Genomic DNA, 69,013 nt, shown 5'->3' on the forward strand with positions numbered 1-69,013 from the left:
CACATAATATCAAAGACACTTACATACAAGTCGCAATAGATAGATTCTCGCAATACTCATACGCAGAAACATTTCGTAACAGTTACACAGAAATGGCTCTATCGTATTTAAAAGACTATATGCTATTTCATGGTATACCACGATCAATACGGTGTGATCAAGCACAAGCATTTATGTCAAAATTTTTAATATTTCTACAGGTGATCACTGAGGGACAGGCCTGGTAAAAAGTGTGACTCAGACACTGAAAGAAGATAAGCAAACGCTAAATGAGGACCAAAAATTGTCCAAATAAACTCTAGCAGCAGTTACCCTTCGAGGCACACTTCGGATGAAAACCAAATATACAACTTAGCAACATACTCACACAACCAAACAACTTGAATCTCTTAAACAAAAAAAAATCTTTTCTTTTTATATAAGAAACTACTGAGAAGGCCAATGTTAGATCAAACCGCAATGTGGGTTTTCACCGATTCAGAACCAAACCTGGATGTCAAGATTTTTTTTAATTTTTCCACAAAACGTTTATGTTTTTAATTTGATCAGCTGCTTTATACAGAAGATTTTTCTCAATAATTTTATGAGTAGATCCTAGAACAAAAAAGTTGGAGACGGTAAAGAGACACATTTTTAAGGAGACATTTCAAGGTATAAATACTTTTAAGGAGACATTTTTTTATAGCGGACAAATTTATATGGCTGACACCAATTGAGTGGAGGAGCAACCTATGTGGTACAGTTTGAATAGTTTTGAGTCCAATAGCGACAATTTCCATAAATTATTTGCAATGCATGTGAGTATCAAGTTGATTGACTATGGTAAAACGTAAATATTTCCTTTGGTTACATTTTCTTTCTATTGTTGTTCCTATAACTACCGTCTAAGAACCCTTGGGTCTGTTATCAATTTTACAAAAAGGAAAAACCTCAGGTCTAAGACATTCGAATGTAACTTTTTGATGCGGATATACGATTCAATTCTTATAGTGTTTTATAAAATGAAATTCGAAAAATAAGAGGAGGTTTTATGACTACAAAACAAAAAGCAATTGTCGGCGTAATGAAAAACTTTTCCAGTTTAACTTACTTGATCTGTGAGTCCATTCATATATAAGACCAAAACAAGTGGTCCTAAAACTGCCCCCTCAGCAACATCTTTAGCTCTATCCATCTAGTCAGAACTCCATTTACACAAACGTGTTTTAATCGATCCGAAAGAAAACATTTTATGTCAAGTATTGCAGAGATAAAAGAATGTGTAGAAATTAGTCTTTTCGCAACAGGATTTATTGTGGCAGTGACGTTCGGGCTTCGTTTGGATAACATGATCTTAAATTCATTGATTTAGAATAAAAGTCAAGTAGGAGCTAAAATATGCTTACCATCAGAGTTGGTTTATGCTGTTAATCTATCAGCAACAGTGGATTTTTTGCATTCAAACTTTTTTGGATACCCAAACAACCATTTTGTGATTTGCCAGTAGCAAAACTTGCCTATAGCAAAATAAATGTATATTTTAACCCATTATAAAAAAACTGCCCTATTTTCGAGAGCACAATAATAAAATGGTCTGCAACAATGGAATTTTTTGTCGTCAACAATCACATCGCCAAAAAAATGTTCACCGTGGCATTGCTTATAGCTTCCTTTTTTTTGGCTCCTAACATTTTAAATAAAGTTCCAGCAACATTTAGCAGTAAGTGTAAGAATTGTGTTCCAGGAGTATTTTTCTTTGTTTTTCTTCAATATATTTGACAGTTTGCCTCTTCTCTTATTGCACATTGATCAATTTATGACAAAGACTTCACCATTAAATAATATTGAAAGTTAAATTTAGCGTAGGTATTTATAGGAAGTAAAAATTAGGTAAAAGACTTCAACGGAGTACATTTTTAAGTTTCTGACCAAATCAAGTTTCCTTTGACTGTTTGTTTTAAGAAAGCCTGCCTATGGGGATAATTATTTTCCACTGAACTTGATAGAAAATTGAGTGAAGATAAATTAATATTTTGAAAATATTAACAAATCATCAATTATATAAATTGAACTATAGAAGATCTGACAAATGATTAGCAAAAGAGTTTGTTTTTTGTTTCTCTTTTCAAGTATTTGTTTTTTGATGATTTTTCGTTTTCCAATGTTTAAAACAGTAAACATAACAGAACCAAGGTTATTGGTTTTGAAAGTGTTTTAAAAAGCAAAGCGTTCGTTTTCCAAATTTTGTCCTGTACAAATGTAACCAATTTGTTTTTGCACTGCTCTTCATCCGAGCTTATGTAAAAATAGATTTGCCAAATTGAAATCATGACTTAGAATTACAGTAGCCCAATTTTTTTGAGCGAAGGCTATGGTATTCATCATTATGTTCAGCATTTGGTTGACTGGAAAAGATTTGATGAGTTGTATATCACAGTAAACATTTCCTGAGAAAACTTATTCTAATATGACATCAAGTGCATGTATGTAACACTAAAAAAACATAGACTTGCAACTTTTCTTTCAAACAAATGCACTGACATTCATTCCTTAATTAGCCGTCCGTTAATTCATCAAACAATCTTAAAGTACGTTCGTCAGGAGCAAATTTCAAGGGCAAAAAAGCTTTCTATCAGCCTATTTCTTCATTGAGTTAGTTCCGCTTCGATCTTTTTTAATTAGCTACTGATTGTTGGTGCTACGTTACATTAGGAAAATTCATCGTCTGCATGGAATCAAATTGCTGATATATCTACAAAAAAGAACTTCACCAATGTCATTATCAAAAGAATTCAGTTACACACGTTTTTATACACTTTGTAGAAATTAATACGTTCAACGCTTAAATTTTGATTACATTTCTTTGAAAATTTGACGAAGTTTCTCTATTTAACTTACGTGTTTAATTCTATGTTCAATGGCGCCACAGGGGATCCAAGATAAATTTCTAAATGGCAGACTTGTCAACGCGCGGAGTGATGCTTTAGATATCCCAGTGTTTCACAAAGAAAAATTTTTGCATATCACAAACCTCAAAGAGTAGCTGGTTGTCGCATTTTTTAAACATGAAAAGTCATTTTCTTGTCTCACAAAAAGAGAATAGTTTTCTCGTTAACAATGAAAACATTGCCAACATCTCTCAATTCATGAGGTATCCTGCAGGGATTGGTTCAAGTAATAACACAAAAACACTCTTTTGTCGAATTTCGTGTTCGGAATTTTTTGTATCACGTCATAACAAACTGGGCAACTCACTATTTTTGGCCTTTATCTCCACCTGGTAAGTGATGGCATTGTAAATGATGCCCATACCATTTGCGTTGATTGATACACAATTTTGCCAAGAAATCCTCAACTCGCTCCTCCTCCACACTTTCTCAACCTTCATAACAACATTTTCCCTGCAGCCATACTGTTCAATGTTGTCAGCCTTTTTGACAGAAGACAGGTTCCCTCGATCAAAAAAACGACTTTTTTCTTGTTAATGAATAGCTCAGAGTCCGCAGAAGAAATGCCCTGCCGGACAGTTTTTTGTGACAAGCGTCAACAGCCAAATGTTTCTCCAGAGGACTCAGTGATTCCCGTCAACACTTGACTTAGTATTTTCCACAAGAGGATTGCTTCAGTCTTCTTTTTGAATGAATTTTTTTATGCATCTGGACTAATTTCTCTGGTCTTGAACACCCTTGTCTTGGTTTTGAATTATCAATTAATCCGAGATAACTTATTAAATAGGCTCTAAAACTGTTCAATAATTTTGATAAGCTGAATGATGGCTCTTATACGGTTTGACGCTTTTTCACATCAATTAAATAAAAACTCTTTGTTTGCGTCAAATGCAAGTACACCTTGAGATCCGCCCTTTCTCAGCATGTTTGAGGTAATTGATCGTTTGCATTAAATGTCGGCTCTAATACCGTTATATAAATAATATTGATTTAACTTTGATACCTTATGCTGATGATAGCCTCGTCTTCGCTTCTAGTAAAGGTGAAAAGAATGCAAAGAATTCACTGGCCAAAATATGATTAAGGTAACAAAATATTTCAGAGAATATCGGTTAAGTTTGACTTCTTTTAAAACGTAGTTCGTTGGTTTCGGCAGTTTAAAGTAACAAGTCGCAGGACACACTATTAGTATATAGCAAAGTAATAAAAAGTCTGAAGTTTGTAGTATTTAGAACTATCAAATGGTATTGAGTCACAAATAATTAGACGTTAGCAGAATCACGATGGATTAAAAAAAAAGACTCAGTTTGAACTCGACTCCCAGGCTCAAACTTACAAATTTTACTTCAATTAATTTTTTTGCGCATCTAAAGCTTTCAGCTCTTTTCATTCAGACCATTCAAAAACCTTTGATGAGTTCTCTAGAAAAGCATTTGAATGATCTCGAAAAATTTCCTTCGCTTAAATTGAAACTACTGTGGCATAGAAGCATAAAAAGTCAACAAGTTGGCATTGGACAATTATTTGATCAATACTCATTTTTATACCTCTGAAAGTATATCCGGCGAGAAAGAAAAGCTTTCTATACGACATGGATTTTAACATTTGCAAAATATTCTATCAACGAACATATTCAAAAAATATTTTTCTATGACCTCAGATCAACAATTTCCTAGTCAACACTTTTCATGCCACATCAAAAAAATGTTGTCCAGATCAAATCAAATGAGGGGTTTCAAACAAGCACAATGGTATTCAAAAAATTGTTGATAAGAAATAAAATTATCAATTTCTTTATTGTGGGAAAAATACTGCATGTATTTTTCGGGGCTCAAGTGTTGAATGGTATACTAGGCATTCATTCCTTAATGAGCCGAATTTAAATTCATCAAACAAACTTAAGTTACGTTCGCTAGGATCAATTTTCCAGGGCAAAAAAGCTGTACATCAGCTTTTTTCTTCATTGATTTGGTTGCGCTTCGATCTTTTCTAATTGGCACCTCAATGTTGATACTACGTTACATTAGGAAGTTTCATCGCCTCTATGGAACCAAATTGCTCAGATATTTAAAAACAAGAATTTCGCGAATGTATTTATCAAATGATTGCAGTTGCATACGTTTTCTGAACACTTTGTAAAAATTAATATGTACAACGCTTAAATTTTGTTTATATTTCTTTGGAAATTTGACTAAGTTTCTCTGTTTAACTTACGTGTATAACATCTGTGTTCAATGACAACGCAGAGGATCAAAAATATTTATTTAAATGGCAGACTTGTAAACGCGAGAAGTGATGCGTTAGATATCCCAGTGTTTCACAAAGAAAAAATTTTTGCTTATCACAAATCTCAAAGAGTAGCTAGTTTTCGCATTTTTTAAACTTTGAAAAAATTTTTGAATGAATCGTTTTCTTGTCTCACACAAAGGCAATATTTTTCTCGTTAACTGTAGAAACATCGCCAACATCTTCTCTTTTGCTCATTTCTTGAGTTACTCTGCAGGGATTGGTTCAAGTAATAACTCAAAAACCTTCCGCTTATCAAATTTTTGTCTTCGCATAAAACAAAGTTTTGTATCATACTATAACAAAAGGGTCAATTCGCTATCTTTGGACTTCATCTCCACCTGGTAAGTGATGACGTTAAAAAGGATGCCCATACCATTTGCGTTGATTGATACACCGGTCTAGTCAGCTATACTCAACAATTTAGCCAAGAAATCCTCACCTCGCTCCTTCTCCACACTTTCTCAACCTTCATAACAACATTTTACCAGCAGCCATAATGTTCAATTTTGTCAGCCTTTTTGACAGAAGACAGGTTCCCTAGATCAGAAAACGACTCTTTTCTTGTTAATGAATAGCTCAGAGTCCGCAGAGGAAATGCCCTGCCGGACATTTTTTTTTGTGACGAGCGTCAACAGCCAAATATTTCTCCAGATGACTTAGTGATTTCCATCAACAGCTGTATATTCCACAAGAGTATATTCCACAAGAGGATTGCTTCAGTCTGCTTTTTGATCAAAATTTTGGGGCATCCGTACTAATTTCTCTTGTCCTGAACACACTTGTCTGGAGTTTAAATTCAGAATTAATCCGAGAAGTCGTATTTAACAGGCCCTAAAACGGTGCAATAAGTTTGTTAAGCTGAATGATGGCTCTAATTCAATTTGATACTTTTTCAAATCAACTAAACAAAATCTCGTTTTTTGCGTCAATTGCAAGTATCCCTTGAGATCCGGCACCTTTCACCATCTTTGAGGTAAACAATCGTTTGTATTAAAAGCCTGCTCTAATACCGTACTCTAATTAATATTGATCTAAATTTGATACTTATTGCTAAAAATTGCCTCGTCTCCCCTTCTAGAAAATGTGAAAAGCAGGCAAAAAATTCTCTGGCAACAAACATAATTATGTTTATAAAATATTTCAGAGTACATCATTAAAGTTTGACTTCCTTAAAAATATAGGTCGTTGGTTTCGGCAACCTACAGTGAAAAGTCCCAGGCCATATTATTAGTAGATAGCAAGGTAATCGAAGGTCTGAAAGGTTGTAGTATTTAAGACTATCAAATGGTATTGAGTCACAGTTATTTAGACGTTAACAGGGGCATGATGGATAAAAACAAAAGACCTAGTTTGAAATTGACTCCCAGGCTGAATCTTTCAAATTTTACTTCATTCAATGGTTTTGTTGCATCTGAAGTGTTCAATTTTTTCATTCAGATCAGTCAAAAACCTATGATGAGTTCTCTAGAAAAGCATTTGAACAATCTCAAAAAGTTTTCTTTCGCTTGAATTGGAAATTATTGTGCACATAAAGATAAAAATGTAATTAGTTGGCATTGAACAGTGCATTGACCAAATCTCATTTCGATACCTGTGAAAGTATATCCGTGGAGAAAAAAAGCATTCAATACGACATTAATTTTAACATTTGCAAACATCTTTCTACATCTGCAAACAGATCAACCTTTTTTCTAGTCAACGCTTTTCACGACACATCAAAGTATTGTGATCACTACCGAATCAACTTAGAGATTTCAAACAAGCGAAATGGTGTTCAAAAAGTTGTTGATAAGGCACTACATATATCAATTTCTTGATGGTGTAAAAATTACTGGAAGTTTTTTCGTGGTGTGAGTTCCGAATGGTTTTCTGGACATTCCTTCCTTAATGAGCCGAATATAAATTCATCAAATAAACTTAATATACGTTCCTTAGGAGCAAATTTCAAGGGCAAAAAAGCTTTACATCAGCATTTTTCTTCATTGATTTGGTTGCGCTTCTATCTTTTCTAATTCGCTCCTCATTGTTGATACTACGTTACATTAGGAAGTGTCATCGTATCTATGGAACCAAATTGCTCAGATATTTAAAAACAAGAAGTATACGAATGGTGATTATCAAAAGATTTCAGTCGCATACGTTTTTTGAACTCTTTGTAAAAATTAAAATGTACAGCGCTTAAAATTTGTTTAAGTTTCCTCCAAAATTTGACTAACTTTTTCTGCTTAACTTACGTTTTCAATTTCTGTGTTCAATGACTCAAAAGGGGATTCAAAATAAATCAAACAACCGCATAATTGTCAACGCGCAAACTGATGCTTTAGATATCACAGTGTTTCACAAAGAAAAATTTCTGCTTATCGCAAATTTCAAAGAGTAGCTGGTTGTCCCATTTTTTAAACTTGTAAAGTATTTTGGAAGAAGTCATTTTCTTGTCGCACAAAAAGAGAATAGTTTTCTCGTTAACTGTGAAAACATTGCAAACATCTTCTCTCTTGCTCAGTTCTTGAGTTACCCTGCAGGCATTGGTTCAAGTAATAACTCAAAAACATTCTGTTTGTCGAATTTTTGTCTTCGCATCTGAAGCATTCAGCTCTTTTTGTTCAGAACATTCAAAAACTTATGATGAGTTCTCTAGAAAAGTATTTGATCTATCTCAAAAGTTTTCCTTCACTGATATTGCAAATTATTGTGGGATAAAAGGATAAAAAGGTAAGTCATTGGCAGTGAACAATGCATTGACCAATTCTCATTTTTATACCTCTCAAAGTATATCCGGCAAGAGAGAACATCATTCAATACGACATGGATTTCAACATTTGCAAAATGTTTTATCAACGAATGCACTCAAAAAATATTTTTCTAGGACCACAGATCAGCTTCTTTTCTAGTCAACTCTTTTCATGCCACATCAAAAAAATATGATCACTACCGAATCAACTGAGAAACTTTAAACAAGCAAAATGATGTTCAAAAATTTGTTAGGGAACTACAAGAATCAATTTCTTGATAATGTGAAAAATACTGAATGTTTTTTCGGGGCTTGAGTTACGACTGTTTTAGCTTTTATGAAGTTCACGGAAAGTTTGAATCTTTTTTAAAATTTAATGTGGTTGCTATTTGTATAGTTTTAATTGCAATCTTTAGCCATGATAACTTCATTCTTTAGGCGATTACACTGCTAAGTTAAGTCTTTCTAGTTCCTCTAAACAGGAGCGCGTTGTAGCAAGGCGCGGCATTCTTAAAATGCCTATAAGTGAGCTTGGCATTATTTTTTTTAATACAAGTAAATTGAAAAAATTAAGGTAACTGATAACGTATAAGGTATATGGATCTAATCGCTGTGGCCATATTTGATAGGACGTTTTTGAGTTTTACATGAATGTTTAAATTAGAATCAATCTTTATACATAAGTATCTGCAGTGACTTTGTGGCTTATTTTCTTGTCCCCTGAAAAACTATTGGATCAAAATTTCCATTCTATTTCGAGACGCAAAGAAGTTCAGTTTTACCGGTATTCGTGTTTAATTTGTTTTGCTTTAGATAATTATCTGTTTTCTCCAGTATTTCAGATACACATTTTTCCAGTTCGCTGGCATGGTTTCTGCTAAAATGGAAACTTGTGTCATCGAAAAATTGAAATATGTCGAGGTTTCCTTGTACCTTTTCTTCGAAAATCAAAAATGTAGAGAAGATAAACCAGTGGCCCTAAAACCGTGCCCTGTGGAACACCATGATTTGTTTCCAAACATTCTGAGTAAACATCATTTATTTTAACACACTGCTGTCTGTTTTCAAGAAATGAAGCAAATAGATCAACTGCACTTTCTGAAAAACCGTAAGCTTCAATCTTTTTGAGAAAAATTTCGTGCGATATTGAATTAAATTCTTTAGCTAGATCAATAGGAAACAGCAAAAAAATTTTTTAATTTATCATAGTTTTCTAGTAACGCCTCGATTAAGTGTAAAACATCTTCTGTTGAAAAGTTTCGTTTTTGAAACCCAAACTGTGTACTTTTTAAAGTTTTATTTGTATAAATTCGTCAACCTGATTGAGAAGAATACGCTCAAAGAGTGTTGCAAACATTGGAATAATTGAGATAGGCCTATAGTTCTCACAAATTTCTACATCCCTTTTCTGTAGATCGGATTAATAGAAGCAAGTTTCAAATTTTCAGGGAAAATTTTTTGTTGCTAATGCATGTGTTAAAAAGAAACTGCAAATGGGTTCCGATTGCAAACTTTGCTGCCTTGATTGCCCAAGCATTAAAATGACTGGACCTGGAGACTTATTGTTGTCCAGTGAATCAATGGCATCATAGATTTAGAGTGACTGTTCCGGAGCAAAACTTTATCCGAACTTCTAAGCGAGAAGTATTTGGAGTGCTCACATATTGTGCATTGTATAAGCCTAATTTTTGGTAACACTTCTATTGAGACAATTTGCTATATCAAGTGCATTTTCTGCTTCTCTTTCACCATCGACTAGTTTGTCTATAACGAGATACTCCCTCTCTTTGCCAATTTTTTTTCGATGAAACTCCATTGTTCTTTATTTGTTGGTAGTTCATTGAATAATTGTTTTGGGCTGTATTTAACTGCTTATTAACCAAATTTTGTTGATATTTGAAAATGTTATGTGCTTGTTCCGGTGGGTGCTTTTTAAAAAGTCCAGATTTTGTGGGCTCCAGATTTAAAAAAAGTCTATGATTCTCTTGATTTCTTCTCTCCGTTCTTTTGTTAGCCAAGTTTTTTCAGCAGTTTTTTTTCTGGTTTAAAGCTTTTTATAAGTGGAGCGTAAAACTCTAGAGTAGTACAGAAAACGTTTAAGAAAACATTGTAAATGTTATTTTCATCTTCACACTGATATAAGTTACTCCAGCACTGATTTGAAAGATCAAGACTAAATTTATTTGCATCGAACTTTTTCTTTTGTTTCTACTGATAAAACTTTTCTTCCTGTTTCCAGTTTCAACAAGAAAATTGATAGTGTACAAAACATTCCAGTGATCCATTCAAACTGATGGGGAAATTTCTGAGCCTCTTGAATTTGGTTTCTGCTGGAAAACCCATGATCGATTAGATTTACGCATTGGCTGGTGGCTCGTGATGTTTTTTCTGTGTTTGATAAAGTATGTCCAGAATTATTCGCAAATTCATCCAATAAAGTTGATTCCCTTTTGTTGAAATAAGGGGTATTATAATCGCCAACTTCGTCAGTGATTGAGTACGCCGAGGAAGTTTCTGAAGTTAATTCGTCGATGAAAGTTTCCCACGTTTTTATTTGGACAATACGAAGCAATAATTAGGATTTCGCTAACCGATAGCCCAGATTTTTCTACGCATAAGGACTCAAAAAGCGTTCAGTGAGTACAATTAGATCATTTCGGTGTTTTGAAGATATTTCCCTAGGAACCCAGATAGCAACACCCCCACCCTTATTTACTCTTGTCTTTGATGAACTTGATTTTGAATAAAATTTTTGTTTTGGACTCAAAAAATTCTCTGGATAAATATTTGTTTCATTCAACCAAGTTTCAGTTAGGATCACTTTTGTGTTTTGAGTTAAATTTGTAAAAAAAATCTGTGAAAATTTCATATCTATTTTTTAAACTACGTGCATTGAAGAAGCAAATGTTTAGATTTTTGCAAGACTTTTTTAACTTTAGCTATCAACATGTCCGATTCACGAATGTGAGAAAAGGGACCCGGATTTAGATGAATATCACCACTTAGTAGCAAGCGCATGAAGTGTAAGAAATATTTTGCAAAACTTCAAAAAATGAAAAAAAGAGGAACCTAATTTTCACATTATAATTATCAAGATTTTGGTTGTGTGACATAACCGAATATATAATTTTTTTTTCTTTTGAAATGCTAAATAAAAAAGCAACAATTATTAGGTTGGAAAATCTCATTTTTGCTGACGAAAAGAACATTAAGTCACACAACCAAAAGAATTGATTGAAAACGCTGAATTTGTCGAGTGCAATGTTGTTTTGTGATACAGTAATATTATGCTGTTGAAAATAATTCCGAATACTCTTGACACTTTTTTTACTCCAGCGGAATTAAAGTGAACACCATCATTAGATATTTCAGATGTTGTAATGTTGCATTTCAAAACCTCTACTTTAGTCCATTTTAATGTTCAATTTAGCTCCAAAGCAGTTTTCCCAATTGCTTATTGAACTCCTCAATTTCAATATTATTCGAGTCACGCCCATAATGGCCATTTTTAACTTGTGGAATTTCAGCAAGTAGAACTCGGGGAGACTTACACTTTTTAATTGCTTTTGTAACAGTTTCACATAATTGAGATACTGCGGCCAACCCCGAAACACCCTTTTCAATACTATTATCAGCCGCATGAAAAATGAGTGATTGGCATTTTACTCCTGACAAATACTGTTCGACTGTTTGTCCCAAATCAATAATTTCGGCAGAGGGATAAGAATGAATCCCAGAATCACAAGAAACATCAGATTGTCGTATTTTTTGTATGTGCTGTCTGAAATTATAAGATGGTTAGTGTTTCTGTTAATAATTTTTGGAAAAAACTTTTGTTCCGACGGCTCAAAAAAATTAGTCGAATTTTGAATTTTGTTTATACAATGAGTTTTCCAATATCGAACTGTTCTTGTCCCGTAAATATCCGAATTCCAATTGGAATTGATCAATCATTCGACACTGGTACGCGTTTGCATTATCTTTCATTTCTATCTGCTTTTGTTTTTCAATAACATGGTTTTGTTCTGATATCGTTTGAGCTTGTTTGTCGATTAATTGTTTCTGTTCTTGTACGATTTCGTTTTTTTTTTGCTTTTGCATGTCCTCGATGGTGTTTGTAAAATTGAAAGTTTATTGCTCAATTCAGTTTTGTCTGCTGAGGCATTTTTAATCAAAACCGGTTGGATTTTGATTTACGCAGCAAATTGCATTTACCAACTGTTCTTCTCTTGACTTTTGCTTTTTTTGGAGGGCGAAGCTTATGGTAGTCTCATACATGAATGACGAGAGTCTTCCTTTTTGTTCAGCCTGTTGTTGGCTGTGTTCAATTACTCTGATGTTTACGCATGTGAGTGTACGGACTGTTTTCATCAGGTGTGTTCTATCAAGACTGTATATATACGGATAAATACTATTTACCTTTTTTCTTAACATTCAATGATGTATTAGTATCTCGTTTGGCTTTGATGAGTTATAACTCCTGAATTTTTTCCTTTTTGTGCCTAATCCACAAAAAAATTCACAGGAAAATAAATTGTAGTTTTGTTGATTGCGTATCGGTTTGAGCTTCAATGATTTCGGCAATGGTTTTTGCTGAGCACGATATGCGTTTTCGTTGAAAGAAATGATATAAACTGCTAAAATGGACTTATTTGCGTTCGTTTTCTATCGGTTAGTATAGGAGATTAAGCAAACTAGTTAACAATTTGCCGAAGTTATTATATGATTGTAAAGCATTATCCAGTCTTCGGTTTTGGGTAAATTTGGAATGAATGCGCCGAATATGAATAGAAGTTTCAACTGAGTTAGTTTAAGAAAAGTAAAAGAAAAACTCAAGGAAAATCCGGATAGAAGTTCTTCAGTTTTCGATAAGCAAAAGTCAATTTCCACGTGAAATATTTTCAACTTGATCAGGCCGCCATCCTTTTACGCTGGTATTTGCATTGTGAATTTAGGAGCCTTATGGTTGAATGAATTTCAGGATCTTTTCCGTTTGTGCCCCCCCCCAGTACGTTTTGCGCCCCCAGCTACAAAGCACGTGCCATTATGCAAATAATATGCACCCACTAAGCTGGGGGGGGGGGCGCAAACGGAAAAGATCCGAATTTCACTTAGATGTCAACTTACTGCTGCTTACAGAAAGCAGGTAAACGTCTATCTGGATTTTCTCTGGAAGCGATTTCGTTATTTTAGATAGTTATTATCTATTTTATATGGGGCATAAAAACACGAGGTTTAGAAACAGATTAGATCCGTTTTTTAAAATCTACCTCCTCACAACAAAAAATATATATATATATATATATATATATATATATATATATATGTGTGTGTATATTTTATAGATTTATGGGAATTGAAATGTGAGTGAAATGTCTCGAAGGGTGCTGTTAGTCACAGCCAATGTCGGCTCGCTATTTGAGCAACCGGATCGTCTTTTACCTCACTTCAAACAACAGTTCGGAGATCTTCTTCTCTACGAAAAGCCTGATTTTTTCGCCCTGCATCTTCAAGAAGTTGGCGGAAAGTGCAATGACCTTGGACGTAACTCGCATCTATTGGATGCAATTATCCACTTCTTTTTCGAGCACAAAGCGCTCTCAATGTACACAATTGGACGAGCGTTCATTGATCAAGATTTTAAAGATGAGGAGCTTTTCACTGCTCTTGGAAGTATATATCTAGTTCATCAATCGATTGCGGAACACACCGAAATTTTTTCATTTACAGAAAACCAATATATACCCCTATCACCGCTGAAATTTGTCTCCACTACTCTTGAGCAATGCAATTACGTTGATAGGCAAAAATTCCCGGTGCAGTATTTCCCCCTCGGCAGGCTCTCAAGGAAAGGATTTATGAGGACAATGTGGTCGGTTGTAAATTTAAAAATGGAGCTATCCAACATCCATTTGTTTCACGACGATTCCAACATCAAAGCGCTTCAAGCTTCACCTTCCGACTACGCGGTTTTTAGACGCAATGCATTGTCCTATTTCCTGGGAAAATTAGACATTTCAGTCCCCTCTTTTATATTCGGTGATTTCAACTTCCGAACCGATACAAAAGCCTTGATCTCTTATCTCATATCCGAAAAACGCTACACTCTATCAAAATCCATGATCAAAATCCATGAACAAAGTTTCAATTGACAGCAAAGTATCAGAGGACGCTAGCGAGAACATAATGGAAGTAGAGACTAAGAAGTTCAACTTAAAACATGATTGGATGAAGTCGAAAGATTTTCTGCGTCAATTTGACACGGAAGTTAAAGCTTTTCCCTTCCTGAAAGAGCTGCCGGCTGATTACATGCCAACGTATCCTATTTGCGAAGATAGTGCAATGGCGTATAATAATTCACGATGCCCCAGTTGGTGTGACAGGGCTCTTTTCTGCCCTGAGGCGTCCCGAATGATTGATCACTCGGAACCGGTAACGTACAGCATTCTAGGAGCTGATTTTCCAATGGGAGATCACAAACCTGTATATGTCGCGTTTTCCCTACGTCCGGAAGTTAAAAACAATATCGCAATTCCAAATTATCGTTCTCCCGTGGCATCTAAAACCCCGAATAACTTCTATGAGCTGAACATGAACAGCTACTAACTAATCATTGTGTAGACTAACAATAATACCTCAAAAGTTTGCAAAATTTTGTAACCTGGGAAGTCACCGTGCTTATCCAAGCTTTATCGCGTCTGTCAACAGATGATTTGAGTCTTAATTTTGAAATTTGATTACTTTAATTTCAAAAATGTTTTAATTCTAATTTCATATTCTGTGATCTCCGGTAATTGATCGCAAATCGGATCATTAGTTGTGTGAGACTTCGCAAAGAGAAGTTAATTGAAAATATAAACTGGGAGGAGGACGCCGGTACAGCCGAACGGGGGTAGAGCAGAATGCTATAAAATTTGTTGTACTCACATTGGTCAGCCAATCAAATTTAAACATTCGGCTTATTCTCATTTTTATCATTCGGCTCTGCGCGCGATCGGCGCTAAGTCATAGTTCCAAACTGGGACACTTCTTTCGCTGGCACACACATACACTGTCGCTATTTTTGTATCGTGCAGTATTATATCAATGGCAATTAACTCTGACTCGGAATAGCAGGTCTTTTCCATTTTGTTGAAATCACTAATTTTGTAATATTTAAAGTTTTTATGAATTAGATGTAATTTGCTATCATTCAATGTTTAGGCAAGATAATTACTAGTCTTGATGTTTAGTGGCTAATGAATTATTTTAGATTTTCTCTTTTGTATTTGTGTCAGTCAGAAGACTAATTCTATTTGCAATGATGACTAATTCTGTGTCATAAGCTTAGATTTCAAATTAAAAATTTATGTCGGCTTAATCGTTTTCAAAAGAACTGAAACCGAAATTTTGCTTGTCTCAAAGACCAAAGAGTGAAATCAGATCGACCTGATCGAATTGCGTGCCAAAACAGTTCGATGGTAAAGTTTCTGCAAATAGTATTTGACATCGAAATATGAATTCAGTCTTATTTTTGTTCCGACCCCACTTTATTTCAGTTTTGATAATGGATATTGTCGGTGAGCATTTGAAAAATCTAACGGATTTAATAAAGCGTGAAAATTGGACGCAGTCAGTGCCATATTTTAAAGACATAGCAAAAACTATCCGCACCCATGAAATATTCAAAGACCTTGTTAAAGATGTGAACGATGAAACGCTTTTGGTAATCATGGGAGCTAGCTTAGCTATGATTTTGTTTATGATAATATTTCAATTACTTTGTTGGGTTTGCGGGAAAACTGTGAAAAAATTGGACCATATCTTGCTGACGGGGCCGGAGGATGTAGGCAAAACTCGTATGTTTCTCCATCTCTCAAACAACACTATATTCCAGCATACATGCACTTCACTCAGTGAAAATGTAGCTCCCGTAAAACTGGGCAAGAAGGATTTCACCCTAGTTGATGTACCTGGGAACGGGCGAATCGTTTGGCCCATATTTGATAAGTTTAAGTCTTCATGCGCAAGAATTATGTTCCTCGTTGACAGCTGTGCTGTATTCAAAGAACAGAAAGCTCAAACGGGCGAATATTTGTTTACAATTTTAACCGATCCCGTTATTGCGAAACTCAAACCAACCGTAATTATAGTTTGTACAAAACAAGACGCCCCAATGGCTAAGAGTACGGTGTTGATAAAACAAGTTCTGGAATCTGAATTGACGACGCTGAAAAAGACCTCACAAGCTACCTTGAGTGATATTTCTGATTCCCGGGATTCAGCTGGAAGAAACAAGAGGGCAGCGATACTGGCCGAAGGGCGAAATGGAAATGTCGATTTGTCCCTCTTACCTTACAAGGTGAAGTTCGTCGAAAGTTCGATACCGAAAGGGGAGAAAGATTGTCCAATTTTGACATTTGACCAAAGTTGCCTCAGATGATCAACGTATTGTGGGTTTTTACTATTGGGTTGGTTTAAAGTGAAATAGAGTATTTACGTTGATGTTGCTTCATTTGCTGAACTATGTACAGCTGAACATTATAATGAGTTTGTTTACGAGTGTTTTTTCGAAGATTACCGGTTTTCGTTGTGAAGGTTTTGAGTTAACTAGACCACTCGAATTCTGCTATCTTTTTGCTTTCACGATATTTTTACTAAATAAGACCTCTCCCTAAGACTACCAGAATCAATTCGAACTTTAACGTACATTTTAGTGAGCAAATATGACCACTTAATCATGAATTGTACCTCAAGCGCCTGTCAATCGAAGAAACAGTTAATTGAAAGCTAACATAAAGTATTGATTTTTACTAAGGAGTTGAATCAAGTTTTATATAACGGGGCTCTAATATATCTTGGTAGGAATAATTGATGTTTAGTGAATGAGCTGACATAAATAGCTCTTGATGGGTGAAGAAATGATTGAAAACTACTGCTAGTGCTTGATTTACAGTAATGAACGCTAAAACTATGCAAACGCAAACAGCTATGACAAAGGAATGTGTCGCACGTGTTCTTAAAATGATCACGGGTGAAGTAGATGAAGTTTAAAAATTTTTGTTTGATTGAAGAAGAGTAGTGACAGACTCAACAAAGACCTGCGACGCGTGTGTTTTGCAGTTAACGTAAAATTTTTGTAAATGTGAATAAAATTTTCTGAGTGGCGAAGTTCTTGAGAAATTTAGCATATAATTTTTATTTCTAATAAATCCATCCTCTATTCAATATTAGTAATTTTTTGTGCTTTTAACTTTTTATCAACTCTTTGTTGAAGGTTCATGTGAAACATAAATCGAAGAAGTTCCAAAAGCCGAGTCATTTAAACGCCCGAGCCCTCATATAAAACCGTTCTTCGGAATTCTCAATTAGAAAAAAAAGTGTTCATAAGTTTTTGTTGATTTGAAATTTAAGAATTTAAAAAATGAGAAGCTTTCTATCAATCTAGTCACGTTACATTAATTTTCATAGTGCTGTGAACTTCAGGTTCAAAATTTTCGATATGCTGCATGTAATTATATTGCCCACATATAGTTATAACTAGCTGTCATCGCGATATAAAAGTTCCAAATTTTATCAAATAAAATTCTATGTTTGAAGATTTCTGTTTCGCTACTATTTGTTAGCTGATGAAGGTTTTTTAGTTCAGTGTTTATGTTATCTTTCTTTAATTCACTGCCTTCTGAGTTCATCGGTTATGGAACAAGATGTATCGTCGAGCTATACACTTCGAAAAACAGTCAGGAGAAAAGCGAACATCCTAATTTTTGTCGTTCTGTTAGCCGGTCCTTCTAACTTATTTTTTCAGAATTTTGAAGCCAATCTAACAAGGATTTCAGCATGAAAGACTGAAAAAATATAGTCCTTATTTATCTAATTAGCTCCTGGTGATAATTTTTTTCGAAGTTCACTTTTTTGTTCCGACCCCTCTTGAGGGGGGGGGGGGGGGGGGGAGGAACTATATACTCAAATGGTTTTTTTTGTTCAGTCAATTTTGGCCGATCGATATATTCATCTTATAGAGTTGAGACTGGTATCATTAAAAAGCTTGTCCAGCGTAGAATATGGAATTAAAAAGATTTTTTGATTTTGACTGGGAGATATCGAGGTTTAAACTTTCGAGAAAATAGAGTGAATTCCGTTGGTTTCATTCACCTTTTTTCGGAATTTTTGACTAAAATTTCGCCAATTTTGATAGAATTTAATAAAAATTTTCAAGAAAATGTTGTTGATTTTACGTTTAAAGACAAAATATATTGTCGGCTATTTTCATTGATTTTTTTGCCACAAATTCCGGCTAAACATTTCACAAAATCCAGACTTTTTTCATCAAAAACAGCACGAAATAAGTTTCTTTCGTCCACTCTGATTAAATTTGCAGGAAGTGCACACTCAAACACCACTAGCACAATCTTTGTAGACTGATAAGGGGGCTTATTCCTTTTCAACTTCCGTTGAGAGTGCTCTGTAAATAAAACTTTGCCGTTTTTTGCTGACTTTATTCGTTGATTATCAAAGAATCGGCATTTATTTTTGATTTTCTAACAAACAAAATATCTATATCAGTGACATTCCAAAGATTAAATATTCCTAATGGACAATCCGCATTAGCAGGACTAGTTCTGTACCAACCTTGGACCATTACAATCCAAAAATAATTCGTTACAATCTTTTTATTAATTGAATAACAGAACATTTCAAATCAAAGCTCACTAGTGATAGGTCCTATTGGCTTACTAATTAAATTGAAATTAATTTATCTAGGTGATTGCTTGAAAGCTTATAGTCGTTTTGACTTTTAAAATATTTGATTTTTAAATAAAAATGGCTTATTGAACTTTGCCTCCATTTTTCTCTTAATTTGGTCAACTTGAGCTTAGTGTCAGCAATCAAAGAGTGCTCCCTCTTTCTACTGAATGGAAGTTTAATCTATTTTGCGGTTTTACGCCTTAAGTTATGGTGATCTGGCTTTGATACTACTAGATTTCACAATTTTTTTTTTAGTTTTTAGGTTTTGCCAATTTTTCATGTTTTCTCTTTTTGTGAAATTATCACGTTATTATCAGTTCATATATCACATTTTTCGCGTTAAAAATAACGCACAATTGATAATATTTAAATCCTTAAAGATATAGATTGTGGTTCTTTACCGCTTCGACAGTACTTTCTCGAAGAATTTAATTGAATTTTTTATTTTTGTCTTCAACTGTAGTTTTTACTTTGTCTTTATTACTTAGCCGTCTTTAATTTCCTGTACAATGACTCGGTCTGATTGGCTTTTCCTGGAAAAGTAGATAAGCCGATGTTTTCTGATATTAGAAGATGGATAATGGCTTTCATTACTTTGAAAACAATTGTTTTCCAAAATGAAAAAACAAACATTTCAATTTCCCAATTTTGTTCCTTTTATTGTCTGTTTGTTACCTGGTCTCATTGATTAAAGGTTAAAGATGACATTATTTTTGTCGAGGAAAAGTGACAAAAGGGATTGGTGTCACAGAATCTAATGTTTTTAAAGAATTCGGTATGACTTTACTGGCTTCGACACAAGTTTTTCACAAAAAAAAGTAAATTGATTTTTGTGATATTTGACGTTCTTTTTGTAGACGTAAGACTTGTTCTGGATAATTCCAGGTCTTTAGGGCTGCCTTTGGAAGATTAAACTAGCCTTTTCAATCTTTTCATTTTGTAATTAATGGCTTTCATGTCTTTGGAAAAAAAATTTTTTCCATATAAACAAGTATTACATAATCTTGCTTTTTTTGGTCTAATTGTTACCTAGTTTCATTAATCAGAGGTCACATGATATATTTCAAGGGAAGGTGTCAAAAGAAATTTGTGTCACAAAATCTTGTTTTTGATTTTTGTCATATTTGACGTTCTTTTTGTAGACGTAAGACATATTCTGGATAATTGCTGGTCTCAGGGCTTCCTTTGGAAGAATAGACGAACCTATTCAAATTTTTTGTTTTGTAATTAATGTTTTTTGGAAATAAATTTTTTGCGAAAAAAAACAAGTAGTACATAATTTTGATTTTTTTCTTTTTTGTCTAATTTTTGCTTATTTTCACTAATGAGCGGCCACATAATACATTATTGGTGTTCGACGAAGGTGCAATCGAACATATTTTGGGGATCAAATTATGGCTTTACGGCTTTCAAAGCATTTTCTGGCAAGTTTTAATTGATTTTTAATTTGTCCATTTGTTGTTCTTTTTGTAACTGCATAAAAAAATGAATACTAAGAGTTCTTAATTCCCTTTTATAGAAACATTTGTAATTGTAAACCTATGGGATATTTTAGTTGATTCCTAATGGTTTTCATAACTTTGAAATTAATTGTTTTTTTAAAAAAAATTCAGCGAATTTTCTAACTTTAAAGTTTGTTCTTTTTTGTCTAATTGTTACCAAACTTTACTATGAACTGGTGAATAACCATTTTTTTCTGGTGAGTTACAAGTTATTTTGTTTATCTTCAGTTTTATCTGACGCTATTTTGACTTTGTTATTAAGTTTTGTTTTTAAAACGGACATAAATTTTTTGATGTAATTAATGTTTGTTGTTGTTGTTTGATTTTGAGGTTCGTCTTTGCTCGCTTTCTTAATATCGGCATATCTCATCAATCTAATGCATCATTTTTTACTCCTTTGAGTTATTTGCTTTGGAGGCTATATTTTCGTTCATACACCAGTTTTTTTCGAAAAAATACTTGAATTTTTTGTGTTTTTCCTTCTGTTCCTCATTTGGTAGACAATTATGCCAAAATTGTGGATGAGCAGGGTCGGAACCTTATGTGCCATCGCACATTACCGAGTCGCCTTGTTCCCTTAGATGGTTAGTTGTGTGGCATATTTAATAATTTTAAACAAACTAGTAACAAATTGGCTTTGACCTGTTTCTAGACCAAAAATTTTGTTCTCCTCATCCTTTCAGGAATCAATCAGTGTCTCTGGATCATGTGATATTTTTCATAGTATATAAAAATTCGCTCTATGATTTATTTGGCGATATTCATTAAATTAAAATTTCAATTGACGTCAGTAAAGGTGCTAAATGACATAATTTTGCTAACAGAAATTGTTTGAGTTTTTTGTTGCAAAATAATGTCCTCATTTAGCACCCTGAATGACTTCAATGGAGTGAAATTTTAAAATGCTAACAACAGCATCTTGTATCAATTTAAATCAATTATGTGGACCAAATGATATTTAGTTGCTCTTGAACTCTGGATCTGTCGACTGATATATACCAGTGTCTTAGTTGTTCCGACCACACTTGGGGGAAGGAACTATATACTCAAATGGGTTTTTTTTGTTCAGTCAATTTTGGCCGATCGATATGTTCATCGTAGAGAAATGTGAGTGGTATCATTAAAAAGCTTGTCCAGTCTAGAATTCGAAATTAAAAAGATATTTTTGAATTTCGTTTTTTTCGAGGAGTTATAGAGGATTAAAGTTTTGTGTGAACACGTCATATTTGGTATGATTTCGTTCACTTTTAGTGTAATTTTTCTTCAAATTATGATCTTTTCTTTAAAGGTTTCTCATTCAAAATTACATTTCATGCCACAAAAGGAATCAATTTTGTATTCATAATACACAAAAGGTGATAAAAAGACTAGTTTGGGTCTTATAGGGAAGTTTACTAAAAAAATTCGAATTCTATTTGAGAGCTGTTTTTTTAGAAAACTTCATATTTTTAGGTCACCTAGAGACTGGTCACTTTTCATATCGATGTTTGGTTAATGATAAACGTGATTTACAGTAAAATGACGCCTAAGGAACAAAAAAACGTTTTCAAAGAATCGCACATGTTTTTTATGGCCTTGTCTCTGAGCTTTTATAATTTTTAATGAATTTTTGATTTTCTTTTTGAGGTTTTACTGAATTTTTGGAGCCCTGTGGCATAGAATCGTTGACTAATAGTGCGATGGGTTTGGTAATGAGCTTTAGTGAAGCTATTCAGTGCTTTGATTGGACAGCTAATGACTTAAGACGATATAACTTTTCAAAATTTTTAAACATTAACCGATCATAAACTTACTTTTGTAAACTGTAAGTCAGTCTCAGTACTGACAGGATCCCGTTTCTTCTGAAACCAAAACTAATCTGTTGAGCGGTTCTATCTTCTAACTATTGGTTTTATGACTTCGATGCCACAAGATTTTAAAGACAATTTTAAAAGTTTTGGATATTTTCTAATTTTTTGAATCCTTTTGAAATTTTATCAGATTATTCTAATTTGGATAGCTCACGTTGATTTAAGGAAGACGTCCAATGGATCGTAGATAAAGTTTTCAGAGAAAAGCTTATGGTTTAAATGGCTTCGGCACTTTCTTCTCCCACTTTTCTACTGATTTTTTGGTTTTTGCTTGTATTTGTTGTTTTCATAGTCATAAGACTTATTATGATATCTTTTTGATTACCCATGCAATGCAAACATTATTGTGCTTCTATCGAGTCATGACTGAGCGTATTTATTGACTTCTGTTGAAAGCTATTGAACCTATTGTCTGACTTTAAAAACAATTTTTCAAAAAAATTTTTTGAACATTAACCAATTTTAAACTTGTTTTCATGATTCTCAGTAATGACTAGAATCCCCTCCTTTCTTTCTACAGCAATCTAAATTGTTTTGTTTACCGTTTTTTTTCTAACTCCTGATTTTATGGCTTCGATGCCACATGATTTCAAAAAAAATTTAAAACTTTTGGATGTTTTTTTTTGGTTCCTGTTGAAATCTAAGCACATTATCCTAATAGTGGTAGCTCCCATTGGTTCGGAGAAGACGTTAAATGGGGTATAGATAAAACTTTCAGATAAAAGGATATGGTTTAAATGGCTGCGACACTCGCATTTTTCTAATGAATTATTGGTTTCTGTATTTGTTTTTGTTCCATAGTCATAAGACTTATTGTGATATCTTATTGATTATCCATGCATGACAAACATCTTTCTTCTTCTATCGAGTCTTGACTGAGTGTATTTGTTAACTTCTGTCGAAAGCTATTGAATTTAATGGCTGTTAAGACTTCAAAAATAATTTTTCGAAAAAATTTTTTGAACATTAACCAATCGTAAACTTATCTCCGTGAACTGTAGGAACACCTCAGTAATTACCGGAACTCCTTTTTTCCTACTTCAACAAAAATAATCTAATTTGCGGTTTTATCTTCTAACTATTGGTTTGATAAATTCGCTGCGCGAGTTTATCAAATCGATGCGCGAGTCGGAACATCATGTGCGAACGCACATTAACGAGCATCCTTGTTGAAATAAAAATTTACTCCACCTTTTATTTGAGATTTGTTGGCTTAAAAACTGCTTGTTGTTACCGTCAATTACTTCTGAAGTTGAGGATGATTTTCTAATCGAATGAAAACAGTTCACTTGTTGAACTATCACTTTGATATTTGATCTCTGGCAATTCAGCAATTAGCACTTCTATCGTGTTTTGCGCGTTTTTAATAGCTCTCAAACGAAGTGTGAAGCAATTTTTGTAAACGTGTCGGTCTTCGTTTTTTATGAAAAGTTTTCGCGTGACAGTTTTGATTTTTCGAGTGTACGCCCTTAACGTTGTCGTTTTGCGTGATATAATTTTTTGCTCTCTAATACAATATTAAGCAACTGATAACCTCTAATGACGTCATTTGAAGTCCCCATTGTTTATTTAGTTACTCCTCGAAAGGTGGCCTACAAAATGGGTTCTTGTTACTTCGTAAATTTAGAAACAATTACTGCAGACGATTGAAGGTCATTGTTACACCACTCATTTTTTTTATTGTTTCTTATTATACCCTTTGCAGGAGATTTCCTAATTTGACAATCAACTGGGTCGGTAATCTCGTTTTGGTGCGATAGTAGACTCGGGACAATTTTTCAAGTGTTAACTGTAGCTGCTCTTAAACTATGAGTACTAGAATTTTAAGGCAGTTTAAAACTTTTTTTCGTAGGTTGTCTTATTCAAGTTAGATGCTGCAATAATAGAAGCTCTAAACGCCCTTAAGATTTTGAACCGACATTTTGGTTTTGAGTACCTTTAAATATTAAACTTGTATATCGAATATGAATTGGTGTAAATTTTCATGTTGCGTAGGCTGCTCTTTTGTTGAAATTTTGATTCAACAGCATAATGAGTCTAATGTGATTTTCAGGTTGTTGATTATGGCTTCCGCCAGTGGCGTTCCTTTCAACGGTAACAACAGTAACTTGGGAATGAATTTTGGCCTGGCTGCTGCGATGGCTGTGGCTGCACAAAGTCACACTGACTACCCACATCACCAGCCACCACAACAGCTTAACTCCCAGGGGACCAGCTCTGCACTGGCTAGTGATCAAGGTACGTCCACACACGTATACACAATATTATCAAAACCATTACCCCCATCTCAAAACATCCACGAAGAGAAGACAGTATAATGGCAGAATAATCAACTAAGCCGAAAAATATACAATTTAAAAAAATACGAAGACAACACGCAAAAAAGTTAAGTTTAAAAGAAGTAATGGACTTTTCCGAATCATAGATGGCTGTAAATTTTGCGTTTTGACCTCTTAATCGACAAAAAACCCATTTGAGTATGTAGTTCCTCCCCCCTCAAGAGGGGTCGGACCAATTATGCAAGATTACTTGGCAGGATGGTTAGTTGACCTTATTTGACCAAATGACAGCAAAACGTTGTATGGCAAACACTTCTATTGAAATAAACCTAAAATAACGTGTCTTTTTGAGAGAATTTTGGATCTTTCTCATTATAGGCCCCTCCTGAGCTTAGAAGTCACGTAATTTATAGCCCCCCCTCACTCAATGATGGTAAATATACCATAATGGGGGGGGGATATAATTTAGTGAGGAGGTGTTTGATGGGAAAGACCCAGATAATTTGTTCGGCCGGTTTTGTTTTCTGTTTGCAGGACATGAACATTGTAGATCGATAAATGGTATTGAGACTAACACCTTTTTCCATTACCATAATTTATCCTGGTCCTGATCCATTTGTCACCCCTGATGGCGAGATTTCCACATTGGCGTCGATTTTCAAAATGTTCTGCTTCCTTGTACAAACTAAACATCACTGCCAACAGAAAGTTGAATTGGAAATACATGCAGACACATCCCCCTCTCTAGATTACCCTGAAAATGGTGGGAAATAATTGATTGATGTTGGTAAACAAGTCGACCACGCGTTAATATCTTTGCCAAATTGCAAAATAATGATGCAGCTCGTTGCTAGGGCTGTATATATGTCTGTGTATTGACAAGCATAGCAACAAGTCTTTTATCAAAACCTCTGTCTGTGAACAAATTTGTCTTTATTATATCTACGCTATGTGCAATTTCCCCTCATTAGGCCCTCGGAGTGAAAAAATCATTAGAAGCACCGGAATAAGGCGAATTGAATTTTTATGCGTCTTTTCCTAGGATAGCTTCCTGTAATAAAATTTTCTAAAGCCAAAGTGTTTATACACCTGAATGGCAATAAAATGTCGCATTTTGTGGGTGAAAACGGCAGCAATTTTATGAATTATGAATTTGTTCTGTTTGTGTAGCAGTCCATAACTGGAATTTGTTTCTTTTTCATGCGTGCTTTTATCATGATTAAAAGAGACAGGAACGCGTGATGTAAGGGAGCAAAACTATAAACACCACCCTCCCCTCTCCCGATAAACCCTGCACTACCTACTATTTTACCATAGTCGCATAATTTTTTTTGGGGGGGGGATGGATAGGGTTGTAATTAGATCCGTGCAATTATAGCAAGCGATTAGGAGAAAAGCGGAGTTTAAGCGGTAGTTTGATCTCAGCGAGATGTTGAATTTCCTGGTGCCATTTAAATTGTGGTGGGCAAAGGGAATTAATTGGATGGGAAAAATTGAGTCTAGGGAAAAGAATGGGAGGGGGAAGGGGAAATTGGTAGTGAGAAGAGGCACGGAAGAGCTGAGTTTGTGACGTCAGTGGAGCGTGAACAAATTTGGCCAACTTTTTGTCTTCCTTTTTCTGCTGTTAACACTAACAATTCTCATACATGGTCCATTTGATGTTCTATATAAAGAATGGCGAATTGATTTAATTTCGCATCGCAATTGCTAGACTTCTGTCTGAATAAGTTACATGTATAACAGGGAAAGAGTGTATGTTTGTTTGTGATAAGAAAGTTGTTAGAGCCATAAAGAAAGTTTGTTCATGCTGCTTTTGTCAGTATTTGCTTCAATTTCTTAGTTGACGAGCATTTCAAATTATAAACAAATGTTATAAAAGTGATGGCGAAGTATAGCTATGGTCTAAAAACTTTTGTGAATTGGTGAAAATTGACTGACTTTTTTGAAATCAAGGAAATGAAGTTTATTGACATCTGTAAAAAAGTAATTTTGACCACATTTTTAACACGAGTTTTTAAATGAGAACTAGATGATTGCCATGTTCTTTTTGCGGAACTATTATATTTTATGAGGGTATGCTGGATAAGGAAAGTCTATGCATCGAGCATTGAGAAATTAGAATATTGTTTAGAATTACACGGAACAAGCGGTGTACCTATTATGTTTCTGATAACTTAGAACACAAGTATGATTTGATTTTTTTCCTTTGCTCAATTATGTTGGCACTAGTAGTCTTGTCGACGCTTTCAATAAACGAACTGATGGAACAAGAGAAAATTTGGGTACTTTGTTATAAGAACTTTTGGTACCTGAACCGTCGAGGTGTTAATAATCGATTCCAGTGTTCATTTCTTTAAATGTGGTGTATAAATTTATCAACGTTAAAATTATTTCAAGTTGTCAGAATGGAATTTTATCTGGGTGTTTTTTCTTAGTTACAAAATATATCGTAAAAATAATATCCGGCAGAGTAATCGTTCAATGTCTGGTTGGTCATAACTTGTCAGTTTCTTCTGTTACCACCCCAGTCGGGAAAAAGTCGAAATCTTGACGGTGCGTCGCCTTCCAAAATTTTCTTATAAAATCCTGTCATTTAAAATTTTCCCACAAATGTGCTAATTGTGGTACAAAATTGAGCTCGTTTGTACACAATCATTGAAGGATATCTATCCACGGTGAACAGACAAAACAGTCACAGACAAAATAGTCCAAGAAAAGCGGTCCCAGAAGAAATAGTCCCGAATAAATATCATAACAATTGTAAACATAATCTACAAACAAGTAACAAGCATAATCAATGAGTTAAGCATCTGAATGCGTTGTTTTTAATTGATTTGACTTAAGATTAAACCAAAAACTTGTTTCAAAATACATATTTTTTGGCGAAAACTATGTTGTAATGTGCTTAATGTTTATTCAATGACTTATAGTCATCTGAATAACTTAGGGAGTTTTTTTGTTAACTGGTGTGCATGTATTAATCTCTGTTTAATTGGGTCAATTGTTTTGATATCTATTCGGGACTGTTTTGTCTGCTTTTCTTGGACTATTTTGTCTGGGATTATTTTGCAATTTGGGACTGTTTTGTCTGGGACTGTTGTTCCAGTGTTCATTTCTTTAAATGTGGTGTATAAATTTATCAACGTTAAAATTATTTCAAGTTGTCAGAATGGAATTTTATCTGGATGTTTTTTCGTAGTTACAAAATATATCGTAAAAATAATATCCGGCAGAGTAATCGTTCAATGTCTGGTTGGTCATAACTTGTCAGTTTCTTCTGTTACCACCCCAGTCGGGAAAAAGTCGAAATCTTGACGGTGCGTCGCCTTCCAAAATTTTCTTATAAAATCCTGTCATTTAAAATTTTCCCACAATTGTGCTAATTGTGGTACAAAATTGAGCTCGTTTGTACACGGTCATTGAAGGATATCTATCCACGGTGAACAGACAAAACAGTCACAGACAAAATAGTCCAAGAAAAGCGGTCCCAGAAGAAATAGTCCCGAATAAATATCATAACAATTGTAAACATAATCTACAAACAAGTAACAAGCATAATCAATGAGTTAAGCATCTGAATGCGTTGTTTTTAATTGATTTGACTTAAGATTAAACCAAAAACTTGTTTCAAAATACATATTTTTTGGCAAAAACTATGTTGTAATGTGCTTAATATTTATTCAATGACTTATAGTCATCTGAATAACTTAGGGAGTTTTTTTGTTAACTGGTGTGCATGTGTTAATCTCTGTTTAATTGGGTCAATTGTTTTGATATCTATTCCGGACTGTTTTGTCTGCTTTTCTTGGACTATTTTGTCTGGGAATAATTTGCAATTTGGGACTGTTTTGTCCGGACACGCTATCCACAATACATTGCGAAGATAATTTAGCGGTAATGCCAAAGAACAGAAATTGGAAACTGAAAAAAACAGCATTAGAACGAAAAGGATGCTCTATAACAAGAATGGCAAAAATGGACAGAGAAAAAATTCAAAAAAATTATGAAATAAACATAAGTTACAAGAACACATCAATGTTTAAAGTACACCGAAAAATAATTCAAATCGTAATTTTTGGGTTTGTAAATCGAGGTGGAATTATGCGTAACTAATGGTAAAATAATCGGGTGAGGTGGAAAAGACAAGATAGCCTTTTCGTCTCGACTAGACAGTGTCAACTGTTAAATAGCACATACCTTAGCCAAAACGTGGTCACATTGTTTAGAAGTTCATTTGAAGCGTTTTTCGGCATTACTGAACAATGATTTTTTGGGGAGTTAGGGCTGTGAAAAAATTGGAATTAGCTTTTGGAAGAACACTGACTTCACCCATAAAAACTTCAAATTTTTATTTGGCGTTGTCTTCGACGTCATTTTTGTTGCTGAGAAAGACGTTAACGTGCCCTTTCTGCTAGTTTGTCTGCAATTTTTTGCTGAGAGCTTTTTTTAATGCAACCTTCGTATAATGATTTTTTTTAGTCAGCCTGACTTTTTTCTAGTTTAGCCAATTTTGGCCGATCGATATCTTCTGCGAAGAAATGCGAAGTTGTAACCAATAAGTAGTCGTCAATAAATTGAATCAGTTGTTGAAGAGACATTTCAAGAGTTGTCGAGCAAAAAGATTTAATTTTTTTGGGATTTTCACTTCAGGGTTTTTGATTGCTTAAAATACGCTTAAGTACCTAATGTAGTTGTACACAAAACGAGCTAGAATGAGCCCGAAATATGTACTTTTAATGCTTAAAACGTATGTGGAGTTGCAAGTTCTTAGGTAATGACAACTGGTATTTATTCAGCTGAAATTTTGATCTTATGTCATAAGAATCCTGTATCTCAGCAGTTTAAGATTTTAGTGGTGATCAATATAATAACATTTCCTGAAACTTTGTAAATAACTCTTGGAAATGGAATTTTTTAAGCTTGATTATGCCTCAGCCAAGATAATCAGGCATGTAAATATGCTACAATGTGTGCAATGATAATGCCTCATTTGCAACTTACAAGATCAAAAAAATGAGAACAATGGTTCTGTATCAAAATCTTTATCAAGAGAACTCGAGCACTGCATCAGATCAGGATCGGGTTAATGATTCTAGCACTTCAGGAATTTATTTGAAAAGCAACGAAAACGAGAAGAGATTGAATTCAAAGCCTTTGATAAACAAATTGAAAAGGGCACGATATTGACCGCTTTGTTGCCCGACGTGAAATGAGGTGTTTATCTACCTCCGGTAGACTGATTATTGATGGTCAAAGGGAAATCCCAAACAGTCCTAGAGATTCTGCGTGTAAAGCATCCAAATAGTTGATATGTAGGTTCTGAATGTAAAATAGTAGATTGGAAAGTGTAGACCTGAAACTGAAAGTGAGATTGTGTTAAGCATTCATTGACACACTCAATGAACATGGAATTGTCTCGGGTTAATTAGTAATCAAAGTCATATCATCATAAACAAAAATGCGCTGTCAAGGCCAGAAGCCTTTTTAATGGCTCTCGAACAAAGTTTGAAGCAATCATTGTAAACGTGTGCTTCTTTGTGATGAAAAATTTTTGCTCGAATTTTTGTTCTAATCTGCGCAATAAACGGGCAAAACGCAGTTTCACCTGAGAATGGTTCTATTATTGGCAATTTTTTTTAACTCAGCAAATTGTATTTTCAATAGCTGCGAAGCGATAGCTGAGGCTATTATTGGCCTTCTCTTGGTCTTTTTGCGACGAAGAAAACCAAGAGTATTGGTTTTCTTAAGGTTTTCCGGAAGCACTATTTGTTCAGACAGCGTTTTGACCTCAAAGCGAAAGAGTAAAATTGCCGTATGGACTAATTTTTTCTGAGCCAGGGAAGTTTTTTGATCTTGCGCTTCGATAAGTGAATGACTTTTCGCCGTTGAAAAATATTTTTTGACACCATGCCGCATACGGATAACCATTTTTACGTCCAATTGGCCCATTTTTTTTTCGCTTGTAATTTAGTTTTTTTTAAAAGAAATTATTTTTGATAGATGCTGTATTAATATGTGAACCTCTGAAGTTGATACCACAGAGTTTTTGTGTCTAATAATGCGTTATAAATTCTAAATAAGTTTATATTTCATTTTTTTTTCAATTCATTTTTAGCTTTTTAAAATTAACTTCTTCGTTTTTGGATCTTCAAAAATCAGTGCACATGGCAATTTACCTTTGATATTTTATGCACTAAATGCCTCTTTATAACGTGAGGTAGTTTTTTAATTGTACAAATGCTTGCCTGATTTGGGCACTTTGTCTAACTTTTCTGAGTTTTTTGTTGGTTTTTTGGAATTAATTACTAGAACAAGTGTTTGTATGAACTATAAGTGATCCTTTTTTACTAATAATTGAATGATTTTGTGGCGTTCAGTATTTGAAGTTCTGCAAAAAAAATTATTAAGTGCAATTTTGAAAAACAAATTATTGTCAATTATATTGCAAATTGTTTTTTTTTGTTTCCAATCTTTGAACTATGTTTTTATCTATACATGAAGATGGCTTTATAATTTTATGCTAAATAAGGAATTGTAATTGTTTTTCTTCATTTTTTTTATATTTGATTTTCTATTTTCAAAAATCAAGAACTAGTCTGTTTTTTCATGTTTTTGTTTCTGTCCCTATGCTCCGGATTCTAGCATGTATCAGTCTATTTACTGAGAAATATAGTTCTGATAAGCTCTGCTTTTTATCAGTTCTTAAAATTAATGGTTTGAGCCTTCTTAAATTTTCATTTTGTTTGCAATTAATTTCATTTGACAGTGCGGCACTGAGAATTTGCTTAAACATTTTGACTGAAATCTACTTTGTACAAATATTATTGGGGTCTTAGTTTGATATTAAATGATTTTCTTCCTTTCATTTATATTCTGTATCTTTTGTCTTTTTGTTGATTAATTTGATGGTTTTTCAACTATTTTGCTGATTTTTGCCCTTTATTTTGTTTTATTGAATTTATTGGTCATTGAATTAAAGCCTCAGGCATACGGGCTCTATTTATTGTAAAGGATGCAAGTTTCTTCTGCTACAAAGTTGTCAAAAAATTGAGAAATTTATACACCTTGTTTTTTCTCCTTTTCTTCAAAAATTCAAATCTTTGTGTTATCATTAAGGCTTGGCTGATATGTTATGGTTGGATAACTTGTTTTGATAGCACAAAATATTGGTTTCGATGTAAACTTGTACTACATAGAAAAATAAGAGTTTTCCTAATTTTTCATGTTAATTTTTTCTGACAAGTTTACTTCTTTTCTTTGGCTTCAGTTTTTTGTCTTCCTTGATGCCTTCTGCAGGGAGCTGTTATCTATTTGAAGAGCCAGTTCGTTCGGAGGATTTGTCTTCGAGTTTTTTCAGGAATTCTTCCGACTGTTTTTTATTTCGTCAAGATTTTTGTTACGACCATATGACATCACAATCAATTGAAATCTTCTTGTTCATTCGTATATGCAGTTTCAACTGAATTGCCTACGTGACTTCCTTGTTCACTCTTAGTTGAGCGAGTCGGCTATCAAATGTTTGGTCACACGTGACTTCTCTCAAAAATGACTTCTTCTCTGATATTGACTTTTCTTTACTTTAATTGAAAGGGATAAGGTCAAGTGAGTGTTTATCACTCTAATTGAAGGTTATTTAAGAGCAGCTAATGGAAGCAGCAACAGGTTTTACAGATTCTTAATCAAAATTTAACATCTAGGTCCTCAATGAAAAGACTAAACTTGTTTTTAGTATGTCTGGTTTTAATCTTTTTGAGACTGCAGATCTACGAAGCTATTGTGGCTATTTTCTGGCAATCTGCCAGCTATGTTTATACTATCACGCCAAATTAGATACGTCTTGGGTACAAGTTCTGAACGGATAAATATTTTTAACAAATTAGGCATAGTTTTTGTGATTTTCCGTTTCTGTTTTCTGTTGGTTCTTCTGTTCATGAGAAAAGTCAGTTTTTTTGTTATTCTTGCGATATTTGGTTTTCAATTTAGATTTTTGTTGCAAAATAGTACAATCAATTTAAATGATGAGAAGGTTCAAGGAAAATTTTTATTCAAGTTTTCATTTAACATATCAGTAATATTCTTTCAGAAATATCGTTTGACAATAAACTTGAATCTTGGCTTTGTTGTCGTCACTTAAATCAGTGCATTCTTCTGTATTCATTGTCTATTAATCTTGGAACTTTCTTTGTCTGCGTTATGCCTAGAAGTAACACGAGCAGTTTTGTTTGCGTATAGAGAGTGTATTAATAGATACGTATATGAAATGTTTCTGCAATTTAGCTAATGGCTACATGAGTGGCCAGCCGCCACCGCCGCCACCACCCCAATACTATCATCCACCACCTGGACCACCACAGGCTTTTCCGCCTCCGCCTGACATTAGTCCCCAGAAACCACCTCCTCCACCTCAACCGTACCCCATCCACTACCAACAACAGCAGCAGCACCATCAACCTCAACCTGAGTTCATGGACTATTCTAGGGTATGTTGTTGTTTTCTTTCAATATTTTTGCTGCTGATATTAAGGCTTAATTTCTTTATAACGCTTGATTGTTAGTACAAATTGCCCCAGAAAAAACCTGCTTTCTTGAATAAATGTTTTATTTCAATAATAACTGAGATAACTGAAATAATGAAGTAGACTCATATCAAATTGAAGTAAATCAAAATTTATTCAAATGGACAACGGAGATGCTCAGAACATTTTTTGAATTTCTAGCATTGATGCCGTCATTTTGCAAGCAATCAAGTATTCTAAAGTTATCAACCATTTTGACAGCCCTTGCCCTTCGAATTTGATCTCTGAAATCGAGTTTAGAGTTTAGACGTTGTCTCCGAGTATTGGAAGTTTTTATTGAAAATAACACCAAGTGTGTACTTAATCTCTTTATCGTGCTCTAGAAAATATTGTTCCTTGGAAGTAGAAAATCAAAGGGAGGATGGCTCCAGCTATTCTGTCCGTGTCTGTATTGCGAATCTTCGAGACAGTTTTCCTAGCTAAAAGCAATGGAAGCTTCCTACGTTCTGAAAATACATTTTGAAAGAAAATAATGAAGTGAAGTTGACATTTTCATGCACAATTGACCTAAGGGTATCTCAAGTTTGCTTGTTTATCAAATTTGTATACCAACATTGTCTTGCCTCAATTGTAGGGACTTTTCTGGGTATTTGTATTGATCTCATTCCCCTATTTTTTCCTATCTTTAAAATCCTTTTGGGTTTCCCTTTTTATCAAGAGAGTATCTTTATGTCCGGGATGTCTTTTGTATTCTGCATTAATTGAAGCCTCATTTGTATGCGTGATGCCCGGAGTGATCCAATAATAACCTTCTGATTGACGTAGCAGAACTTTGGGCAATTTTGATCAGATATGGTCAATTTTTTGAAGCCCTCAATAGGGAAAAGTAGAAAGCGGAGAGAGATGGGAAAAGCGCGTGACATTTTTGTGACGTTTGCGACCGGGGGAATAGGAAAAAGAGTTGAGAGAAAGGAAAAGAGAGAAGTGAGAGATAAAAGTCGAAGAGATAATTTCGACTTCGCTTCACAACAGCAATTCTTAAGCAAGCCTGCGGTTAATAATCTAATGCTATTCTGCGGAGGCACACAGCAAACCCTTGTTGGGTCTTGGCTTTGTTCCTAAGGTGGAAAAAGCGTAATAAAATAATGTGAAATTTCTTCCCGGGAGGGCATTGGCTAGGGTAATAAGTTTGGTAATAACTTATCAAGGTTTTATACAGAACAGCTAACAAAATAGCCCCCCTCCCCAGCCTCCCCTCACTAAGCGACGCAATAAAGTCATTCTGCCTAGTCTATTTTCAGTTAACTTCCACTTAATAACGCACAATCAAACAACCCCTGCCTCTTTTCTTTTGGATTTTCTATCACCAGGATTAGTATTTTGATTTCGCATTTGGCGGGGGAGGGGAGTGTAGGAGAGGAGAGGCAATGAAGCCTCCATTAGCTTACGCCTGATAAAATTGGGCTAAATTGGGAATTAGTGCTAAATTGACTCTGTTTTCATTTTCATGCTGTTTATTGTTTCTTTTGTTTACTTTTTCATGCTCGGTGCTGTGTGTTCAAAACAACCATCTCAATCGGGGAAAATGAAAACGTAGATATTTGTTTAATCAAACTTTATGTAATTGTTAATGTCATAGAGAAGTGAATCCGAACCTGGTAGAGTATAACGAGCCTCGAGCGTGTGCTGAGATCAGCAGTTGATTGATACTGATGTGCAGTGAAGTTGGATTTTTATGAATAGTAAGTGTTGAATGATTGTTGAATTCGAATTGTCGAAAGTGTATAACAATTAATCCACCATCATTTAAAATATTTTTCAGATTGTTTCTTAACCCGTTTGACTATCGATGTTCTTCACTGTTACAGTGAGATCTAAGGTTTGTTTTAAAAATACAGTGATCTAGAAAGTAAGTAGATGAACTCAAAAACCTACTGTACTTTTGTCGCAAAATATCACTTATTCTAGGAGTTTTTAAAAAAATTATGAGGAAAATGTCTTAATTCCTTCAATATACTTCGCATGTTTTGGCAGAATTGGCTAATGCTGTCCAATTGTCTGTCTTATCGACTGTTGCGAAGTGGGAAGTGATAGCCGAGATTTAGGGGTTAATCTCCTGCATTTTTCTTTTCGTCGTCTGCATCCTATTCTCTCTTACTATTCCACTACACTATAAAAGTGCAATCTGGTTTTTTGCATGTTAACACTTTTACTTCACGCAACTGATTTTCTATAACTGACATCTTTTCAATTGCGCTCAAACATTGATTGTAAAAATATTTGGGTGTTGGTCCTTCAAAATTTTAAGCTCGATTCTTTTTTATAGCTGCGAAGCTGTAAGCTGAGCGTAGCTATATTGCGGTGCTCTTGGTTTTTTTTTGTTTCGTCGTCTGACGCTCTTTTTTCGTTTTACATTTGTTCACACCGCAAAGCTGAAAAAGTCAAATTTTCTGAATGACTTCTTCTCACTAACGGCATTTGCGCGCGTGACGTCATTTCTCACTCGCTTTTGCGAAAGATTTTAGGTTATTTGCGTGATTAGATTTTGATCATACATGACTTACCTCACTAATAAAATGACTTTTGCACTTTAAAACTTAAGTTTAATTTGAATTTGTTTAAGGTCAAAGGAACTCCTATGTGCAGTAAAGGTCCCTAATAAGAGGCTTCTGTGGAATGAATTTTAACAAGCTGTATTAATTTATTGCTGAATGTTTTTAGCCTAGTTTTTTGAGCGGCGTCAATTTTTTTTCAATTTAGATCTGTATCTGTTTCTATCTCTATTATATGGCACGCAGGTCTATTCTTTCGCAGCTATTCCGGCAATCTGCCGGCTATGTTTTTTTCTGCGGCTCCATTTTTGCTCCGTCCAATTTTTCGACTCCCACTTTTTTTTTTACTTTGAACCATTCCATCCACATTTTAGCCTAATTGTCTGTCAAATGAGGAAGAGAAAGAGAACTTTCAAAAATTCAAATATCGTTCAGAAAAATTGGTGTATGATTAAAAAAATGCTTCCTACTCAAATAGAAATACTTAATAACAAAGTTTTTCTTATCTCAATATGAAGACATGATCCAGAATATGTTGTCCGTCTACAAAAACAAACATCAAAAACAGACGAAAAAAGGTTCAGTCATATTTTGCGAGAAAACGAAACGGTCAAAACCATAACCTATTCCGTTAAAATAACAAATAATCAGTTTTGCCTTATTTGAACAGCAATTATGCGATATGTGACCTCTGAATAATGAGACCAGGTAACACGTAGACAGAAAAAGAACAGAAAGGGCTAATTTAAAAAAAATACAAATGTATTTTGCAAAAGCAATTAATTTCAAAGTCATAAAAACATTAGCTATCAACTGAAATTATTAGATAGGTTAATTTATTTCTCCGAAGAAAGCGATCGTGCTAAAATAGTAGCTCGTATTCAATCTCGATGGAGTGGACTTTTTAAATTTGTGGTGCATGATACGGGTGCGCCATCTTCGAAAAAAAAATTAAGAACCATTTAATCATCAAATCAAAAATGGGGTGGATTCAGGTGAGCCTAGGTTCTATATGATCTAATGCCATCTTTGGTTGTTCGATATAACAACTGAGTCATCCATCTATTTTAATCTATTTTAGTCATCTATTGAGATTTGTTTAATCTCAATGTGGCGGCTAAGTATTTTTTTTGTAGACAAGGAAGTTGGTGATTTGTATTAAGGTATTTTTAATTAAAGGAAGTGGTTCTGATTGGATACGTTTTTATGACATCTATGGTGCAAAATTCAAAGGTAAAAAGTTTAGATTGATCCATAATTTGGAGTGTTTGAAGATGAATGTTTTTTTTGAATTTTCCTCAGTATTTGGCTTCACACATTTCTTTCAACATGATTTCTCTCAACTTTTTACAATAAGTTTCTTGTGTCGAGTACTTTTATATTCCCCATTTGTTTCTATTTTTGTGAGGTTTGCAGGATCAAAGACTTTCTGCTAGTCGGTAGTTTTTGGTTTATAGATTTCAGCTGTTGTCTATTTATGTTGGACATTTCATTACAAGCCAGCGCACCTAACAATAAATTTTGATTAGTATTGCGCTAATGTGTGGAATTTTGAGACAAATGCATTGTAAATTTCAATACCAGTTATAATATTATAGTATAATTTACTATAATCTATTAATCAATGGTATAAAACGATTCATATCCATTATTTTTCGTCATATTCCACACTGCAAGGCCCGTTTTACAGTTCCTAGGATGCTTTTGATTTGAATTAAAGAGGTAAAATGGACCAAATGGTGGGGGTGCTGACTCGTAACGTTGAAAAGAATAAAAAAATAACAGCGAGTTTTGGATTGTTTTTAGTTTGAGAGCAATTCCTCTACCATTTTGGTTTATTATTGGTTTTGAACTTATTTTTTAAAAACAATGAAGTCAATTAAAACAACGAAAGCAGTGGCGTATTTGCAATTATCTGCAATAAATTTTCGTTTGTGGGCGGAATTTATGAAAGTAGCCAATATTAAGCACAATTTCACAACGGACATGATCTCGAAAGTATTTCGTCTCTGCTGGTTGTCAGTTTTGAAATTTCAATGCGCAATCTGCACCGGACAAACGTGTTGCTAGATTTTTATTTGAGCGCAGAAATGTACTGGATTTTTGAGATATCTTTTCAATTGAGTTAGCATCCATAGATAACTAACTCGGGAAAAGGTAAACGATACGACGATTCTCTTGATGTGAAATTCTTATCCAGATTTTTTCTGGATGTTTTAAAATTGTTTTAAATATTTTGCTTGTTGGTGCTTTTTTAATTTCATCTAATATCACTAAACATATCCTTTCTCTTGTTGTATTTTTTATATCACAATGTTTTTCCTAGCGCTTATTCAATGATTGTTTAAAGTAAGAGTTGGTTTTCATTTTTATAGAGTCAAGTTCCCGATCTGGTGTTACCCGTTTTTCTTTTTTACAGGACAACTCAGATGCATATACGAGTCTGCAAGCAAATAGTAGCACAGCAGCTGTTGGTGGTAATAATGCCAGGCCCCCATTTGCGCCGTTTAACACGGATACCAGTAATGCTGGTTATAATGCACCTGTTAGATATAATACAGGCGCTATAGGGCCACAGTTTCCGCCGCCAGCAAATGCCAACAACGTTGGTAACGTCAACCCTAGGCCTAACCCGCCGCTTCCTCGGCCACCCTTTCAAACCCAACATACAAGAGTTCCTCAAGGAGGAGAGAGATTTCAACCGCGTGCTCCTGCTGCTGTAGGTCCTACAGCGGGGCAGTCCTTCGGACAAAATGCTTTGCCTAGCCATTTCGGAAAAATGGCCAACAGCGAGGCACAGCCTGCTGGGAGTTTCGGTAGTACCACTACCCCTTCAAAGATGTTCGATGGCTACTCATTTGACAACTTTGTTGTCGAGGCTGATAATGATAATCAAAGAAACCAAAGGCTAGCAACGCTAACTTGTACAGTGCAGTCTGCACACTGCCTGTCTATATTCTGGCTATGAGGTGTTTTTACTGTAAAACTAAGAACAGTTTCAAGCAAAAATTTTTGTTTTGATCTAGATTGAAAAGTAATCAAATGTTTCGGTCATCTCAAAAATGTTCTGAGGTGAAGGTTTTTGGTATCCAGTCCAGTAATGAGTTAAACATAGGATCTATCTTCTTTTCAGGTATTATTGACATTAGCTTGGTCTGATTTATGTATTGGAATTCTTTGTTTTCGCTAATGATAACTACTATATACTTTTCAAGCTAATTTATCATTTTCTTCTCAATGGAGGCGGCAATTTTTTAGTATGCGTAATAAAGGAAAATTATTTTCAATGGTATATTGTTTCCTAAATTCTCTTTTTCGTTGCTCTTGAAACGGAGGTTAAAAAACTCAGCTTGACACCGATTTTGAAAAAAAAAATCCAAATAAAACTTGTAACAGGTAAAAGCAGCATTTTTGTGGCTATCGTCATCGAATATGCTAGGCATCTTCTCCAATCTACAGGCTATGCCGTTTATGCCGTAGTTGCTTAAAGGCCGGTGAGAGGTTCAAACTTTTTTGTAGATACAGCAATTCTATGTCACAGCTTTGTTTTATTTTGAAATATTAGATAGTTACAAAGTGATTTGCTATTCTTTTAATTTTGATTCCTCTTAAAGAATGCGTGCAAATATTCAATTGCTCTCGAACGAAGTTTGAAGCAATTTTTGTAGCCATGTGTTTCTTCAACTTTGCACTTGACCTTAGCTTTTCGGGTGAGTTTTACCACGCTCGACTTATTGATCTTTGCGTGTTCCGAATTTCTCTCTCCTTCAACTTTCAGGAGTTGAGCTTAATTAGCCGCAGTTTACTACCAATGTGAAATGAAAGCGGGACGCAGTTTATTTCATTTTATCTTTTTAAATACTAGTTGTCTATATAATCTCTATTTACATCATTTGAAGTCATTTGTAAACATTGTCCTACTAATCCCCCCTGATGCATTGTAAAACAGCATCGAGTCACCGTCAGTCGATCGAGATCATTTCATTAAATTGGTTGGTTTTGTATTGATAGCTGCAAACGTTATTATTAACCGTGTGATCCTTGTTTCGTGGCGTCTCTTGTCGTTGTTCTGAGCCCACTTAATAATGAGAAGTATTAAATGTTACCCTGTTTTTTCTCAGTCAAATTTGGAGCCAATGTATTTAGATTTTTTATACAAGTGATATATTTAGTGTTATTAGTGGTAACAATAGAAAGACCACCGAGAGTCAAAGGTTTAATTGGAGGTTTCTAAAAGTTTGCTTTTTGAGTGATCAAGGTCTCTGTGTTTTGGGCTACTTGCTGTAGGTTGTTTTTGATTATATTTGGTATGCTGGTCTTGTGCATTTTTGTACCAACTGTGAATGTGTCAATCAAGGCCGGTAGATTCAATCCACGCCGATTTAGCGTCGAAAGGCTCTGAAACAAGGTTTTTTAAATAAAAAATCTATTGATTTTGCAGTTGTCGCGCAACTAGTTGTGTAACTCTGCTGCGTATTTAAAATTGAAGATATTTTATCATGTTTTTCAATTAATTTTTAACTTGTGCGCTTGAGTACTTTGAAGTAATTTTTATTCTTCTGTCTTTGCGTAATGTTTTTCAAAATTTTTTATTACTATATGAAAAACAACCATGTAATTTTAGTTCAGTATTGTGGCTAAATTTTGTTTATTATACCAGAGACATTTTTGAAACTCTATTGACTCAAAATACATCTAAAAACTTGTTAAGTGACTTTTTTAACAAGTTTTCTTTTTCAATGTTTTAGCAAATCGTTTTAAGAGGCAACATGTGCCTCATAAGTTACGACGTCAGTGAAATTATTGTTTCTTTCGTTAGGAGCGGCTAATTATCAAAGGTATTACTAGAAATGTATTTTGTGTTTTTAAAATCGTTTCGTGATTGTGGTGCAGGCATTTCTAAATGCTAATAAGCTGGTAATTTCTTGTGCGTAAATCAATGATCTTTTTATGGAACGACGTGAGCGTACCAGTTAGTTTTCAAAAAAGTTTAAAAAATCAAAGTTGATATGCGTATTTTACTTTCTCTTTTATAGTCAGATTTGGAACTCTGTCTCACATATCTTTTGGCGACGTTTTAAGCCAACATTATAAATTCTCAATTTATTTCAAAGTTTATAATTGTACACGGACGAATTATTTTAATCATATGTCCTATGCAAAATTTTTGCTTGAGTGACTTTTTCACGCTTGAGTTTTTGATTTTTTAAGTGATTTTAATAGCGAGCATTCGAAAATTAAGTGTTGCTAAGATAAAACCGATTCTGAGAGATAAGCATACATTGCGCATTTATTGTAGTGTTGAATGTCTACGACTGTCATTCGGAGGTGTCGGGTCCGAACCCCTCCCTTGTCAGAAGTTTTTGCATCATAGAAGTTTCTCTAGCCTATGCTCTCGTTCAAGAGCAATTCGTCCGGCGTTTGTCAGTTTGTTTTAATTTGTCATGGTGTTGTGCTAATGGAAATATATCGCTCTGTATTAGTTTGTTTGGTCAATTGTTCGTCTCGCTACGCAATTGCTAGCTTCAGGGCTTTTAGGCTTGGAGGACTTCGAGAAGTCAAATTTTTACTGGTACATAAAATTATTTTTCTGATTAATTATATGTTAATGAGCTAGAAACCTGAAGCTGAGCCTGTGGATGTCTTATTGCTAAATAATATGTTCAAAACGGGAACTAAGTGAAAAATGTTGGATGCAAAAATATGCAAAAAAGTGCATGTATGGTTCAGTATTTGTATAAATGTACTTGTTTTTATCGGTGGTACACATCAGTAGTTTTTTAGTTTTGGCTGGGGGAGCAACTTTGCGTCTGTTATGATTGTCAGGTGTCAATTTTTCCGAACAATATCAAAAATTCAAAACCGCCTTTTCTGTTTATCTTGAATTGAAGGTAGTCAAAACATGATGTCCATTACTCTGCTAGATTAATTGCTCTCGAACGAAGTTTGAAGGAATTATTGTAAACGCGTTTGTATCTCTTTTGAGTCTTTCCCATTAAACCCCCCCAAGCTTACTTGTCATATTACCTAGAGTTCCCATCATGGTTATTATACCATAATGGGAAAGATCCCCCTTGTATCGCTTGACCATTTTTGCGCTTTTGTTATTTAACATTTTCTCAATTGACTTTCACGCTTCTCTTCATAATTTTGTTTTCTCAATTGTGCTCACTCGTAAGTAAGGTTTATTGGTAATGTAAAAGCGATTGTAGCTAGAAACGGGTGAAGGTTATAAGGCGAGGACTCAGGAGGTCGCTGGTTCGAAGCCCTGCCCTAGTCGGATGTGTTTGCACCCGTAAACAAAGATTTATCTAGGGTACAGCCCTTACATTAAATTGCCCCGCCTATCGTTCGAGAGCGGTTTATCCGACGTTATTGGGTTTATGTTTAATATTATCATTCTAAGATAGATAACTGTATAAAATTTAACCTCAGGTGGACGAATGAAAATATTAAACTAATGATAATATTTTTAGTTTCAAGATGAGAAGCTGCGCATCACCATTTTTCAGAATTGTGTTGTAACAATTTTGACGAGGTTTTCAATCAATCGTGCGCTTTGTTTGGTCGGTGATTAAGTAATATTCAATCAATTGACGATGTCGCTCATTTTGCTGAGTTGTCTTGATCTCGCAGTCTCTGCTTGATTTTGTTGGTTTTGCAATCAATAATATTAAGTAATATTAAGTTTTATCAAATCACCTCATAGCCAGAGTAGTCTACGGTGGGATTTTTTGAACTTCGGTTTATGTTCTTTTCGTTAGATTAAGTTTTAACATCGGAAGCTGCTCATCATGGTTTTTCAAAATTTTAAATGTTTTTGAACTTTTCTGACTGAAATTTGATCGCATAATGAGTCAATTTTCAATTTTGAAGATTTCTTTTTTCAACATTGAGCACAACGTTTCAAGGCGAGAGTAGAGAAATTTGTTTTTGTTAATGGTCGATATTAAATTTAATTTTGCTATAAGTATTGGTCGACCTTTCAGGGGCAGAAGACCGCCCGATCCGAACAGCCCGGTCCCGTACCGGGTGCTGAAATGCAAACTCTGCAATGTGTACTCTAACAACGCGTACCAGATGAACTTGCATGTGAAGGGAAAGCCTCATAACGAGAGACTGACCAAGTACAACGAGCGACCACCTCCTAAAAAGCATAGACAGCAGTATAACCAGAATAGCTATAATGACAACAATGACCGTAGACAGGGAGGTGGTGGTGGATTTAACAAGAACTACAACAATAGCGACAGCAATGAGAGGGAGGAACCCAAAACTATGTTGGATCAGCCTGAGTTTGATAGGTAGGTTTTGTATGCGTTTGCTCGACGTTCGGGTAGCATTGAATGCCGAATGAAAAGTTAACTCGGTTCAATCTCGTTCTCAACACGAAAGGAAACACTCTTTAGAGAGATTTCTCACGAATTAGAGAATTGTGGATCCGCGTTTAATTCTGGTAGCTCAATAACTTGGCTCGATCATCATTTGCGCAATCTCATTAATGACGTGTCTCATTGGCTGCTAATGAGGCTGAAATTGTTATTTCATTATCCTCAAATTTATTATTTTAGTTTATATCTAATGTTTTCTATAACCTTAACTCAAATTGTTTTCAATAAGTTGAGCAATTTGTCTTCTCATTTTCGCTCATTCAAGTTGTCTAATAATTAAGTTTCATTAATGAAAAGTGCTATCGGTTGTTAATGAGGAATATATGAATCTAACGAGGAGGATCGTTAATGTGCGTTCGCACATGTTGTTCCGACCCGAGCTCATCTACAGTTTTACCTTAATTGTCAACCAAATGAAGACAAAAATAGATGCTCGAGTTTAAAAAATTGTTACAAAAACTAACTACTAATTGAATTACATAATGCCATGCCTCATTACAGCGCTCAGAAGATCTGCCATTAAATAGACTACGAGAAAAAAAACAAACAAAATAGGCAAAAGCAAAAATTTTAAGACAAAAACTCAATATCTAAACTTAAAGGCACCTAGTAACAACGTCAAAATGCAATCAGATAAAATCTTAACTACACGAAATTACCACATTTTCCGTACTATACAGCAGATGGAAATTTTCCTTAATGAAATTAGGTGACAAGTCGACAAAGAGAACAAAAAATGAGGCAAAATTAAAAAATCAACATTTTATAAACCAAATAATTTCGAGAGTCTTAAAATTAATTCTTGATGAATTCACGAAAAAGTCATTGTGGAACTAATGGGACCTATCTTTGGTTAGACTAAGCCGTAGGAACGGACAAAAGTTGCAGAAAAACTAAAATTATTGAAGCCATTAAAATCATTAGCTACTATCTGAAAATTGTATTTTTCAGTTTTTATTTATACTGATTCAACTAAAAATATACTGAAAGACTAAATAAGTTCATTTGGGCAGCATTTAAAATCATTGGGATTTGTTATTACCCGAATGTGCTAAAATAAGAGACAAAGAAACAAAAATAAACCACTTACAAAACCTTAATGAAAAGGCTTATTGTCCAACAAACAAAACATCAATTACGACATAATGTCAGTAGACATGTTAATTTTTGGAATTCAAGGAATTGGATGGGACCTCTCAATGATGAGAATAAGTTTCATGCTGACGAAAAGAACAACAAAAACTGAAAGGTTTGAAAAATCTTTGAAAATGTAGTACAATAAACTGAGACTATTCGCTATAAACCGACTGCTTCGGTTAACATCATTCATTCAATACTCAATTAGAAGGTTTTGAGGCCGGTAAGCTTTTTACTGCTACCTAAAGTATTAAAAAACAGCAAATTCAAAAACAAAAATTGAGTGAGAAGTATCGAAGCCATTAGAAAATGAACTTTATAGTAAAAACATTTCTATTTTAGTATTTTTTAGCAGCAACAGAATTTTAAGTTTTTAACAATATGACTACAAATATGAACAAATAAATTAAAACCGCGAAATTTTTGGAGAAAACCCGTAGTATCAAGGCCATTAAATTTAATAGCTTTCAAGGGAAGCCAATAAATACGCCAAGTTATGCCTCGATGGGACGACAAGTATGTTTGTCATGCAAAAGTCATCAATAAGACATTACAATTAGTCACTGACTATGAAAAGAACAACAAAAACAGGCAAAATCCAAAAACTCAGTAGAAAAAAGCGAGAAAATGTCAAGCCATTTAGACCATATTTTCTGTGAAAACTTTATCTATGATCCATTGAACGTATTCTCTAAGCCAATGGGAATTATGAATATTAGGATAATGTGATAAGATTTGAAAAGAAACCACAATTATAAAAAAAGCATTCAAAATTTTTAAAAATTTATGAGAACTCGTGCATCGAATTCCTAAAACCAATAGTTAGACGAAAAAATTGCTGACTAGATATATTTTGGTTGAAGTAGGAAAAAGGATTCCTGTCATTACTGAGACTGACTTACAGTTCACGAAAATAAGTTTAAGATCGATTAATGTTCAATAAATTTTTCAAGAAAATATTTTTAAGTCTTAAGCCATTAAATTCAATAGCTTTCAACGGAAGTCAAAAATTACTGACCCTTATGCCTGGATTGGAGGAAAAGGCTGTTTGTCATGCATAGGTGATCAATAAGACATCACAATAAGTCTTATGACTGAAAACAACAACAAATACAGGCAAAAACCAACATTTCTGTAGAAAAGTGCGAGAGGAAAGGGTCGAAGCCATTTAAACCATAAATTTTTCTCTGAAAACTTTATCCATAATCCATTGAATGTCTTTTCTAAGCCATTGGGAGCTATCAATATTAGGTTAACGTAATCAGATTTTAAATGGAACCAAGAATAAGAAAGTATCCATTTTTTTTTTAAAAAAAATTGAATTCTTGTGGCATTGATTTCATATAGCCAATAGTTAGATAAAACCGCTGACTGGATCAATTTCTTTGCAGTAGAAAAGAACGGGTTCCTGTCATTATCGAGATTGACTTACAGTTCACGAAAATAAGTTTAAGATCCGGTTAATGTTCAAAAAAAATTTCAAAAAAATTGTTTTTAAAGTCTCAACAGACCTTAAATTCAATAGATTTCACTTTTTTTGTTCATTGAGATTTATTTGACTGTAGAGTTTTTCTATTAACGGAACCTCGATAGGAAAAGTTATTAGTCTCTAGGTGACTTATGAAAACAAAACATTATCAAAAATTTTCTTAAAAAAAGCTCTCAAATAGAATTCGCATTTTTTTATAGTACCCTTCCTTATGAGACCAGAGCTAGTCTTTTATTTCCTTTGGTCTATTAGGAACACAAAATTGATTCATTTTGTGGCGTAACTATTTTTATAGAAAAAATCTTGATTTGAAGAAAAATTACACAAAAAGTGATCAAAATCATGCCAAATATCCCGTGTTCACACAAAATTTCATTCCTCGATAACTCCTCGAAAAAAAAACGAAATTCAAAAAAATCTTAATTTCAAATTCTACGCTGGAAGAGCTTTTTTAATGATATTACTCACATTTCTCTACGATGAATAAATCGATCGGGCAAAATTGTCTGAACAAAAAAAAACACTTTAGTATATAGTTCCTCCCCCCACAAGTGGGGTAGGAACAATTGGTGACTTGAGTTGACATCGGTGGTTTTAATGACTTAAACTACTTTTTTTTTCGCTTTGTAGATTTTGAATCGGGCCCGTTTTTGTTGCTTTGTTTTGCTCTTGTTGCTCAGTCTCATAAACAACAGTTCTCATTACTCTTCTAACGCGTCGTAATTATTTCAAGTTTCTCGGCTATTGCGTTCAATGACTTAAATACAATTTGTTTTTAAAAGGTTTGTTTGTGAATTTTGCCTTTATTTGTCGTTTTTTTCTAACTGAAATATAATTTTTGTTTTATGACTTTGAAAGTGGTCTTTTGTGCCGTGATTAAGGTTTATGATATGTACTGTGTTTTTTTTCCAATTTGACGTCAGGAATGGACGAATAAAATTATAGTTTTCCAAATTTCGGCTTTTGTCCCCAAAGTTCTTGTTTCCCCAACGCGTATTTTCAATATTTAAATAAACTGTTGTTCTTATTGATTGTTTGAATTTTTTCTCAGATTTTTGTGCTCAAGATCATTTTCTTTGTTGAATGTCATAGTTTGATGTTGCGGGAAAAATTTTGACGGTCAGGTCATTAGTTCATTCATTTTCCTTGAATTGTACTTCAGGACTTAGAATGCTACGTTTTTTTACATCATTAAACGTTTCGTTTTTTTTTACCTTACTTCACAGCTTGTTGAACATTTTGGGTGGAAACTTTTTGACTTCTCTGGCTAGTTTCATTCTTTCATTTTGGTCTAAGTGCTTTTAAACAGCAGTTGCTCAATAAAACAATCTAGAATTAACAGTCTGTATCGAAAAACCAGATCAAAAATAGAAATTTGATAAACCCTTAAAGTTCAATTATAGATGCCCTCTGCTTGAACTTGGTTCTTGTAAGAAAGTAACTAAGTATTGTCTAACTGCAAAATGAAAACAAAATAGTTTGCTCTCTAAAATGTTTGTTGTAAAACAATTGATTTTCATTTTTTTCTCTTTCAATCCCAATCGCGGTTATAGGAATCAATATTCTCCGGCAATCTGCCGGGTATGTTTAACCTTGAAAGTGTGTTTTGTTTTATAGGTATAAATTTCAAGATGATTCGGAGAATGCAAACAAGGTGCCCATAGGAACGGCAGGTCGAGGCTTTAAACTTTTCGGGGGACGTGGTAATAGATATTACAAGGGACGAATGCCCTCAGTGCCATTGAACTTCTCGGCTGATGTCACTGCACAGGATATGGAGAGAAATGAGAAAAGAAAAGCAAAGGAGATGGCTGAACAGCAGCAGCATTTGGCAAGAATGCAGGACAAAGAGAATGCGCTCATAAAGAGAAATGAGAACTTTGGTGTGAGTAGTAGGAAAATGTGGGCTTTACCGCTAAAATGTTTAAATTTAAAGTTTGAACTGCTGATCTCAGAAGTTAACAACAAGAATTTGTTGATAACATTGATTCATCAATTGACTTGGTTCTATTATGTAAAGTTTGAAGGGCGCCCACTTGATAAGATAATTGAGCTTTTTGGTTTTTTCCTTGTTGGATGTAGTAAATTTCTGGTACCATATTTTAGGCTTGAAAAAATTTTGAAATCGGTGAGCGCTGAGCCGTCTGAGAGTTTCGACCTCAAGTTTTGTTCAAGATTTCAATTTTTGTTCAAGTACTGTGTCTCATTGACCTTGAGGCCACTTATCTTCAAAGATATTAGTAAAAATCGTTTTTTGCCAAATATTGTTTGTTTTCCTGTAACTTTGTCTATCAGTGTTTTTAATTGCTCTTGAATGAAGTTCCTAGCAATTATTGTAAACATGTGTTTCTTTTTTATAATGCAAATTTTTCGCTTGACAATTTTGCGCTTTTCTGAACATTCTTTGACTTCTTAAGTGACTTTTTCACGCTTTTGTTCTTCATTTTTGAGTAATCTCTATTGCTCTCACTCCGAAGTAAAGCTTGTTGCTAATATAAATTGGTCCCACCACAGCAAGAAAAAGTTTCTGATGGCGCAGTTGGAAGTGCTTGGGGTCACGGTTCGGGAGGTGAGTGGTTCGAATCCCGGCGGGGGAAAGGTTTTCTGCACCCATGAAGAAAAATTGATCTAGGCTACAGCCCCTGAATTAAAGTGCCTCGCCTGTCGTTCAAGAACAATTCTTCCGACATTTGTTGGTTTATGTTTCATTTTGTCATCAAAGTGGTTTCTTCAAAGTTGTCTAAACTCCCAGTGTGTAAAAATTTTTTGATGCAAAATTTTTGGACCTAATTAATCGAAGAACCTTTTTCTAAAAGAGGAACGAAATATGTTTTAAAGTTGTATTATTAGCCTTCTGTTTATCTTCGTGGAAGTGTAGGTATGTTTGTTTAGCATCAGAAAAATGTTCCTCTTAGGAGGTTGATGTTAATGTCTTCATTTTTTGTTCAATTATGCGATTTGTAATTCAGGATTTGTCCTGCTATGTTATTTCTTAATTCCTTTCACCATTTGATCACGTTTTTCTTTTAAAATTCGCGACTTTTATGTCACAACTTTCACATTCGATTTCTGACTACCTCACTTAATGTTTCTACTGAATGGCTTTTTAAATTCATTTAAATAACGAATTAAGCAATATAATGAATACGGTCGAGGTCAAAGAAGCAAAATCAAAACAAACGGGATAAACCGATAAATCCCGGTCATTAAGTCAGAGTGCATTATGCTATCAAATCTCACTGGAGTGACCTCTAGCTGACATGAGTATTTAGCCTAACTTTTTTCAATTTAGAAGCTGAATCAAAATATAGTTTTTGCATCTAACAGAAAGTGCACGCCAAATTAGAACACGTGTTGACACTTCTGTCATTTTCTATTTCTTTTTCCGTTTTCGCGTTTTGATCCCTATTTGCGTCAAGGATTTCAACGCGGTTTGTTCCGGCCATTTGCAGAATATATTTATAATTGTTTCAATTGACATGCTAGCAACCCGATTGTTCAATATTTAGGCGCTCTCCCTTCTTGCTCTTTTAAAGAATTGGGATTACTCTCGTTTCGACGTCAATAGGATTTTGATGTAGTAGCCTTTGAAAACTCACGAAGGCCTGTTTTTTTTAGGACTGGGTGTGTTTCTGAAGAGTGATTTTTTCAATAGCCACGAATGGATAGCCAGATATGTATTGGTCTCGTCGGCGTTTTTGAATTGCTCTCGAACGAAATTTGAAGCACATTTTGTTAACGTGTGTCTTTTTTATGCAAAGTTTTTGCTTAACCGTTTTTGCACTTTTGGTGTAGTACATAGTTGGTCTTGTCAAGTAATTTTTTGAACACTTGTCTTCATTTTTGAGCGATCTCAATTGCGCTCACCGGCATGCTTACGCATGTAGATTGATATAGTTCGTTTCATTTTTGCCAGACATCATTCGATTGTGTATGTAAGAGAAGGTGATACAATCTGTTGGCCTATTCGTCTGTCTGTTTCATTAATTGAACCGGTTTTATTTGATTGCTACAGTCAAGGTATTTATTTGTCTTATTCAGTTTTGTAATGCCGTTTTAATTGCCTTTGAACAAAGTTTGAGCAATTAATTTAAACTTGTGTATTTTTACGACTGGTATTGGTATTATACAGGTTTTGCTTTTGTTTCAGCTTTTGTGACGAACTTTGATTTCTTTGTTTTCAGACATTGATTTTTGTTTTTGACCGTTGACTTCTGTTTTCGAACGTTGGACTTGAACATTAGCTGAGTAGCTATATTTTCGAACTGCTGGTAATGTTCAAAGTCGAAAAGTGATTTTGAGGTAAGTTTTCTTTACATAACAGTCCCAGTCTCTCAACGAGTTTTATTTAGGCGCTCTCCTTTTTTTGCAATTCTATTAATAGCCGCACAGCGATAGCTGGGGCTATTATTGGCCTTCTCTTGGTTTTTTTTATTTCGTCGTCATGATTTTTGTTACGATCATATGACGTCACAGCCACTTTTTGTTCATTCGTTCATGCAATTTCAACTGAAATGCATGTGTGACGTCATTTTTCGCTCTTAGTGGAGCGAGTTTTTTTGTTCATGCGCGTGATTAAATTTTTGGTCACACTTGATTTACCTCACTCTCAAAAATGACTTCCTCACTTTGAATATGACTTTTATTTACTTTAATTCAAAAAGATAAGGTCAAATGGGTGTTTGTCACTCTAAATGAAGGTTATTTGAGATCAGCTAATAGAGGCAGCAATAACTTATACAGATTTTTAATCAAAATCTAACAGATCAGCCTTCAATGAAAAGACGAGTTTTTTTGGTCTGTCTTTTTTACTGTTTTTTTTAGACTGCCGATCTACAAATCTATTGCGGCTATTTTCTGGCAATCTGCCAGCTATGTTATTTTATTGGTGCTCTGCCTGGTAAGATGTTTTGCTCACATTTTTTCATAACTTTGTGCTTTCCAAACGGGATTAACAGGTAACGCCCAGTAAGCATTAAGATTGACCAGAGAAACTAAGCTCATTTTAGTAGTCTGCCAAGTGCCTAGAGTTCCGAAGCGTAAAGGAAGGCTCAAGCTGGAAAGGAAAAGGGCATTTTTGAGTTGATGAGCTCCAAATGGTGCAATCTTTCTCAATTTTTCGTCGTTTTTTCTCTGTTAGGTTAATCATAAATTGACCTTTGTGAAGGATGATAAAGGTATTTTTGTAAGACATAGTTTTTTTTAAGTGTCCATTTTGTGAGCGAAATTTTTTTGGCAATGGGAACTTAAACACGTAAAATAATGATTTTGTTTGAAAGTTTTGAAATGAGTTTTTTGAAAATGTTTGTCGTTTTTTGAATTTTATGATCTTCGGAGGCAATTGAAACTTTTTAGGAGTTGAACATGGGTGAATTACGGGCTGGTTTTTAGAGAACAAGTTTTTTCAAGAAATTAAGATCACAAATTTGTTTTTTTTATATAAAATTCTAAATTTCAAATTTTTGTCATTCGCGTTTTTCTACAAGGGCAAGTGAAAATTCTGTAGGATTTGAAAATGTGTTACATTGCGAAGTGTTGCAGTGAATGGCTACCTTCGTTCCAAGATCTTGGGGGCGAAATAAACGGAACAGGCTTGTTAATCTACTTTTCACTTCAAGTTCCGACTACTTGCTATAACATTCTGAGTTCAAATATTTATATTGCCGGTCAGAATAAATTTTCGGGAAAAGCGTAGGAGTTTTACTAGTGCTCCTAAAGCTGTGTCAGCCTCTCAGCGGCTAATTCGGTTTATTTTTTATCACGCTTTCCGTTTTACATAAGTCACGATTGACTTCTAACTTACTTCGCCCACTGTTTCAATTGAATGTATTTTATGTTCTTTCACGATTTGTATTACGTAATGTAGTGAATATGGTCAAAGTCAAAAGAGCAAAATCAAAATATCAAAAGAAACAGGATAAGCATATAAAGCTCTGTCATTAAGTCATAGCGCATTAGGTTTTCAAAGTTCATTAGAGCGATTGCTAGCTGGCATTAGTATTATGCTTAATAGCGTTCAATTTTCAGTAAAATCTGATTAAGTGTAATTTTATAATCTAACCAAATATGGAGAATTTGAACACCAAATAAAGAAAATTAAATTGACTCTTAGAAATATTATGTCAATTTCTATCTCTTACTTTTTTATTTTTCTGCTTCAACCCCAATGTGCGTCAAGTGTCAACGGCGGCTATTTTCCGGCAGTTTGTCGGCCATGTTTGTAAGCTGAGTTGAGCTGTCTTGCGGTGTTCGTGGTTTTTTCGTCGTCTGACGCTCTTTTTTCGTTTCATATCTGTTCACACCTTAAAGCTGAAAAAGTCAAATTTCTGAATGACTTCTTCTCTCACTAACTGCATTTGCGCCTGTGACTTCATTTCTGTCTATTTCTATCTCTCTAGAAAAAGTTTTTTGGTCAGTTACGAGATTAGATTTTGATCATACGTGACTTGCCTCAATTAATAGAATGAATTTTGCACTTTAATTTGAATTTGTTTAAAGACAAAAGAACTCGTATTTGCAGTAAAAGCCCGTAATAATAAGGCTTTCAACGAGCGAGTTTCAAGTGAATTTCAACGAGCTTGATTAGTTTATCACTGAATGTTTTTACATGATGTTTTGAGCTGCGTGGATAAATTTTTTCCACTTACATTCCTGTCTATATTATAGGGCACGGAAGTCTATTTCGCAGCTATTCCGACAAGCTACCGTCTATGTTCATGCAATTTCAACTGAAATGCATGTGTGACGTCATTTTTCGCTCTTAGTGGAGCGAGTTTTTTGTTCATGCGCGTGATTAAATTTTTGGTCACACTTGATTTACCTCACTCTCAAAAATGACTTCCTCACTTTGAATATGACTTTTATTTACTTTAATTCAAAGAGATAAGGTCAAATGGGTGTTTGTCACTCTAAATGAAGGTTATTTGAGATCAGCTAATAGAGGCAGCAATAACTTATACAGATTTTTAATCAAAATCTAACAGATCAGCCTTCAATGAAAAGACGAGTTTTTTTGGTCTGTCTTTTTTACTGTTTTTTTTAGACTGCCGATCTACAAATCTATTGAGGCTATTTTCTGGCAATCTGCCAGCTATGTTATTTTATTGGTGCTCTGCCTGGTAAGATGTTTTGCTCACATTTTTTCATAACTTTGTGCTTTCCAAACGGGATTAACAGGTAACGCCCAGTAAGCATTAAGATTGACCAGAGAAACTAAGCTCAATTTAGTAGTCTGCCAAGTGCCTAGAGTTCCGAAGCGTAAAGGAAGGCTCAAGCTGGAAAGGAAAAGGGCATTTTTGAGTTGATGAGCTCCAAATGGTGCAATCTTTCTCAATTTTTTGTCGTTTTTTCTCTGTTAGGTTAATCATAAATTGACCTTTGTGAAGGATGATAAAGGTATTTTTGTAAGACATAGTTTTTTTTAAGTGTCCATTTTGTGAGCGAAATTTTTTTGGCAATGGGAACTTAAACACGTAAAATAATGATTTTGTTTGAAAGTTTTGAAATGAGTTTTTTGAAAATGTTTGTCGTTTTTTGAATTTTATGATCTTCGGAGGCAATTGAAACTTTTTAGGAGTTGAACATGGGTGAATTACGGGCTGGTTTTTAGAGAACAAGTTTTTTCAAGAAATTAAGATCACAAATTTGTTTTTTTTATATAAAATTCTAAATTTCAAATTTTTGTCATTCGCGTTTTTCTACAAGGGCAAGTGAAAATTCTGTAGGATTTGAAAATGTGTTACATTGCGAAGTGTTGCAGTGAATGGCTACCTTCGTTCCAAGATCTTGAGGGGCGAAATAAACGGAACAGGCTTGTTAATCTACTTTTCACTTCAAGTTCCGACTACTTGCTATAACATTCTGAGTTCAAATATTTATATTGCCGGTCAGAATAAATTTTCGGGAAAAGCGTAGGAGTTTTACTAGTGCTCCTAAAGCTGTGTCAGCCTCTCAGCGGCTAATTCGGTTTATTTTTTATCACGCTTTCCGTTTTACATAAGTCACGATTGACTTCTAACTTACTTCGCCCACTGTTTCAATTGAATGTATTTTATGTTCTTTCACGATTTGTATTACGTAATGTAGTGAATATGGTCAAAGTCAAAAGAGCAAAATCAAAATATCAAAAGAAACAGGATAAGCATATAAAGCTCTGTCATTAAGTCATAGCGCATTAGGTTTTCAAAGTTCATTGGAGCGATTGCTAGCTGGCATTAGTATTATGCTTAATAGCGTTCAATTTTCAGTAAAATCTGATTAAGTGTAATTTTATAATCTAACCAAATATGGAGAATTTGAACACCAAATAAAGAAAATTAAATTGACTCTTAGAAATATTATGTCAATTTCTATCTCTTACTTTTTTATTTTTCTGCTTCAACCCCAATGTGCGTCAAGTGTCAACGGCGGCTATTTTCCGGCAGTTTGTCGGCCATGTTTGTAAGCTGAGTTGAGCTGTCTTGCGGTGTTCGTGGTTTTTTCGTCGTCTGACGCTCTTTTTTCGTTTCATATCTGTTCACACCTTAAAGCTGAAAAAGTCAAATTTCTGAATGACTTCTTCTCTCACTAACTGCATTTGCGCCTGTGACTTCATTTCTGTCTATTTCTATCTCTCTAGAAAAAGTTTTTTGGTCAGTTACGAGATTAGATTTTGATCATACGTGACTTGCCTCAATTAATAGAATGAATTTTGCACTTTAATTTGAATTTGTTTAAAGACAAAAGAACTCGTATTTGCAGTAAAAGCCCGTAATAATAAGGCTTTCAACGAGCGAGTTTCAAGTGAATTTCAACGAGCTTGATTAGTTTATCACTGAATGTTTTTACATGATGTTTTGAGCTGCGTGGATAAATTTTTTCCACTTACATTCCTGTCTATATTATAGGGCACGGAAGTCTATTTCGCAGCTATTCCGACAAGCTACCGTCTATGTTAGCTGATTGTAGCTATTCTGCGCTGTGCTTTTGGTTTTTATTTCGTTTTACATTTGTTCGTTATACATTTGTTCGTTATACATTTGTTCGTTATACATTTGTTCGTTGTACATTTGTTCGTTATACATTTGTTCGTTTTACATTTGTTCTAGAACCTTCTTTTGCGTGACTTTTTTGACGCTTTTTTTTAACTTTATGCGTGGCCTTAATTGCTCTGAAACAGAAATTAGGTCGGTTGCTTAAAGTCGTTTGTAAGAAAAATGAGCAGAAGAGACATAGCCGAGTGGTTAATGCTTCCGTGTATTACCCCGGGGTCGAACCTTTCCATTGTCAAAATTTTTTGCACCCAAAAATGTTCTCACTGATATATCCCCTTAGTAAGTTTTGTATGCGGCCACAATACGATAACTTTTTTAAACTCTTTTTTGTATCTGTTTTATGCAAGTCTCTTTTGCAGCTATTCCCGAAATGTGCCGGCTATGTTTTGTTGATATTGTTGTTTGATGTTGTTTTTGAAAAAGAAGTTTAAGCAACATACGTTGAAAAGTTTTAGTTTTATCTAATTTAGCTGTAACTATTTTAAAAAGCAGTTTTTGTAAGCGTTTCTTACCAAAAAAAGTAATGCATTATATAATCGCTGGTGGATGCAAAATACTATAGAGAAAGTGAATAGGTGAAACATGACCCAAAATTAGCCCTAAATTTTTAAGTAGCCGAACTCATCGAAATAAACTATTTGTTACGTTTCAGCTGCTTGGCTGTGGTGCAACTCATATCTCTGCATGTTAATTATATCGATCGCTCAAATAAACTACAGAAGCTCCCCCTGCTACTAAAGTGGGGGGAGGAAAAATTGATTTTTTGACAGGAATTTAAATAGTTAATTAATAGCCGCGTCATCAATTCCAGGCGGCTATTATTTCGCTCCTAATTTTTTTTTACCGTCTAACAGATTTTTGTTTCGTCTTACCCTGACTTCTTGGAATTGACTTTTTCAATGACTTCAGTGACTTCTACTGCTTTGCAGTTAAAATTTGTGTCGTGACGTCATTTCTGTTTTTAGGTCAATTGCGTGACTTACCTCACTAAAAAAAATGAGTTCTGAACTCACTTACGGAACTTATTAAAGATCAATAGTGTGCATCTTAGTTGTGCCAAACTTATATGCCTTAATTCCTGAGTATTAGTCTTGAGTATAGACCGTATGTATCATAAAAATGACAGTCCGAATCTAACCCAAAAAGTCTAGTGGTCTATTAAAATGCTGGTGGTCGATCTATCAATCTTATTTCTTTAGTTGTTTCAATTCATGGTAGGCCACAAGCGTCTTTCGCGGCTATTTTCCGGCAATCTGCCGGTTATGTTTTTGACTGAGCCGATATTATCGTCTACTGCTATCGTTTTAGAAACCACCGGAGCCCATCAAAATACAACCCTCTGCAGTCAACGCAGAGAGCATCTTCGATAGATCTTGGCAACCGCGTCCTGGCCCTCCGTTGCCTAGTGCTCCACCTTTCCGAGCGACTATGGGCATGCGTGCTGCTGCTGGACCCCCCAGACCTGCACCTCCGCCTTTCAGAGGAACAGCTCCTTTCAGGTTGGTATGCAACAGACAGCTTGAAAATCTCAATAAGCTTGTTTTATCAAACAAATTTTGTGTTGCCACGAAATGCTCGCAACTTTATAAGCTCGAGTGAATTTTCGTTGTCTCTTGCCTTCATTCATCATTGGAGTGAAGTTTTTCGCAGTTTGTTATTAATAGCCGCACAGCGATAGCTGGGGCTATTATTGGCCTTCTCTTGGTTTTTTTACGACTCGAAGAGGAGTATTGGTTTTCTCTCGGTTTTTTTTTTACAGGAAGTAGATTTGTTCACGCGGCATTTTGACCTAAAAGCAAAAGTGAGAAAAGCTGTCTTGGTGAACAGATTTTCGCTAAGCGAGAGAAGTTTTTTGATCATGCGCTGCGTTTTGTGAATGACTTTTTGACTTTGAAAAGTAGTTTTTGACTGAATTGCACATATAGATAACCGTTTTTAGCCGTTTTTGCGTCTAAGTGGCCCAATTTTTTTGCTTTTAATTTGGTTTCTTGTAGAAATAAATTTTATTCGATACTATATTGAAATTTCAACCTCGGAAATTGATACTGCAGTGTTTTGCAGAGCCTGAAAATGCGTTTCAAATTGAAAATTAGCACATAATTTTTGATTTTTTAGTTAATTTTTGGCGTTTTTTATATTAATTTCTTCATTTTTGGATCTTTTAACCGTCTTTTTGTCAAAAATCAGTTAATATGGCAACTTCTCTTTGATAATTTCTATACTGAACGCCTCTTTCTACCTCGATGTAATTTTGTTTCATAAAATTGTACATATGCTGATCCGAGTTTGGTAGTTTTTTCCGATTTTCGTCAGTTTTTCGTTTGTATTTTGGTTGTAATTGCTAGAAATATTTTTTGTGCAACATGAGGGACTTTAATTTCATTTCAATAAAATTTCAATCATTTTTTGGCGTTAAGTTTTGAAAAAACAGTTAAAACTTTTTCATAAATGCAGTCTTAACTTAAAAGTTCTTTGACAATTTTTTTTTGCAAAATGTTTCAATGTTTCGTATTTATGAATTCTGCTTTTTCCTATTTTTTTTGTTTTCTTCTGGAAGATAGATTTTTGTATCGGATAACTAGTTATATTTTCTATTTCTCGAATGCTGAACAATGAAATGTATTCGTTTTTCTTGAATTTTTTAAATTGATTTTTAACTTTCAAAAATCAAGAATGTCTTTTTGTTACGGTGTTCATACCATTGTGCCCATGTTAACATTCTAGCTAGTATCTTTCTAGATTTGTCCTGGCACCTACACTTATTTTCGGTATATTGATTTTTTCAGTTGTAAAAAATGAATGATTTCAGCTTTTTCTTAGATTTTCGTCATTTCTTTGGTTTGCAATTGATTTCATTCAACATAAGACGGTACTGAGAGTTTGATAGCAACCTTTTTCAAAAATTTTTACTTATGGCTAATTACTACAGCTTTCTTCTGGCCTTGGCATTAACTTAAACGATTTTTTGCCTTTGAATATTCTTCTGTTGCTTATGTCTTTTCTATGATCAATTTTATTTTTGATTTAGTATGAAATCATGTTGTCTAGCTTATATACAACAAGGAACAGGTGTGTGTTGTTTTTTGTCTTAATCGCAGTGATTAGAAGTGTAATTAAGGTGTTTTCTGATTCTTAAATTTGAGCTTTCTTTTTTGAAAAGATTCAACTTAGTTTCTAATATTATTATCTGCCGTTTGCTTTCGCGATCTTTTTCAGATTAGAATCATGAATTATTTGAGGACTATTGATAACCTTTTTAGCTTTTTCAGACTATCAGGTTTTTGACCACCTTAATTATTTTGGATTTTTAACGTTACCAAACGTTTTCAATAATATATAATTTTTCATTTTGTTTCTCTTGTTGACAGTAGTTTAAGTTTCACCAATTCTTAGAGCAGTTCTGGAGAGGCAGTGAGTTAATGGTTTAATACAACAGCCGGTGGCTTCCGTTGCGTTAATTACGGTTTTGTTAGTGAAGTTCTGACGCTTCGAGTCGCTTCCGGAATTCTTCCGGCTATGTTTTTTATTTCGTCGTCATGATTTTTGTTACGACCATATGACGTCACAGCCACTTTTTGTTCATTCGTTCATGCAATTTCAACTGAATTGCACGTGTGACGTCATTTTTCGCTCTTAGTGGAGCGAGTTTTTTTGTTCATGCGCGTGATTAAATTTTTGGTCACACTTGACTTACCTCACTCTCAAAAATGACTTCCTCACTTTAAAATTGACTTTTATTTACTTTAATTCAAAGAGATAAGGTCAAATGGGTGTGTGTCACTCTAAATGAAGGTTATTCGAGATCAGCTAATAGAGGCAGCAATAGCTTATACAGATTTTTAATCAAAATTTAACAGATCAGCCTTCAATGAAAAGACGATTTTTTTTGGTCTGTCTTTTTTAATGTTTTTTTAGACTGCCGATCTACGAATCTATTGCGGCTATTTTCTGGCAATCTGCCAGCTATGTTTCAAAATTCGGTTTTTGAAAAAAAATATGAATTTGAACCAAGAAAATAGTGACCAATAAAATCGAAAAATTGTTGGTATTAATTGTAATCAGACCTTTTTGACTTAGTATTAATAGTATATGTTATTAATTGTAATCAGTTTTTTTTGGAAAATTGTACATTAAACGGAGCAGCTCACAATTTAGCAATTATATTAGTTGTCGGGTCTTTTCAATGCGATTTTTGCTGGACCGATTTTTAGTCTGGTCCATTTGACGTTTCGTCCTCAAAAATGGGATAAACAGGTAACGCACGGGGATGGCACTAAGTTCTCTCAAAGCCATTTTGGCTAACTCCCCCCCCCCCCCCTTCAATCAGCCCTACCCCCAATTCATACCCTCATCCCCACCCCCTGCACATCGTGCCACACGTAATCCAGCGCGCTCGACCCCCGTTTGAGAGCAGTTCGCCCGACGTTAGTCGGTTATGTTTATATCATTGAGAGCAACATTTAACCTATACATAACTTATAACTCCTATACCTAACGGTTGAGAGACGTCGCAAGAATATGTAAATAGCAATGTTGCGCTTTAAATTGAATCAACTTGCAATTTGAGTTTTACATTTAGGCAGCCGCCGCCATTCAGAGGACCACGCCCCTCCTTGCCTCCATTCCGAGGAGTCGCCCCTCCCCCGTTTGGACCTCGACATCCTGAGCCTCTCTACGAAGAGTACTACGAGTACGAGGAATTGGTAGAGGAGCCAGTGGAGTATGAGTATGTGTACGAGTACGCGTATGCGCCTGAACCTGAGCCGGAGTTTGAAGTTATCCCTCCTTTAATTCCTTCAAAACGACGCTTGCTGCCTGGAGAGGCGCCTTTCGACCCTCCCGGCGTACCAGTATCTTTGGATGTGTACCCCGAGGAACAGGAAGAAGAGATCCTTGTTGAGTATCCACCGGAAGTCCCTGTGCAACCGGTTCATGTTCCGCCTGTTGAAGTTGTCGCTCCTGTCCCTCCACCGTTGGCGAGTAGCAGGGTAATTGTTAGACGAGCGGAAGGGCCTCCTTTTGGGAGACCTTCTAGAGGACCACTAGTCGAAGAGGGATTTGCTCCACCTCCATTACGACCAATGCATTGAGTTGGAAAAAAGCATTTGACCATTGAAAGTTCAGAGTTGCTGATATACTACTAATCGTTGATTGGGTTGATGAAGCTAAACTCAAAAGTGCGAAAACTTTTAAAAAAACAAAATTGTAACAACTTTTTGTTAATTTATAACTGGTCATGTTAGCTGTGTTTGTAATTGATTGATTGTTTCTACCTGTTTTCAATAAATTACGAACAAATCCGTTCAAACTTTGCTTTAACAAAGCTGCAGGAGTTCATGGGCAAGATCAGCATAGTGGACAAACTGATTTTTTTCTGCCTCAATTTCTTATTGCTTTGGAAGGAAGTTTGAAGCAATTATTGTGAACGTGTTTGTTTTCTTATGCAAAATTTTTGCTTGATCATTTTGACTATTCCAGCGACCTCTGCTTCTTTGACTTTTCAGTTTTGCGTGATCTAAACTTCTCATTCACAAGTGTCAGCAGCTGAACTCAATTGGTGGCAGTTCGCTACTAAAGTTAAGTTCACAGTGCACTTAAATTTTATCAGTGGTTAGTAAACTAGAGCTCATTAAAAGCCGGGGCAGCTCTCTTAGATCCTTGCTCTTTACTAGTCTCTAAGTATGCGATCGTTCGAAACTGATTTTTTTCGACAATAATTTTTTAAGAAATTTTCATGGTATGAAGGGCGGTTCTTTTTGAATCCCACCCCCCCTCCGACTTCACTCACCCGGACCCTAATGCTAGAAATATTCCTAAGCCCGAGCTAGTTTTACCGAAGCCAACCGCTCGCCCGTCGTATTGAGCAATTCACCCGACGTTAGTTGGTTATGTGAACATTAATTCTAAATCAACTGATAGAAATAAACTGATTGAACTGGCATTGACAAATTTGGGTGACGATTTCAGTTATTCCGAAGCAGTTAATGGGAGCTAAAACGCCCATGTTTTGTGGCGTAATTTTTCAATTATTTTTTATTGGCGGTAGCAATCACATTATCTGGTTTTCAGTTTTTTAAGCGTATGCGGCAATTGATCGGCACTTTTTATCGGGAATCTTTTGATCAATTTGTACTACTGGATGGACAAATTGTACTACAAAATTCTACAGAAGATGTATAGTTTCATCTTCTGAAAAATTTTCAGTGATCTTTTTATGGAATCATAATTAGAAAGAGTCCTCCATTGCAATTTGCACATGAAAATGGCCTAATTGGACTAATAGTCTCATCACTGGTTCGGCTGTTGCTACATTTGACAACGGTTAAGAGATTTGTAAGCTTCTGTTACTGAAAGGTAACACTTAGAGACAGTTTTTAGCGTTTAATTATAACAAGGAGGCAGAATCCCACCCCCCCCCCCCCCGACTTCACACCCGGACCCTAATGCTAGAAATATTCCTAAGCCCGAGCTAGTTTTACCCAAGCCAACCGCTCGCCCGTCGTATTGAGCAATTCACCCGACGTTAGTTGGTTATGTGAACATTAATTCTAAATCAACTGATAGAAATAAACTGATTGAACTGGCATTGACAAATTTAGGTGACGATTTCAGTTATTCCGAAGCAGTTAATAGGAGCTAAAACGCCCATGTTTTGTGGCGTAATTTTTCAATTATTTTTAATTGGCGGTAGCAATCACATTATCTGGTTTTCAGTTTTTTAAGCATATGCGGCAATTGATCGGCACTTTTTATCGGGAATCTTTTGATAATTTTTGATCAATTTGTACTACTGGATTGACAAATTGTACTACAAAATTCTACAGAAGATGTATAGTTTCATCTTCTGAAAAATTTTCAGTGATCTTTTTATGAAATCATAATTAGAAAGTGTCCTCCATTGCAATTTGCACATGAAAATGGCCTAATTGGACTAATCGTCTCATCGCTGGTTCGGCTGTTGCTACATTTGACAACGGTTAAGAGATTTGTAAGCTTCTGTTACTGAAAGGTAACACCAAGAGACAGTTTTTAGCGTTTAATTATAACAAGGAGGCTCGATAATGTGCGATCGCATACAAGGTTCTGACCCCGCTCATCCACAATTATGGCATAATTGTCAACCAAATGAGGAACAGATAGCACAACCGAAAAATTCAAGAGTTTTTCAAAAAATTAGTCAATGAACAAAAAGATAGCCTCCAAAGCAATTAACTCAGTGGGGTAAAAAATGATGCACTAGATTGATGAGATATGCCAATATTAAGAAATCAAGTTAAGACGAACAGCAAAATCAAACAACAACAAACATTAATTACATCAAAAACTTTGTCCATTTTGAAAAACAAAAGTTAATAGAAAAGTCAAAATAGCGTCAGATAAAACTGAAACTAAACAAAAATAACTTGTAATTCACCAGATAAGATATGAAACCAGTCCATACTAAGCCTAGGTAATAACTAAACAAAAAGAACAAAAACAGTAAAGTTAAGAAAACTAGCTCATTATTTTTTATAAAAACAATAAATTTCAAAAAAATCCCATCGATTTACCATTACCAATGCTTTCAATCGAAGGCCATTAAGATCTGTCCTTATTCAATTTTTTTGCGATTAAAAAAGAACTAAAAATGCAACGAATAAAAATTCAAATAAAACTTGCCAGAATACGCTGTCGAAGCTGTAAAGCCATATTTTGGCCCTCATAATATGTTCGCGTGAGCCTTCTTCGAACACAATTAATGTACTATGTGACCTCTAACTAATGAGACCAGGTAACAGGTAGACAATAAGGAAAACGAGCAAAATTAAAAAACATTTTTTTTTTCGAAACAAAGCATGAAAGCCATTAAATACAAAATGAATTAAAAAGGTGCGTTCATTCGTCCGAAGAAAGCTCTCGAGAACTGCAATTATCTAGAACATGTCTTACGTCTACAAATGATTTAAAAATTAGCGACATTATCAGTTTTGTCTTTAAAAATACAAGGATGCTCAGTAATGTGCGTTCGCACATAAAGTTCCAACCCCGCTCATTCACATTTTTGGCATAAATGTCTACCAACTGAGGATCAGATAGAAACCCCCCAAAATTCAAGTTTTTTTTCAAAAAAATTGTGCATGAACAAATATCGCCTCCAACGCAAATAACTCAATGGCGTAAAAAATGCCCCATTAGATTTATGAGATCAGTCGTTATTAAGAAAGCACGTCAAGATGAACAACATAATCAAACAACAATAACAACAAGCATTAATTACAGTCAACACTATATGTCCAATTCAAAAAAAATTAAATAACATGCTCAAAATAGCGGATATAACTGAAATTAAGTAAAGTAACTTGTACTTCACTAGAAAAGATATAGGACCTTTCTATAAAAACGCTCAGTAACAATTAGACAAAAAAACAAAAAACAGCACATTTAAAGAATTGGCTTGTATTTCCAAAAACGATTAATTTCAAAATATTGAAAACCAATAGATAGCAATTGAAAACATCTAACATGTTGATGGTCACTTCCGTCTCTATAGGAGGGCATTAGAACTTGTCAATAATCATTTTTTGTGTGGTTACAAAAAGAACAAAAAATAGAGACAACAGAAAAATTGGTTGAATGAGAATAGGTAACAAGTTTTTTTCGAAATCATTTGTTTTCAAATAATGAAAGCCATTAGCTACAAAACTAAATAATTCAATAGGTTTGTCTATTCGTCCAAGGGAAGCGCTTGAGATCTTTAAGTACTCAGAATATGTCTAACATCTAAAACAAGAATGTTCAATATAGACAGAAATTAAAAATTAATATACTTTTTTGTTAAAAGCCCGCGTCGAAGCGAGTAATGTCAACGAATTCTTTAAAAACATTAAATTTTGTGACACGACTCCCTTTTGACACCTTCCCTTGACACCAATAATGTCAAGTTTGACATCTAATTACCGAGACGAGGTAACAAATAGACAAAAAAAAGAAAAAAATTGCAAAGTTAAAAATAGTTTTTTTCTATTTGGAAAACAATTGTTTTCAAAGTTATGAAAGCCATCAGCTTTCTACTAATATCAGAATATCGGCTCATCTATTTTTCAACGAAAATCTAATAAAACCTGTCCTCATACAGGAAATTTTATACGACCTAAACGACAAAGTATAAACGACAGTTGAAACGAAATTAAAAAATTCAATTCTTCAAGAATGTAATATCGAAGCCGTTAAAACCATAATCTATATCTTTCAGGATTTTAATATGTTCAATTGTGCTTTTTTTGAACGCCAATAAAGTGAAAATGGACGCCAAAAATGGAAAACGTGACAAATGGGCAAATTTCTAAAAATCAGTAGAAAGAGGAAGCGTCCTCTTTTTGCTAACACTAAATTACAAATTGACCAAACTAAGAAAAAAACACTGACAGAGTTCAATAATCCATTATTTATAAAAAAATCAAATATTTTTAAAAGTCATATTTTAGGAAGCCAATTGGACCTATCATTACTGATCTTTGATTTGAATTGTTCTGTTCTATAATTAATATAAAAAAAGATCAATTTTTTTTTAAAAAAAAGACCGACTGATTACAATCCGAAATCTTTGAGGATTGTAACAGTCCAAGGTTGGTCCAAAACTAGCCCTGCTAAGGCTGGTCGTCCATCATGAACAGTTAATTTTTTGATTGTTATGGATATAGATAAATTGTTAGTTAAAAAATCAAAAATAAATGCTGCGTTTTTGATAATCAGTGAGTAAAGTTAGCAAAAAACGGCAAAATTTTAATTACAGAGCACTCTCAACGGAAGTTGAAGTAAGAATAGCCCCCTTTTGAGTCTGAAAATATTGTATTAGTGGTGCTTGGCTGTGTACTTCTAGCAAATTTAATCAAAGTTGACTAAAGAAGCCTATTTCGTGCTGTTTTTGATGAAATAGGCTGAGTTTTGAATTATTTAGGCAAAATTTTTGACAAAAATGTAAACGAAAATAGTGGACAATCTTTTTTGTTTTTAAAACTGAAATCACTGACACTATTCTTCAAAGTTTTAACAAATTTTTTAAAAATTGACAAAATTTCATGCAAAATTCCGGAAAATGAGAATAAAAACAACGGAATTCACTCTATTTTTCTCAGAAGTTTAAACCTCGATAACTCCCTATAAAATCAAAAAAAAAAATAATTCCATATTCTATGATGGACGAGCATTCTAATGATACCAGTCTCAACTCTCTACGATGAATATATCCATCGGCGAAAATTGTCTGAACAAAGAAAAATCCATTTGAGTATATAGTTCATCGAAGCTTCATCTCGGCTTGATTTCAATTCATCCAAATCGCTTGCATTTGGAGTTTTATGTATCTGAGCTTAATTAGCGGCAGTTGAATATAAACAAGGAAATCGAAGGAATACCGAAATTGGTTTTAATATAGATAATTATTGTACTGTATAATGAACCGCTACATCACGAAGTATGTAATAGGTTACCAACTATTAAGATTTATAACGTTATAATTAAAAGTTTAGTTCAACATAGTTGTGTTATCAAACTAAAGCTGTTCACCAATTCAGCACACAGTAAATTGAGACAAAAATGGGGACCTTATGCTTTCTTCTTTTTGTAATTTTTTCCAACCTTTTTGAAATCAATCTGTCTTTTTTTATTTGTTTCATACGGTATGCTTGAAAAAAATCACCAAAGAGCTTTTAGAAAAAGCCCCCAGATTTTGAAGCTTAAATAAAAAGTTGTCTAATACGGCAGCATCACAGAAATAGCTAGAAATTTCAATGAAATACTTGGAAAAAATTCAATCACTTAACCCATTCTTTTTCACATTTCCCAATTTTACTATTTTTTGAGTCATTATGAAAAAAACTGTAGATATGTGTTCTCTGCTCTTCAAGTTTGTTCAACTACATTACAAAAACCACCAAAATTTTGTCACGTGTGTCCTTGACTTTAATACCCTGTTTCAACGCAATCAGTAGATAAAATCAATGCTTGGAATTGACTCGAAAAACGAATCTGAAATTGATCATACAACTAATTAATACTGCCTAAAACACAAAATTTTTGCTTGCTGTTCAGTTCTCGCTCTGCTTCGAAAGAGGTTGTGGATACAATAAACACTCTCTCTGCTATCTGCTAATTCAAGTGGTTCGGACAACCAACTTTTTCAATCCTTATTCACTAACCAATCAACCCTCCAGTTTCGTTCGCTTACCTATCCAAAACATCGCCATAAAGAATTCGAGAATGAATCAAAAAGTTGTCATTCAAAACAATTAAGCGGTTGGAATAATTTGTACATACTAGAACAACTCAAAGCAACAAAAGACAGTTTGAAGTCAAATAAGGTTGAATTAACCGAAAGAATGTGAAATTAAAAAAAAGGAAAATTGGTTTGTTTATATAAAACTTGAAAGTGAACATGAAACTAAGAAACTCTTTTTGCGCTCTTGGCAATAATCGAGGGCTCAAGAACATCCAATTCAAAAAAATCCCAGACATTTTGGATGCAAATATGAGGAAACTGCAAAAATTTGACCCAAAAAAGTTTAAATTTCCAAAAATTTTGTCAACTTCTCATTTACAACAAAATTGAAAAACACCTAAAAGGCGTAACTAAGAAAAATTTTTTCGCAAAAATTTAGCAAAAAATTTGAATCTGTTAGAAGCTTAATTTTATTAGCTTATCTTGTTTAAACCTTTTAGGCTAAAACAAACATTAAAACCGAAAAAATTATAGAAAAAAGTTTGAAGATGAACGAAAATTTGGCTTTTTTTAGAAATAAGTGCTTGAAACCTCAACTCCTGGCTCCCTCAAAACTTGCGGGTACGAACAGCAAATTAATCTTCCACTCAACTCTTCAATGAATTTTCTCTGCATCCCCGCTCTGTATCAAGCTTAAAAAACATTGTTAGAAGAATTCTTGAAATGACTCGAAAAATGAAACTAACATCATTAAGCTCAAAATTACAGTCAGCTCTACAACAATCTGTTTTTTAACAAGATAAAAATTTCAAAGATGCTATTGAAGGAAGTTCCTCATTTTAAGTATTGAGTTTGTTTTAAAACCATACTTTGGTCATTCATTTGTCCTCTAAAACTCGTACATTTATTGCAAGTTTCGATTAAGTTACTCCATTTTTTATCTGGTTTCCGTTTTTTTAATCTCTATCTGGTGACATGGCTCAGAGTTTTGTGTTTGTGCTTGTTTGTTTTTCTTCTGATAAAGGATTGTAGAAACTGCAATTGAAACGACAATTTGCTACACAAAACAAGATGCTTTTCTTGACGGCTGAATAAAACACTCAAGGAACACAACAGAAACTCTCTGACCGTAATTAAATTTTATACAAAACGTGTTAAAACCATCAAAAATTTTATATAAATCCAAAAAGTTATCTCTTAGTTTCCCAAATATTTCATCTAAAAAAATTGTCGTTCTGAATTTTGCGCGTTCAAATTTGTGTCTGATTTTAGCCAACAGTATACGTTAGCTTTTTGAAGCATCTCACTATGAAGAAATTAGCTCTAGCAACACTTTCACTCCACTATGCAGACTTCTCGAAATTTATTAAACTGTTACTTAAGTCTTCAAAAAATATTCTTTCCTTGCAACTAGGTCCCACTTGGACATAGAAAATTGTTTAAATTAGCTTAAGATCGAGGCATCGAAACTACTATAGCCGTCAAAAACAAAAAAATAAATTGTAAACAAACCGCTAAAAATCTCAAAACGTCTAGAAAACTTGCAATCTGTTAAAGCAGCCTGTTTGATTGAATTTGGCATGGAAAATCAGCTATCAACATAAAAACTGCTTTTAAAATGCCGAATTTCAACAAAAATTTACTCTCGCCAACAATTTTCTCGCTTTCTTTTGAAATTACGACATGAACAAAAATCACTCTCTCTTATTTTCTGTTAGAATATCGATCAAACTATAGTCTTAAACTTAGTGAGAATTAGAAAGAAAGTTTGACTTACCAGATTAGAAAAACAAGCAATATGACTTCGATCAAAGAAATTATATAAATGAATCGTCAAGAAATGGTGCTTAGAATCAATATTCGGTTCAAATTGGTGAATCTAGATAACTATTATTAGAGTTAGAATAATTGATGTAAAATCTCCCAGAACGTATTAAATGAAGCTGATATCTCCGGAAGTGTGAATGAATTCTTAAAAAAGTGCAAATGCATTCCATTTATGGTTCCTTTGCGACTGATTTGCAGAAGCAAACCATATTGGGTAACCTTTGCAACCCCCACTATAAATCACGGTGCTAAGATTAATTTTGTATCTTGACTTTTTCACACTGATAATGGGCATATATACAGCTGATTTTTGAGTCCTTTTTCATCCCCAAATTCAAATCACCATCTTGATCTAATAATCAGATCTCTCCTGTAAATCTCTCAATTCTACTGTAAAAGATCATTTTGTTATTCTCTCATTTTTGAGAAATTAATTCTTTCACTTAGTTAAAAACGCTTTTTATTCCGCTTGCGAAAGTCCATAGCCCAACAAGTTATGGGCCCAGCAATTTTCTAAGTCATAAAATTAATTTCCAAAACAAAACTAATTTGTTGTTGACAGTCATAAGACTTTTCTGCTTAGTACCTTTTCTTTTCACAACTATTTGGCCTGCTCAAACTCCAATGGATCAACAGACAGTGAAGCTGCTGACCTACACAGGAAAGGCACAGGACTTTCCAATCTGGAGCACAAGGTTTGTGGCGATGATGCAGACGAAGGGACTCTACAAATCACTACTGGGGACAGAGGAGCCACCCAATGAGCCTGCGCCACTGGCCAATGGGGCAACCAATGATGAGAAGAAGAACCGCGAGGTGCTGAAGGATGCATATGAGAAGGAAGTTGCAGACATCAAAGAGAAACGGAACAATGTGTGGTGCCATCTGGCACTTACTCTAGATGCAACAACCCTCATGCTGATGAGACATGACTGTGTGGGAGATGATGGCATTGGAGATGGAGCAAAGGCTTGGAAACTTTTGCAAGAGAGATTTCAGAGTGTGGAGACGCCGACAGTGGTGACTTTAGTGGCACAGCTTGCTCGACTGCAGCCCGAGGATTCTGAGGATTTGGACAGCTTCTTCATCAGAGGACAGGAGTTGCTCACAAGGCTACAAGAAGCAGGGGAAGCAGTCTCAGAGACCCTCTTCAACGCCTTGGTCCTCAATGGTCTGCCAATGAGGTATGAAAGTTTTGTTATACAGGAACGCTTCAACCCGGCAACGAACTTCACAGAGTTGAGGAAAAGGCTGCAGAACTTTCATGAGAGCACGGTGCAGAGACACAAGGGACAAAGAGGTTCAGTGGCACTGGCAGTGAAGCGTGACTTCAAGAAGGGACCCAAGAAAGGAAACTGCTTTGTGTGTGGGATCCCTGGACACTTTGCCAAGGACTGCAGGAAGAAGGAGACAGCACAATGCAGCAAGTGTGGTGAGAAGGGTCACCTAGACAGGGCATGCAAGAGACAAAGAGATGGAGGCAAACATGAGTCAGTGGCAATGGGTCCAACATTGGCTACACCAGACGAGGAATGCTGGGCAGCTCTTACCCAGTGGAAGACAGCA

At 34.6% G+C, this 69,013-nt stretch overlaps 2 protein-coding genes across 2 annotated transcripts; both read left to right on the plus strand.

Annotated features, from left to right (window-relative positions):
* The first annotated feature begins 3,706 nt into the window (after positions 1–3,706).
* LOC142339131 (uncharacterized) lies at positions 3,707–59,695 on the plus strand. The gene is made up of 8 exons (XM_075388880.1): positions 3,707–3,714; positions 24,081–24,265; positions 32,584–32,786; positions 37,794–38,281; positions 42,364–42,678; positions 47,009–47,276; positions 55,732–55,922; positions 59,003–59,695. The coding sequence occupies exons 2-8, from the start codon at positions 24,091–24,093 to the stop codon at positions 59,511–59,513; spliced, it is 2,151 nt and encodes a 716-aa protein (XP_075244995.1). The 5' UTR covers positions 3,707–3,714; positions 24,081–24,090; the 3' UTR covers positions 59,514–59,695.
* LOC142339132 (inositol polyphosphate-5-phosphatase A-like) lies at positions 13,289–15,307 on the plus strand. The gene is given in 2 exon segments (XM_075388881.1): positions 13,289–14,057; positions 14,059–15,307. Coding segments are annotated over 2 exon segments (1,233 nt in total). The 5' UTR covers positions 13,289–13,319; the 3' UTR covers positions 14,554–15,307.
* Positions 59,696–69,013: the final 9,318 nt, after the last annotated feature.

This window comes from Convolutriloba macropyga, chromosome 5 (genome assembly GCF_964194025.1).
Source record: "Convolutriloba macropyga chromosome 5, txConMacr16.3, whole genome shotgun sequence".
Classification (NCBI taxonomy): Eukaryota; Metazoa; Xenacoelomorpha; order Acoela; family Convolutidae; genus Convolutriloba; species Convolutriloba macropyga.

Bases quoted from the DNA above. Each gene is read 5' to 3' on its own strand.
- LOC142339131 (XM_075388880.1), top strand. From the start codon at position 24,091: ATGGCTTCCGCCAGTGGCGTTCCTTTCAACGGTAACAACAGTAACTTG. The intron at 32,787-37,793 runs GTATGTTGTTGT...TCTTTTTTACAG, and splicing joins AGTTCATGGACTATTCTAGG to GACAACTCAGATGCATATAC. The intron at 38,282-42,363 runs GCTAGCAACGCT...TCGACCTTTCAG, and splicing joins GATAATCAAAGAAACCAAAG to GGGCAGAAGACCGCCCGATC.